At 44.4% G+C, this 60,948-nt stretch overlaps 1 protein-coding gene across 1 annotated transcript; it reads left to right on the top strand.

Annotated features, from left to right (window-relative positions):
- Positions 1-282: 282 nt before the first annotated feature.
- On the top strand, positions 283-47,580 carry SIAH3 (siah E3 ubiquitin protein ligase family member 3; the record flags this gene model as incomplete). Its single annotated transcript, XM_080612778.1, has 2 exons — positions 283-417; positions 46,987-47,580. The coding sequence occupies 2 exons, from the start codon at positions 283-285 to the stop codon at positions 47,578-47,580; spliced, it is 729 nt and encodes a 242-aa protein (XP_080468904.1).
- Positions 47,581-60,948: the final 13,368 nt, after the last annotated feature.

Genomic DNA, 60,948 nt, shown 5'->3' with positions numbered 1-60,948 from the left:
ATCAGGGAGTTTCTGGAGGGGAGGCATTTGTTATTGGCTGTCTCTGGACCTCAAGGATAACATTTCTGTCCTTTCCATTGGCCGCCCTGCCGCTGCAAGCCTCTTCCCGTCTTATTTTGATGATGAATATGAAGGCATGCTAAGCTGTGCCGGAGCATAGCTCACACTGCCTGCACTCCCTCCCGGGGCTCAAGGACTCAGGGGCTCCCTCGCTGCTTCCCCTATCCACCGCCAGCAGCAGCAGCAGCAGCACCAACAGCAGCAGCAACGCCAAAAGTTGTGATGCTTTTCTTCACCCAGTGCTTTGGGGCTGTGTTAGATCTTATTCATCTGCGGTTTCAGCACTACAAGGCAAAGAGGGTTTTCTCAGCTGCCGGGCAACTTGTCTGCGTTGTCAACCCAACGCACAGCCTGAAGGTGAGTTACAAATATTTTTTCTCCTCTGACATTTTCTCGTCTTCCCCCCCCCAACTGCGTTTCTCTGCAGGGAATGAAATGGTGCTCTCGCAGCTAGGGGAGAGTGCCGTTAACACATTGCAGCTCTGGCAGAGGCTGTTTGCTTTGTCTTGCTGCATGATTCCCTTTGGAGTGAAGGAGAAGCAACCCTCAGCTCCAAGTGATCATGGGAAGTCGCTTCTCCCCCTCCCCAAAGTTTCCTCATCCCTTTCACCCGTGTGAAAGGCATGCTGCAAGTGCCCGGAGAAAATGAATGGAAAAGTTAGCTGGATGAATTCACGTTCCTTTTTGGTAGAAGGATGCTAGGGAGTCTTCCAGGCTGACACCCAAGCACAGCAGGATGCTGCCAGGCAGTAGGGAGCAGCGAGAGGGGGGTTGGCAGCAGAGGGGTCTCCGGCTGCTGGTCTTGTTTGCTTTTTTGGAGGAAAAAGGCTGTTCCTGTCTCCTGGAGGGAGTCTGAAGGCGTTCCTGTGGCACTGAAACTGTCCTTAAGCTGTTTGCAAGGTGAATCTATTTTAGGCAGGAGAATACATTTGCCTGAATGCAAAACTATTTATAGTCCCCATAAAACATTTCTCTTACTCGCACAGTTCTGGATTTTCACTGAGAAAGTGGCAACAGCTCTGTCGATACCACAGCCGTGATGTTTGTACATAGAGAAGGAGCAGCAGGGGGAGAAAGCAACTGGGTGGCTTTAATTACTTTATCACAGCAGCGAGTGACCAACTTTAACCGAGTGCCTCCAGTTTTGTGGGAAGTCCTTGAGGACCTGACCTGTGATGCCGCCCTGCTAGCCCAACACAAGCTCAAAAATTAGTTTAATTGAGGACAACTTATCTCTGGATCTGCTGTGGTCCCTGCAAGGAACTTGAAGGTGTTGCTGGGAGCATCTTTCCTGAACTGTGGGTCCCTGGGAGGGCCATTGATGGGTTAAATCCCTCTTCAGAGTATATCCCAGAGTTATATTTTCAGCCTCAGGCTGTGCTCAGGCAGGGAGAGGTTGTTCCTAGCAGGGCACCAGCTCCAAGAGGATTTCACTGCAAGGAAAGGATTTCACTGTAAGCACTGTGCTAAGCCTGACGAGTGCTGCTGATCAGGGCAGGCATTCCCAAGGGACACACTGCTGGGGTGCAGGCTCACCTCTCCCAGCATTGCTCCTCTGCTGACACAAGCTGTTTAAAAACGTGCATCCCTGTCATTATCTGAAAGGATCCGAACAGATAAAAGAAACAACCGCGTTCCTAAGTGCATGGAGAGATTCTGTAAGTGAATGCTTCTGTGCTCGACCCCTTTTATGTGACTGTCTCCTGCTACTTTCATCTATAATTTTAATTAAAAAAAAAAAAAAAAAAAAAAAAGAGCAGAAAAAAGGTTACTGAAGGTCACAAAGCAATTTCAGTGCCTGTGGCACTGTCTGATGAGGTCCCATAAGCACACAGAGGGCTGTCTGCTGACTGCTCCACTGGTATCTAGGGCTAGACCTGAATTTATCAGTTCAGGTCCTCTCAAGCTGCAGATTTGCTATTGTGGGAGCTGCAGCATTTTACCTTTGAGCATATCAGAAAAAGTTGATGCTTCTGCTTGTTAAACACAGAGGGCATTTCAGTTTATTAAAATCCCCCATGACGAAGCTCTTCACTGCTCAGACCCAAAGCCTGGTAGAGACACGAGCAATCTCAGTACTGTCTTGACAGCTCTTGATATTAGGATGCATAACTCTCTTGGAAACAAATGGGAGCCTCTAGGAAAAGGTCCAACATGTCAATGAAGCTCCAATGAGAATTGTCTTGACTTGAGTGGGAATTGCTCCCCTGATAGGATTGCAGTGGGAACCCTGAGGCACATTTTCCCACACAAGTCTGTTGAGACACCAGATAGATGGACAAGCTGACAAGAAACCTCTCCGCTTTGAAAAAGAAAGCCTGACTGTAAAGTGAAATATGCTTGGAAGGTGCTCTGGAGTTACCCAGCTCACATCCAGCTGGGTGAATATGGTAGGCTTTAGCTCTGATCTGCTTTCAAGGTGCTCAGTGTGGTTCCCACCATCTCTGTAAGAAACCCATCAGCACTCAGTGTCAGGGTGGGTCAGATCCCTTTGTGCCTAGCACAGCACTACTGGTGCCCATCCAAGAACACCAGTTACCCCGAGCAAGACACCTCTCCCCACCAGCTCTTGCCTAGTGGTGGAGAGGTGGTCACCTCCAGCTAGCACAGCACCACACCTTGTCCAAAACCTGGTGTCAGAGACAAGCCAGATGAATCTGCTTCTTGGAGTGCCCGTTTCTGCCCCTGGGATGCACAGGGAAGCTGTGGTTGCTCCCTCCAGCAAAATGGAAAGGGACTTCTGAAGCTGGGATAGGGAGTTCCCCCCTCCCCCAAAGCCTGTCCTCTATGCTGAATGACACCTGAGAGACCATTAAAAATGAAAGGGACGAACATATTGCTCTGAGATAGTTTACGTTATTATGACTACTTAGATGCTTCACGGTCTGCTATTTCTAGCTGGGTCATTTCAACTGTAACATTTTGTTGACAGCCCCCAAATCTATCTGAACAATTGACAAATGGAGTGAAAACTGTATTAAGGTATGCGGTCGATGAATACATGCCTGCTAGGAAACAAGAACTAGGAGCAATGTCATTTCTCTCCCTTCCCTTCAAAGTTTAAATGTTTGTGCTTACTCCAGAATTATAAGCTCTTTGCAAAGGGATTATTTTATCCTGTATCTCCACAGAATCCGGGTGAGGGGGCTCCTGGTTCTCTGGTGCAAATGATAAATGACAGGCATCGTATTCTGATGTGATTATGCACACTGACATCCCTCACATAGGCCAGATCCTCAATCAGTGCCAACACACATAACTCCATTAGAGTCAAATTGCAGCAGGACCTCTGTTCTCACTCCTTCCATCCAGGGGAGTGCTCGGGGATGGTGGTAGGATCCAGCCTACCTGGAGGACCCATGGCTGGTGATCATATTCGTGTGTCAGAGATTTGACATCATGTAAAGCACTCAGTGAGCAGCAGAGGGCAGGGGAGCCCTGGTACCCTCCAGGGAAAACTTACACCAGCTTGTGCTGCCACAGACCCATAGCTAGACCAAGGAGGGCTGCGGTAAAATTATGTCAGCACGCTGTCACCGCAGTCACAGCCCAGACCTCTGACTGTGACCAGAGCCCATCACTTCTTCCTTTAGGAGAGGTCCAGAGGTTAGCAGAGAAGCACACACTTAGAATGAAACCTGTGCCTTTCTTCCCTCTGAAAGGCTCATTAACTGAGAGGGCTGATGAGTGCTTCAGTGTATCTTACAGGACAAGATGGCAAGAGTGTCAGTACAGACACCTCTATTGATCTGCTGCTATTTTCCCTGTGCACGACAGGCTGACACAGGCTGCTTTAAACAAGGAAAGACAGCTTTGCAACCGTCCCCCTCTGTTTCGCCTGTTTGGCAGGGGTATTAATGGAGTGGGAGGGTTGCTTCAGAGCCGCCTTGTCCTTCTGTCTGCTTTCTGCTCTTTGTCCAACAACAATATTCCCCAGGCAGGCACAGCAACAGCACCTTAGGAAGCACTGCTATGCTGGGATCAAAATTCACTTGCCAAGTAGAGAAAACCTTGTATTTACTGCACTTCTACAAGTCACTTTCTTTCTCAGTTATATTACACGCATTACCTTGTAACCTGCCTGCCTTCAAGCATATGGTCACCATGACATCTCCCCTTGGAGATGCAACAGAGCTCCCCAGCCAAGTGGCTGCTCCTTCCCAAGGCCATGTTAATTAGAGAAGCACTTCTGCTGCTGGCTGCAGGGCCCAGTGTGCAGAGAAAGTTTAAAGATGCTCCGTGCACATTGAAGAAATGAGTGTTTGCTTGTCCTGTGGAGATGAGGCTCAGTGAGTTCCTTTGCATTTTCACCCTGTTAATAGCAATTGTCCCCAGCACTGCTAATTGCAACCTAGGGAGAAGCAAAGGTGGGTGGTGTGTCCTTGCTCCTTAGCTGGCATACGTCCCTGTCCCAAAAACCAGCCGTAGCACCGGGCAGAGGACTGCTGTGCAGTAACAGCCCAGCTGGTACTGATGCCTTGCGGGGTGCTGTGTACAGCTGGGTAAAAGAGATTTTCCCCATTCAAGGAGTTGCCAGCTTTTTACATGAAACTTTAACTCTTTGGAGAGTGTGAAAAATGTTCTTGTAAAGAGTAAAAAACTGTGGTTAAGTTGTGCTTGTAAAACCCACCCATCTCTGTCTCTGTAGGACTTCAATGAACTCACTGAATTACAAAAAGATGCATATTTAAAAGAGGGCATAAGGAGTACAATCTTACATTCAAAAAGGGTCATAACATGGTTTATGGGGCCAAGCTGTCTTCTATCTATTTTTTAAAGCAACAAGCAAATTTGCCCTGAGTTAGGGAAGGGATTTGAATCCTGTTATAACAGTTTGGCTCTGCACACATGGCCAGCCAAATAGCATTGTAATCCACTTTATCTCCAACAGGATTAAAGTGCTACAGTGCATTGTAACCCCATGAGCTTTATTTATTTATGTGGTGGAAAGGAGGAGAGGGACTCTGAAACCTGCTGCTAACAATCCGCAGGCATCCTCTGACACCATCTCATCCTGGACATGATCTCATGACCATCTCAACCCTAATCTCATGTCTCCCACACAGGGCTGTGATTTGGGGAACCCAAGTGTTGTTTGGCCCCAGTGTCCAGCAGGATTGTGACAGCCACGATGAGAGAGGCTGCAAAATCCCCTGCTGCCTGCAAACGCAGGCTCCTGGCAAGGCTCTGGGTCCCATCCCAGCTGTGGGCTAGGGCTGTGTGGGCACTTGGCACCTCAGATATACAAACCCTTGTGTAAGGATGTGGACAGCAGCAACCAGCGCTGCTTCGCCACCCCTCCCTCAGCCTTGCCTCTGTTTGAAGGGGTATCAGTGGGCAAACCTGGAAACCAAGATGATCATGACTACCCTGGGAGCCTCTGTGCATGTGTTCACAGCCACCTGCAGAGCTGCATGCTCCAGCAGCTCTCCCTGAAGGCTCTCCATCCACCAATGCCACTGCTTGGTCACAGGAGCTCCCCTCTCCTGTAACCCATTAACCCTGAGCCCACTGACCCAGTACCTGTGCAACCCACAGTGCAGGGTGGCACGGACTTTACTCCAAGCATGCTGCAAAGCAGAGCAACTTCGAGCTCCAGCATGGTCTCCCAGAGTAACAGTTATGGTGTCTTTTTGGTGGAGGGAGAGGGAGGAAAAAGCTGCCATGTCAGAATATTCTGTATTCATATGCTCCAGTTTCCTTCTCCCCACCTCCTTCCCTAATTAATTACTGCTGTTAACTGACCCTGCCAGTCATGCTACAGCTCTGGATATGGGACAGAGTGGGTAAGCATTGAGTCTTTTCCTCCTCATGCTTGATTTTGGGGTGAATTTCAATAACAAACCTGACCTAGTTGCAGGATGTTTCAAGTCAGAGGCTATCAATGGAAGATAGTGCTCTTATTTTAGTATTAGAGAAATACCTTTCCCCTCAACAGGGTTTGGCAGCAGGGTAAGGAGTATCCATCAGACACCACCACATATTGCTTTGTAATCCACCCACTCTGCTACAACTCAGCTCATTAACAATTTCTCAGTGCAACCCTTTGAGTTAGACGTAACAGCCCAGATATATCCCTCAAGAGAAACACTGTCCCAAAGAAATTGTGGTGGCTAACACAGGGGCTGCAGAGGAAAGAGAGATGTTTTGATATAAGCCTTGATTACATGAAAAGAGTGGAGAGGTGTCAGTCTGCTTCCCAGCAGATGTAAGTCATCCGAGGACATTCCCACTACTGGCATTAATCAACACACATTGTTGGTTGCCTCAGTAGAATATGAATATGGTCCTGCAAGCTGCAGATGTTAAAAAGTCCCAGGCCCCATTCCCAAGCATCATGAATTTTGCATCAAAATCCCAATTGACAGAGTATAGATTTTTGTTTAACCATCAAGAGTCTCTCCTGGTATCAAAGACCTCCCAGCACACTTAGCTGGGGGGCACGCAGAAACTTCCACTTTTTTCTCAGAGACCATCTGAGGTTCTTAATTAATCCTAAAAATCAAGTTTCAAGCACAGTGGATCCCAAGAGCTCCTGTAAAGCAAGGGAAGGGAGCTGATGTGGCTGTGCCCTGTCTCTCCTGGGCTTTGGCGCTTCCTACACCATAGAAAGCCCATGATCTTTGTCCTGCCTTGCTCAGAGTTGGAACTTTATGTCCCTCCTGGCACCCCCAAAGCCTTTCCACCACAACGGGCAACAAGTGTCCGTTCAGCCAGCTGCAAAAGTGGGAAAAAGTGTGAATCCTGCAGAAGTTTCACAGAGTGGCAGGGGGGAGGACAGTCTTTACCCAGCTTTCCTAGGGGCTGAGTGACCATGGGAGCAATGACTGTGATGGACTGCTTTCAACACCTCTCAGTAGCATTGCCACAAGCACACACGGCTGAGCAGGGCACAGCATGGTGCAGTGGCATGGTCCTCCTTGGAGCTGCTGGATGTGAGTGCCAGGAGGCACCGGAGGCATCAGAAAGGAGAGAATTCCTCTGGAGAGCAGAACAAAATTCAGGTGACATGCTAGGCCTGGTTTTGGTGTGATTTTTACAACAGAGCTGAGCCACCATCAAGTTCAGCTGATCTGGGTCCAGCTTCTGAAGGAGCTGGAGGCAGCTGGAGAATTCTCTGCTTAGGTTTGGCTGAGCATGGAGGCAACTTACCAGCCCACTTCTGTATGCACATGCTATATTTGGAAATGAAAAGCATGGATGCTGAGACATTAAACACCTTATCAGATTGTGTTATTTTTCTTTCTTTCTTTCTTTCTTTCCATAGCTTGCCTCTTTATTAAGTACTTTTCTTTCTGTGCTATTGTCCTCATCCTGCCCATTCTCTGCTATATCAAAGTCTTAAAGCAAAAGGTTGTCTTCATCTATTGCTCAAAAACCTAATTTTGGGCTTTTTTTACTCCTGCTGAAAGCAAAGCATCACTAACTTCACTGCAACTTTGGATCTCTCATTTTCCTTTAAGCTCTTTCAGAAGAAATCACAATCATTCAATCCTCAGCTTGTCTGGTGCTACCAATTTCCCAGTGACAGATTAAGTCCTCCTTTAAAATGATTGCCAGCAAGATGAGGGGAGCTACAAAACCCAGCTAAATGTTGCTGTGGATGCAGCTGGCAAGGAAGCAAAGTGCCTCACATTCCTGCAAAAGCTAATTTTCATTGTGCTCTGGATGGGGCTCAGGCAGGCAGATCCAGGGGGAGGTGCCACGACTGCCCGTTGTCCACCCAGCACAGTAAGCCACGATCATGATCCCTTCACCAGTGCTGGCAAAAGACAATATCTTCCTTCTGCTTTGACGTGGTGAAGCAAGTCCACTTTCAGCAGGGATTTAAGCTGGTACTCTGGTGTGTGCGCTGCCGAAGTAGGCACATATCCGAAGTAGGCACACATCCCTTCTTCTTCCATGTCATAGGAACAAGCAGCTAGACAGAGCAGTGGCCTCAGCTAATTCTCACAACCTCCCACAAAGCTCTTACCCCTAAGGATTACTGAGGGCTGTGCTGAATGGCAAAATTCCAGTTGTGCATGGAGGTGTCCTGAAAATTGCTCTGGGTGACCTGCTGCTAATAGCTACCTGCAATACTCCCACTTGGCTCTCCTGCAGTGCTCTCCTTTGAAGAGAGAAGAGTGTCCTGGCACTGCTGGCACTGGGTAAACTGCCTGGCACATACACAGTGTACAATTTGAACCACTTTTATTTAATTAGAGGCATTTCTGAGCATCTTACATAACATTAATGGGTTTATCTTTACCTCTCCCCTTCAGTCTAAGCAACATCATGGAAGCGCCACTGAGGGAGAACAGCAGAGACCTCCGAGTAGTTGGCATGCTTTTTCTGGTGTGCTTTTTTTAACAGGTAGAAATGTTTGAAACAACTTTGGGAAAGGATTAACCAGTTATTTCCAGATCAGATGCAGTGCTTTCAGACCTAGTCTTTTCTTCCAGAGCAATTCTGTTCTGAGCTGATCCAAATTGAAACCCCCATGCATGGATAGGGACATCTCATATTAGACCGTGTCACCCAAGACTCCAAGACTCCGTCCAACCTGGCCTTGAACACCGTCAGGGATGGAGCATTCACAACGTCCTCAGGCAACCCATTCCAGTGCCTCACCACCCTCACAGTAAAGAATTTCTTCCTTACATCTAACCTGAACTTCCCTCCAGGTTGTCCTCCTCAGTAAAAAATAGATCATTTGCACAGCTTTAGTGATGTTACTGGTATTTTAAACATGCAAATATTAAGCTCCTGATTGGCTGGCAAATTGTCCATCAACCCTGAGGAAATGTGTGGCAGAAGAGAGACATGGGTGAATATCGTAAACAAAAGATAGCACACTATTTCACATCAAGTGCCAGCTGAAATAGAAAGAGAAACAGAGAAATGGAACATAAACGAAACAGCAAAAGATGAAATCAGTAACATCCCCTTGTGCAGAAAGCAAACACTATAGATGAGCAAGGAGGCGGATGCTGCGGAGCAGAAAACCACATCAGCAGAGGATGAAAGTGTTCGCCCACTCTTTGGAACTGACATGTGGAAAATAAGCAAAGTAATAAGTGTGAAAATGGAGTAAATAATCACCACACAAGGATTACATAGAGCAGCTGGGGATGGTTATGGTCACCTTCAGGCTTTGTGGAAATGAGAGGCTGAAATGGAAATAGTAGGATGGTGGCAAGTGGGCTGATCATGGTAGTGACCTGAACTCAGCATAACCACTCTGGGCTCAGTGTCAAGCATGTGCACAGATTCAAAAATATGTATGTTTTGCAGAATCAGACCCTTATTCAGACATACTTATTCCAAAAAACTTGATCCAGCAAAAGACCATATGAAAAACCTGTTGGAGTACAGCAAACTTGTCCATCTCTTCTGAAGAGCACAGGGTGGATTGAAGACATCTTTCTCTTCAGCAGGGAAGTGATCCTAGATGTCTCACTGCTGCATTGTCATCTGTCCACACGAGGATACTTGTTTGCAAATGGGGATGTGTTATCTCTACTGATTGGATCCCCATTGCGTGAAAAGGCATGCTACAAACCAGTGGGGCCACTCCTTTGCTTATGGGGCAGTACTGTGAGTTCACTTCTTGTACTAATTGAGAGCTGAGGACATCTCCGTGTGCAACATCTTTTGGAGTCTATCATCAATGAGATGAATTATCGTCAAAGGAAGGCTGTCTTGCTTGCCACTGACAATCCAGGAAGCCAGAAGACTAGCTTGGAATGGATAGGTCATTTTTGTCTAGCTGAAGTTAGATGAAATGCACCCCACTGATACCCAACAGCTCCTTACGCAAAAGAAAACCCAATCAGGATAATTGTCTCCTTAAGATAAATACAGAAGTTTGGGCACAGTAACACCAAGCATTATATTCACTACTATTTTACACAGGTTCAGGTAAGGAAATCTGACAACCTTCTTTCCACTTCCCAAAAGCAAGCTTTGAGGGAGATTTCAGATGTAGCATAAAAAGGTTTGGCAACATGACTGCAGGGTGAGAGCTTTCAGTTATTTCTATTAGAAGACACCTCTCATAAGAAAAAAAAAAAAAAAAAAAGAGCATACCTTTTTGGACTGACAACACAGAATTTCATGCAAAGCATGCAAATAAACCATTGATGATGTCACCAAGGAGAACAAGGACCAGACGTAAGCCGAAACAAGGGATATTTTGACTACATATGAGGCACTAGCACAGGCTGCCCAGAGAGGTTCTGCCATCTGCATCCTTGGAGATTTTAAAAACCCTGAGCAACCTGACCTATCTTTGCAGCTGACTGTCCTTGAAGCAGGGGTTGGTGATGTCCAGAGGTTTTTTCCCACCTGAAATGTTCTGACTCTGCAGTCCTGTATAAAAACAGATCTTGGTGTGCAGGGAGGAGTGCAGCAGTATTAGGGTTTCAAGACTAATCATCAAATGGTTGCATTAGCAACCAAGCCAAAGTCATATAGAATCACAGAATGGTTTGGGTTTGAAGGGACCTTGAAGATCATCTAGTTCCAACCCCTCTGCCATGCTCAGGAACAAATATTTGAAAGATATATCTGAAAAGAATGAGGAAGGCAAACAGATGGACATGTGTGACACACTCAGAAATCCAAGGATCAATATGCGACACCAACATCAGTGAAAAATCATGGAGCTATATCAGCTACAGAAGTAGCTAGTAATTTAAACTCATCAGAAATACAAATCCTGGTGGTAGTCCCAAGCCCAGGGATATTACCAGCTAATGAAATCAGTCTGGATTGGAAAAGGGGCCACTGTGTTAGATGAGGGATGGCAAAGAGAGTAAGACATATTTCAAAATATGCTTTGGAATAAGCTTCCATATTGGTAATTACAATCAATACAAAATAGACTCTGAAGGGGAGAGGACAGATTGCTCAACATCTCTCAGAAAACACTGCACTGTGGCACAAGAGTAAACGTGTTCCCAAAGAGCATTGAGTGAAGCAAATAACATGAAGCAGGTCACATGGAGCAAATAATCCACTCGGAAAAATGTGCCTTTCATTCCCCTTATAGGATGGCTGCCAGGAGAAAAAACTTTCCCTGGGCTTATTCAATTAACTGCTCCATGATTACTTTCCCCCTACAGCAGGATCCCTAATGCTTCAGACCCACTTTTTGACATGCAAGCTGTGTTACTTAGCTATGCAGAGAGGTAAAAAGCAGAGATTCTACTTCAGTAGCATTGTTCCCTACCTGGATTCTGGTTCTGCTCCCAGGCTCGACGGAGTCTGTTTCTGTTTATCTTTGATCAGTGAAATCCAGAGGTTTCAGACTTTGGTGGCTTAGGATGAGATAGCATCACTAAAGGTAAGGAAATGCTGTTTTGTCCAGCCTTTTTAGGCAGGGTCATGGTTGGCAGTATGAAAGTCTGTAGGTGACCTGTATTTTGTTGGGGCAGCTTAAAATATTGCCATCCCACATGACTTTGTTAGTCTCTTAAAATCTGTCATTGCCTTGGTCCAGGGCTAGCAAAGGGAGAGATAAAGGTTGGTCCTCATGCCGCTCCTAACCCATTTAATAGGCCTTTGTGGGTTTATTAAAAGAGTTTGCATTAGTATGTCAGACTGAGGAGGCAGCTGAAATGCAGGCAGTCTTTGCTGCAGCTGTAGGTACATGAGTCCTGGCAGCGGCCATGCAGGCACTGAGATCGGCAATGTCCTAGGCCACCGTAGCAAGCTTCAGTAGAGGATATCTGACAGGAGCCTGAGGCATCAGTCCTTGAAAAATGTTTTGCTGGTGATTAAGGTTTGTTGACTGGGAGAGATGGTTGTGTTTCTTTTTCTCTCCTCTCATTCCTACAAAGTAGTTGTGATGCAGTCAGGGGCTTGTGTGGCTTGTTTAGTTTTCTCTTTGACATCGTTGTGACAAATGTTTTTAGGGAACATCTTTATCCCTGTTGTCTAAAGCACTATCCTATATAAATACTTACTTCAAGGCATGTACCCAAGTTTAGACCTCTCATTATCTGTGCTTTTGGAAATGGCTAAAAAGACATGTTTTCCACAGCCACAAGCCAACCTGGGCAGAATGCAAACTTAAGGCAGCAGCAATGCAGCAAAAGCACATTCCTTACAAACAGGGGTGTGTTTACTTGCAGACAAAGTGTGGCAAGAAAACAAGACACAAATGCTGGCAGTTATTCAGTGCAATTTCATCTTGTTTCCCCCTTATATTCAAACTGGAATATTTCTTGCAATTATAATTCCAGCTCTGGAATCTCCAGGGTCTAAATCAAAATAAAACAAAACTTTCACTGAGTTTCTTCTGCCATAGAAAATATTTAAAAAAAGAGACTCAAAAACATTAAGGTCAAGCAATGTTGCACAAACATAACCACTGGTTTGCAAATAACTGATTATAAAGACTGAATTTTCTTTCAGGCTATTGGCAAAAGACAAAGACACTATCAGAAAACAGATCTGAAGCCAGCTTAATCTCCAGGAGCTTCACAAGGCAACACATAATTTAGTGCTGCAGCTAAACACAAGCTCACTGGTGAGGTATCTCTAAATAATTCAGTTCATAATAAGCTAGTGATTAGAAAACCACATCCCAGTTCACAGATAAATCCAGGCTGCATCTGAGTGTTTTGCCTATTTGCTGCTTTAACTAAAGCAGCTTTAATTTGCCAGAGGCCAATCAAGAGCGCATAGCATGAGAACTCAGTCTGGTGAAGGAGATGTTGGGGAAGGGAAGACCTTTTCTTTACTCACTCATAAGGAAAATCTATTGATGCCAAAAGCAGACTTTTGGTGGTTTTTTGTAATAATAACTTTTGCTTCTTGACTTCTGCAACATAGAAGAAACTTTCAGATCAAGTAGCTTTTGAGTTGTTTTTCATGAAAAAGGACCTTGATGCTCTCTACAGGCAAATCACGCAGTGGGCTGCAACCAGCTCCAGTCCTGGCTGACCCATAATTACAGCTCAGACACTCCAGTAAGACCTGTGCCACTTGGTGTTTCCAAATAGTTGAGGGTTGAAAGATGAGCAAGAACATAGTCCTGCCTCTGCAGTCAAGAAGTCCTACAGACTAAGACCAGCTTTGAGTATAATTTGTTTCCCTGGTGGTGAACAAGCCTACCTCTTGCTGGGTATCACTAGACTTACCCAAGAGCCATCTAGTAAGCATCTATTCCTAAGTTGGGCAAAATCAGGCCGAGCTGCCTGAGAGCACTCATCAATGGCTAACTCAATGCTCTGAGCCCAGCTACAGCTAACACTGACAGTTTGCTGTGCTTGCCTGTGTACCCAAAACTGCTTTTACGAACAGAGCCTCTGAGATCACCAACAGAATCCATAAAGCTGCCCATCTCCTGCCCCTCTTGCTCCAGGAACTGAGGTGTGAGAAAGGATAGAGCAGAGATGCAGCAGAGGCTGGATACAAGCCAGACTGAGCCTAGCAGACAAATAGCTGCATTAGGTGGGTGCTGTGCCTGAACTAATAAGCCCTGCAGGAGACAGGATCTGTTCACTGCAGCACCCTGCCAAGACACTGTGGTTTATCTGTCTCCAAACCTGACGGGCACATCCACATGCTGCAATGGTCCATTGTGCAGCCAGAGCTGCAGGGTGGATCACCTAGCTGGAATGCTCTGCAGGCATCTACACCTTTAGCTTCTCCCTCTGTAAATGAGGTGAGGGACAACGTTCTTTGACATCAGCCAGGTGATTTGGAATGGAGGCCAAAATAGTCAAATCTCCTGTAGTAGGTTAAGATGCTGTATGTGTGTGAGGGACCCATCCACAAAACCGGTCCTGTTGCCATAAATACTGCGAATCTGATATCCTTTTGGTGTTGATAAGGCTGGTGGGATATGTTCTTCCAACCTCACAGTCAGGCTGTAAATATGTAAGGCTGAAAATGAGGATGCTGAAGCTTAATTGTAGCCACCTAAGTTTATAATATTTTTACCTTAATCCCTTAATGATGATTATACTTGTGAGTAGAAAATATAAAGCATTTTAGCAGCACTAAGTAATACTTAGAAGGCTCATTAATCCACAGTTAATATGCAGCCACTACTGAGAGGGAATGAAGCAATCATGCCGCCTCAGCACTATGCAGCATGCCATCCCCACTTGCCTTTAGGAGGGAAGTGGAGGATGTCTGCTCTACCTGGGACTGCTGTAGGAGGTGGACCATGAGGCATGTGCAGCCTCCTAACCTCCCTTGTCACTGGGCACTGGGGTTTGGGACAGATCTGTGCCAACACCTTGACTTTTCCCCTAACAAAGACAACAAAGTTGGCACCGTTTACTTTCCAACCAGAGTGAAATTCAGCCACCTAGGTCAAAGGTGGTGCTTTGGAAAAGTGGGTGTCAGTGCAGCAGCCTATGTGCTTTTCCCTCGCAAAGTCAAAACCCTTGGGAGGTCAATCATAAGTCATCTAGGCTTCACCACATATAAATGTGTAGGAGTATTCATCAGCCTTATCTTCACCGATAAACAAAAATGCTTCTCATCACTCTGGGTTTTCTTGGTTTCCCTGCATGCAACAGCTATTAGTCTCATCCAGTCCATGATGAGTTCCCAGTGGTGAAGCAGAGGCAGAAATCACAGTGTCTGCAGTACAGCCATACAGTCTCTGGGCTTTAATTCCAAGGGAGCATAAAGGCTCATAGAAAATGTCCTAATGGCACATGGCAAATAGAAAAACCTTGTAATCTCAGTGATCTTCAGGAGGTTCTTAACTGGCAGAAAATTCAAGGAGGTACAGTGCACTGCTAGGACAGGGTAAAATGAGAATGGTGTGTCAGGCACTCATAAATGTACATGTACTATGTGGTCAAAGACAAGATCTTCCTTTATCCTGCCAGGGAACTTAATATTCCAGGTGCCTGCCACCACAGGAAATGCATGATGGTGATTCCAAATGATTCCTCTGTGTGTGTACTACCTTCACTTCCAATGTGTGAGGTAAGGCTAAGGCCATCCATGCTCACTAGTCTTTGAGACCTGCTCAACTGCATCTGGATGCAATACAGTGTCATGGCCAAATGTCCAAAAAGGCGCAAATCCCATCAGGCTGGGGTAGCTGCTCTTAGCTGCAAAGAGAGCAGCAAGAGCAGGAAGTATGCCTTTCTGGTGGGCTTGCTTCTAAAACCGAGTCCCAAAGCTGAAGAAAGAAAGAAATGTGTGTGCTCAAAGGAGTAAATCCTTCTTTGGATTAGAGTGGCAGGGGTGCAGGGCCCAAGCCTGCAGCTGTGCTCTGTGGCTTATGCATGGGTGCTATCCCAGTAGGAAGCTTTAGTGTATGCTCAGCACAGGCAGCCACCCTAAAATTCATGGCCAGGAAACAAGGAGTGTGAACAGGTCATCCTCAAAACGTAACAGCTTGCTGCAAATCAACCCCCTCCTACATGCTCTGTGCTGCCCTCTTTGCTAATGTGGGTATACCCGCTGCACTCCCTCTAATCCAGAAGTTATAAATGCCATACCATGATGTGATGCTCCCGATTATTCAGAATTTTTATCTAAGCATAATCCATTGATGTCATTTCATTACCATAAAGCAGCTGCCTTATAGCATCCAAAATACATCTATTTGCCTTAATTTTACAGTATGGTAATTAACTACCAACGACTTATTTTAAACATATTTACAGAGGGAAATGTCAGAGATGCATCACTTTTTCATGCCCAGTAAATGCACCCGCAATAACCAATTTTGTATTTAATTAGCTTGCCTATGAGCTCACCTCTGAGAAAAATTATTCCAGAGGACGTGCTAGCAACGATGCTTGAGCAGATTCTCAGACAGAGAATGCACCAGCTGCAGGTCAGTAACAATTTTTTGCTTTGTTATGTCGGTGTGTTATAGTATTCATACAGGCTTAATGAAGTTATGGCCTTCACATAATTTTTAAGTTAAACTATAAACCACACAGAAAATCGATATGCAATAAAACAACGTTCATTAAGCAAACCATAAATCAACCCTTCTGTAGACACACAGCAGGTACCAAAGATTTTAATAAAACTCCAGGCATGTCATGACCAAAGGAAAGGAGACTGTTACCATGAACAACACATTTCTGTGCATCAGATCTGTGTTGAGATATATGCACACTAAGAAATATTAATTGGGAAGGGAATTTGTGTCTCTCAGGGCCTAGTAACAGTGTGGTACTTCAATGTGTAGCTCTCTGGACAAGATGTGCACTCACAGCATGTTCATCCATCACTGAGGACAAGCATCTGGAGGGAGCGTGCAAAGTTGGTGGCAGGGGCAGGCAAAAAAAGGAATCCCATTTTGAAACCTCCCTGACATAACACAGGGTGGAGACTCGTGGGGGTACAGTGACATTTTCTTGCCTCCTAGACATAAATTCACATCATTTAAAGCTAGAAGAGGCTCTTACGGTAATCTAACTAGGCCAGCTGCAAAAGATCCTTTCTCAGGAGCTTAAAGCCCTAACTTCAGCTCCCTGATGTCTTTTAGAAAGACCTCTACTTTGGACACAATGACTTTAATTGACTAAGATCACATGTCCATGGGCAAAATATGATCTTCTCAGAAATGCTACTGTCAGCTGGAAAAAAAGGCTACATCTGATTACCTTGGAAAGCTTAAGGGAAGCTGGGAAGACATTGTTCAGTGTTCTCTTTTTCCTGAATGTTAATAGCAGCAACTTGAGGTAGCACACAAAAGCCTGGAAATTAAGGATCCCCTCCCTCCTGCTTGGGAGAACTTTGATATCCCCATGGAAACACTGCATCTGTTGTAAAAAAACACAGTAATATTGAGGGGGTTTAGAGAGGAGACAATGAAATAACCCCAGAAAAATCAACTACAGCTGGTTGACAACAGAGGTTTGTATTGATTTGGTGAGATTCCCCCTCCTCGGGATAGCTTTGCAATAGCCTTTCGTTCCCTAGGTACTCACCTGTTCCCTCCAAGGTGTCTTTTCCCTGCGCTCCTCTCTCTACCAGCTTTCACAGGTGCAGTTGCAGCTTATCTCAGCTGCTGGATCAGCAATTTTTGTCCTCTGAGGCTTTGTGAAAGTCACCCCAGCTTGCAAACCCTCTGACTGTTGCTTCAGCACTCTGTAAAAGCCAACCATGTCTGTACACACCACTTACCCCCACAGAGTCCAGGCTCTCCCCAGTGCTTTCCCACAGTAGCTGCAGCTTCCTCCCCCGGTTCCATTTTCCCAAATTGCCTCTTTACTTTTCTCCCAGTCACATCCTGACCCATCCAGCTGGTTTCTCAATCCAGGGGCAGGTAGAGAGCACCTTCCTTGCTCCTGTGGGCTCCTGAAGAAGCCCTGCTCATCCCATATCAGGGAGATCAGCCATCGGGTTTCTGCTCCCCCAGCCTGCGGGGTACCAGCCTGGCAGTGTTACAGTGCCTTAATGCCTCACTTCTGTTCTAGCTAAATATCGAAACTCCTGTTTCAGGGGACTGGATTTTCTTGTACTTTTCCTGCAGGAGAGAGTCCATGGCTCATTGGTCTGGAGATTATCATGCTTGCCTTTGGCAAATAGCCAGGCTTCCATAAAATGCTCCTCAAGTGGAAACTTCTTGTCCACTTATAAATACTGTCACTTACGTTTTAGAGCTGGAAAAATCAAGGCCTTTCTGAGATTAAAGCTAGATCTATGACACAAAAAGGAGAAAGCTTCGGTCTCCTCTCTTTTCATGAAGAAAGTGTTCTCAGCAATTCTGCAGAACAGAGATGAAACCTCTTCTGAAGTCAGGGAAAGTCTCAGGGGCTCAGCACTTACAGGGGCACACCTTTGCATCAGCAGAAAGAAGGGGCTTTTTTTGAAGTTGATCAAAATGGATTTGATTTTGAAGTTACAGAAATTATGCTGGTTTTGGAGATAATCAGTCCAGGCACCTTCTACATACAACAAACAGAAATAATGTGCCAAAACAGAGAAAAGTGACTGTGAGCTGATAGCAGGTACAGTCCAGAAAAGGTGACCGCTGAAGGACAGACACTAATCTCTATCTCACCTCAAAACACATAAACCAGGACCTGTGTGAGGACATTTCACCTCCTGACTGTTCTTTCAGCCCCAACAGTCTAGATAGTAAATTAAGAAACTTACTTTCAAACCTGTCCTACATTGTCTTAAGATTACATTAAACTTGTTATCCAAATCATAAGAAAAATGAAGACTTTGTTGAGTCTCCAGGGGCAAAAGTAATAATTTCATGCAAGATGGCTTTTGTTTGTCCCTGAGGTCAGTGCCTGCACTGCCCATAGAGTGCTGCCTTCCAGCTATGCCTCCGCTAGTAACAGTCATGGAGCAGAGACCTACAGCAAATGTCTTGTGATGATTAAGAGAAATAGGAAGTTTAGATTGATTTAAATCCATGGTAGGATGCACTTAGGACTAAACTGAAGCTAAGTTTCATGTCCGTGTTTCACAACAGGGAGTGCATGATGCTCTTTTCTTTGAGATTTTATCCATCTTTGAGCCAGAACTGGAGAATGGAGAGCAGAAATGGGAGATGGTTTCAGTGCTAAAAAGGGGGACTGGGTTTTGGTACCTTCCCTTTGGATGTGTTTGGTCGTGTCCCCGTGGGGCAGGTGACAACCCAGGGGTGCATGATGGCACTCTGATGGGCAGCAGCTCTGAAACTCAGCCTGGCTTTTGGCTATTCTGCAAACCAAGCTCCGTGGAGAGCAATGGGGTAATTGTCCTGCAAGTGCTCAAATCTGCATTTTTCTGATCACTCGAATTCACTGCAAAACTGATGATAGTGCAGGACTTGTACTTTTCTACTGTCTTTTGCTTCCCTTTAATATAGCCAAGTGGTCTGCTATTAGCAGACATGCATTAAACTTCTTGGCACAGCATGTTCAGCACTGAAAGCGGGAAATGATTATTTTGGGGCCACTGCTAAGGAAACCTGTTGAAGTGTCTCAGGGCAGAGTGAAAATCTAGTACTTGGAGATTAATTATTTGGAATTTAATGAGGCCAAAAGCCAGGTAGCAATTAAATGTCTGGAGATGGAGAGGGTAGTTTCATAACAGACTTCAGTGGTGAGACTGGCTTAAGAAGTTTTTGCTCTCTCGTCTCAGTCTGTTATCAAATTACCATTTCGGGGGTTATTCTGTGAACCTGATAGCTGAAGTGGTCTGCATTTCAGACTGTTTCGGGGGATTATATTTGAGCTGTGACATTTCAAAATCAGGCTCAAGTTTCTGCCAGATTGGAGCAACAAAGAAGATGTATGTGTGTGCACGCATACACATGTGCATTTAGACAGATCAGCATAAATGCATTGAGGAAATTATGTTTGCATAGAGAAAGTACAGTATCAAAGTCCAAGATTGGCAGGTTATGTCTATGCTGTTAAATTAAAGAGCAACGGGAAACAGCCTCTTGCCTAAAGCTAAATGTCAATGATTTCTTCAGCTGGTTAGAGTTAGCTTTCACTGTAACAATTTCAACTTGAAGAGATGTAGCTGGAGTGGTGCACACAGGGCCAGGGAGTGAGCTGATAATTTGGGTATGTGGATCATCAAGACTACGGTGTTTGGGCTTACTACTTGATCTTCTTTTGCTGGACATAGCCATATATCCCTTTTCACTAAATAATATCCAGCTGCAGATACTGGCTTTGAGGTTTAAAAATCCAAAAGCCAGTATCTGTCTGATGTAATTAAATTCAGAATATTTTTGTTCAAATTTTGCTTTCTTAATTTTGTTTATATTATGTAAATATATGAATAAAAGAAAGGTTTTTTTCATAGCAAATTATACTTTGAATAAGTCAACAGGAAACCATACTTTTTCCTGATTTATGTAAACAAGTTATTGTCCCCTGTACTTGGCACTAGCGAGGCCTCGAATCCTGTGTTCAGTTCTGGGTCCCTCACTACAAGAAAGACATTGAGATGTGGAGCAGCTCCAGAGAAGGACAAAGAAGTTGGTGAAGGGTCTGGAGCAGAAGTGTGCTGAGGAATGGCTGAGGGACCTGGGTGTGCTTGGTCTGGAGAAGAGAAGGCTCAGGGGGGAGCTTACTGCTCTCTACAACTGCCTGAAAGGAGCTTGTGGTGAGGTGAGGGTCAGTCTCTTCTCCCAGCAAGTGGTAGGAAGAGAAGAAATGGCCTGAAGTTGTGCTAGGGGAGGTTTAGATTGGATATTAGGAAAAAAATTTTCACCAAAAGGGCTGTCAAGCATTGGAACAGACTGCCCAGGGAAGTGGTCGAGTCACCATCCCTGAAGGTATTTAAAAGAAGTGTAGATGTGCTTAGGGACATAGTTTAGTGGTGGACTTGGCAGTCCTGGGGTAACAGTTGGATTCGATGATCTTAAATGGTCTTTTCCAACCTAAATGATTCTACGATTCTAAGAAATATGTGAAGAGTTCCTATTTAGTGGTTGTAAGAAAAGCATGTTTCATGGTAAAACTCCTGACCACTGTATCACCTGGCATATAGGTGTTGACTTTGCATCAGTCCTATCCCATATTTCATCCAGTCCAGCTTTTCTGCAGAGTTCATGTTTCTCTCTGAGTACATTAACCATATCATTTCAGTTCTCGCTGCCATAGCAAGGAGATCAGATACGCTCCCTGGTTTCTCCATACAGTATTCAACTCTGGTTATATAAAATATTACAATAAATTATTAAATCAAACAGGATGCAGACAACAGGATCAAAACACTATGGCGTGACATGTGCAATATGAAATTATAAGCACTACCTGGCTAGGTATATGTACATATATTAGTTTGCATATGGGACCTCGGAAAACATTTGGGGAACTGGAGATTTTTTTAAAATCAAGAATCAGGATATAACCACTCTGGGCTTGAGCAGAGCCCTTTTTACCTCTTACAAAAAGCCTGATGGTTTTCTGACAGTCACAGACCAGCTCTCTATCACATATTTTGTTTTTAAAACTTTAATGAGATCAGCCATAGCTCAGCTTTCCTTAACTCTCTGCAGGCTTGTACCGATGCAGATGTTCATTTAGAAGAGATAATGGTTTAAAAGCTCTAATTTTGTTACCCTCTCTGCCATCTAAGCTGATCCTAATGTGATTAGGAAAGTCCTTTCTTACTTAGGCAGGGTCAATTTGTCTCAGTGGAGGTACAGAAAGGAGACACTGAGGGTGCCAGTGCTGGCTTCATGCTCAGAAATGTTAACATGGTGGCTTGGAGACTTGTTAATTCAGTGTCCTTCATCACATAAAAAGGCAAGGGAGAGTGACCCACTTTAGTCATTCCTTCTTTGTTTGCATTTATCTGGAAGCAATGAGCTGACATATTTCCACAAGTGCTGATGATCTTAAGGTCCTGTCCAACCCTAACTGTTATAGGATGCTATGATTCTGTAAGCACGCTTTATACAAAAAGAGGCTGCCAAATCTTGTCTCTGTGGTTGCACCAGATCAAGCTGCGTTCCTCACATCTGATTTATCACATAACTTCATCTCAGTGAAGTGGAGGACCACAAGAAACCCAGTGCACCACGAGGCAGCAAGTTTTAGGCTGGAGGTAGTGTTGTGTTTTAACCCCAGCTGACAACTAAGCACCACACAACCACTCACTCACTCATCTCCAGTGGGATGGGGAGAGAATCGGAAAAGTGAGAAAACTCATGGGCTGAGATAAAAGCAGTTTAACAGGTAAAGCAAAAGCCACACAAAAGCAAAGCAAACCAAGGAATTAATTCACCACTTCCCATGGTCAGGCAGGTGTTCAGCCATCCCCAGAAAAGCAGGTCTCCATTGCACGTAAGAGTTACTTGGGAAGGAAAACACCATCACTCCAAATGTCCCCACTTCTTTCTTCTTCCCCCAGCTTTACATGCTGAGCATGACACCATATGGTGTGGAACACCCCTTTGGTCACTTCCAGCTGTCCCAGCTGTGTCCTCTCCCAATGGCTTGTGTACCCCCAGTCTACTCACTAGTGCGGTGGTGTGAGGAGCAGAAAGGGCCTTGGCTCTGTGTAAGTGCTGCTCAGCAATAACAAAAATATCCCTTAATTATCAACACTGTTTTCAACACAAATCCAAAACACAGCCTCACACCAACTACTGTGAAGAAAATTAACACTACAGCAGCCAAAACCAGCACAAGTGGGCTGTGGAGTCGTGCCTATTTCGGAGCTATGTGCCACTAGATTAGGGCAGGAGCAGCAGGGAAGGAAAGGCAGAGCTGCAGGATGAAGCCCACCAGATGAGAGGCACATCATACAAATGATGCTAAATGTGCCTGTGGTTAGGCAGAATATTGTGTTACCTTATTCCTACTCTGCCCCTGCTTTCACCATCACACCTGAAACATGAGCAGGCTGCCACAGCACAAGTCCATCTGTACGGGCTGAAGACCATACGTCCAGTCTTCACTACCAGCTCAGCCCATTTTCTTGGGGGACACCTCTGACAGAGCTAACAGGCCACTCCTGGCCTCATGCTGACATGCTTCTCTGACCTCTCATTTCTTATGCACTGATTTTCTGGTCATCCTGATGGAAATCACAAAATTACCCTGGCAATTCCAGCTGCTGGTGCTTCACACTGCTTGCTGTCCATGCAGTTCCTCCACTGCAGGCAGCTGGTGTCTTTTCTTATAGGTGTTTTCAGTGCAGGTCTGGGGGCTGTCATTTGGGCTGTTTGTGCTCCCTGCATTTTCTCTGTGTTATGGTGGTGAATACCATAGACCAGCTCATTTGTTGTTCGTCCCTTCTACCTTATCACAGCATTGTACTACAAAGTCTTTCCCCACTACTGGATTAAGCTCAGAGATGGCTCAGCACTCTGGGTTATCTTTTCCATAAATGGCACAAACATAAGTTTATCTCCAAATGTGTCATTCTCAGTATTTCAGAATTCTTCACTTCCCTCATTCTCAGTCTTAGCTTTGTGTGCCAAACTGCTCCTTTGTGAAGTGTGGGTATCCCTGCAGCTGGCATTGTTCAAACAGGATTTTCAGGATTACAATAGTAATACTGCTAAGACTTTATACAAAGTGAGAAGTTTTTGTTTTCTTCCATGTCTGATGCAAACAGATGTTATAAACTTCTAGTAAAATGTCTACTTCTAGGCTGTGGCTTCTTGAGTGTTCTAGGGCACCGGAGCCCTGGACATGCTGTTCCCATTTCCTTCATGTTTTAGCAATGCTGCCAGGACACTCAGAGTTTGGTTTATTTCATGCAAATGTCAATTTTCCGGTTTCCTTTCCTTCTGATCTTCACTAATTTTTCTTGCCTATTTGCTCTTTGTGGTGGTGAACAACCCTGCTCAAACACCCACCACCCACTCACTCATTCCCCACCAGCAGAATGGGGGGAAGAACTGGAGAAACAATAGTGAGAAAAACTCAGGAGTCAAGATAAAGACAGTTTAATAAGTGAAGGAAACAGAGAAAACAAAGAACAAGTGATCAAATGCAGTCAGTTGCCACCTTCCACCAGCAGAGCAGTGTCCAGATGGTCTCCAAGCAAGGACTACTTTGGAAAGACAACCTCTTGAATTTATTGCTGAGGATGTTATGGAATATAACTTTGATCAGCTGGGGTCATCTGTCCTGCTGTGTCTGCTCCAAACTTCTCACCCAGTCCCAGTTAACTTGCTGGGCGGCAGAGTGTGAAACAGAGTCCTCAATGCTGTACAAACACTTCCTAGCAATAGCTAAAATATTTGTGTGGTATCAGCACTGTTCTGGTCACAGATCAGTGAAGCATCCTATTGGCTGCTGTGAAGAAAGTTAACTCCATCCCAGCCAGACCTAGTGCTTCTTTCTTCGATTTCACTCCACATGCTCAGTGACTCCTCCCTTCTTGCACACTGCTCTTCTCTGGTGCCAAATATAAAAGATACCCGACCAAATGGAAGGTCCCATTTTACTCAGTGGAGGGAAATAGGCATGCTTAGAGTAGATGCAAAAGCAGATCAGGAGATGAGCCCAGATGACTATGCTATTTACCTTGACTGTTAGGAGAGCCTATACTGACTAGATCATATGCAGATGCCTGTAAACCTGTGATGTTAGGTAAGATGAGTCGCACTTTGAGTTGTTCTTGAAACCTTTCAGTGATCTCAAAACTTTGAAACACAGAGCATAAAACTGTAACCATATTTCTCTTTTTGGGATCCTAGATACTCTAGCCCAGCAGACTGTCACCTTCCACTACCTAAATGGTCCACATCTTGTTCTGTGATTCTTACTAAAATCTGAATATTTGACCTTAAAAAGAGTCAGCACTGTGACGTACTACATACATCACTTTCCACTGGTGTACAACTGGAAATACAACTCTGGCTGCATTTTTTACTCCTATGCCTTTGTGGTGAACATCAACACCAACAACTCACAATGGAAGTGTTTCATTTTCATTAGCTGGAGGCATGGTGAAGATTCAAGGGAGAACAAGAACAAAGAAGATGGATTTTCTTCAGTTGGTCTTGCTGGCTTTCTATGCTGGAGAGAGGAAACTGTAACCTTCGTTTTCTAGGTCACTTTGTTCAGGCACCTTTTGCTACGCACAAAGAGATTCTGTAAGCAAAGTGTACACAACTTCAAAGTGCAAAACAGTTGTTTATTAGTTGACACAGACAAGAGATAGCTGGATTTAACGTGCTACCAGGCTAAGCATTAGTATGTTTGGTGTCCCCAGTAAGAAACCTGAAGAATCCTTGCTGGCCAAGCAGTCAGCCAGCAGGTAAGAAAGGGTTGGCATTTGTGACAGGTCCTCAGTGTTGCTGAGTCTCCAGTTTCCAACTCTCTGTTTCCATCCTAGGGTTTTATATCTTCCCATGCTGGCATTTTTCATCTTGAATCCTTTAGCTGTTCCCTCCTACCTCTGTTTGCCTTTTCACCTTTCCCATCTCATAAGTCTACAGACTTTCTCACAGGTTTGAGACTAGGCCATGTTGCTAGGTTGAAGCAGAGCCAGACACTGGATTCCTGGATCACAGAGAGATATATCTCTAGGAAGAAAGAAGGTTGCAAGTGTGTCAGGACATGAGTGATTTATGGAAGCACAGATAGTGATTTTTTTGCTGGGCACTCAGAACAGCAGTGCTGATGAGGATATGCATATGTCCTGGGTTCAGCAGTAGCAGTTATTTTTCTCCTTCTTCATAGCTGGTGCAGTGCTATGTTTTTGACTTTAGCCTGAGAACAACACCGATAACACTGATGTTTTTAGTTGTTGCTAAGTTGCAAGTAGCTCTTTAGTCCCATCAAGGAATTTCAGCCACATGCTCTGCCAGTGAAGAGGGGCATGGGGAGCAGGGAAGAAGCAGAGACAGGACACCTGACCTATGGTAGCCAAAGAGATGTTCCATACCACAGCACGTCATGCCCAATATAAACTGGGGGCAGTTACCTGAAAGGCCCAGATTGCTGCTCATGTCAGGCTGGGTATCAGTGCAGGTGGTGAGCAATTGTATTGTGTTTTTTTCTTTTCACCTTTAAGTTTTATATTCTCTCTCCTTATTATTCCCCTTATCATTATTATTATTGGTGGCAGCAGTAGTGCTTTGTGTTATACCTTAGTTACTGGACTGTTCTTATCTCAACCTGTGGGAGTTATATTCTTTTGATTCTCCTCCCCATCCCTTCAGGAGTGGGGGTAAGAAAGGGAGGAAGTGAATGACTGGCTGTGTGGTTCTGAGTTACCAGTTGGGCTTAAGTCTCGACAGTGTATTATGACTGATAGGTCTTGGCACGCCACCAGTATTGTGTGCCTACATCTAGGGAACCCCATGCAAGCCTTACAGACTGAATCCCTAATCTTGCTGAGCTCAGTTTAATTTTTCCTGTCCTCTTCTGCAGCCACAGCCACTACCAGGCTCAGGTCCCATTGGCAGAGTAGAGCCCTCCACTACCTGGACCCTCCTTTTGAATTCATTTTCCCAATATCTTCATTCAAAGTGTCCCCTTTTTCTCAGCCAGCAGTATGAGACCCACTTAGTGTAAGCTTGAGCATGACGCCACAGAGCAGAGTAACACTTCTGTAGTAATAGACTGAGATACCCAAGGATTTCAGTGGTCCCCAAGTGTATAGAGATTCAGAGCAGCCCTGTGGAGAAGGACTTGGGGGTCTTGGTCGATGAGAAACTTAACATGAGCCGGCTTCAGTGTGCACTCACAGCCCAGAAAGCCAACCATATCCTGGGCTGCATCAAAAGGAGCATGAGTGGAACATCTCCCTTATGAGGAGAGGCGGAGGGAGCTGGGTCTCTTTAGCTTGGAGAAGAGGAGACTGAGGGGTGACCTCATCAATGTTTACAAATATGTAAAGGGTGAGTGTCAGGATGATGGAGCTAGGTTTTTCTCAGTGATGTCCAGTGACAGGACAAGGGGTAATGAGTGTAAACTGGAGCATAAGAGGTTCCATGTGAACATCAGGAAAAACTTCTTTACTGTGAGAGTGACAGAGCACTGGAACAGGTTGCCCAGGGGGGTTGTGGAGTCTCCTACGTTGGAGATATTCAAGGCCCGGCTGGACAAGTTCCTGTGTGATGTACTCTAAGTTACCCTGCTCTTGCAGGGGGGTTGGACTAGATGATCTTTTGAGGTCCCTTCCAACCCTTGGGATTCTGTGATTCTGTGAGAGTGACCAGCAGGTCAAAGGAGGTGATCCTGCCCCTCTACTCTGCTCTCGTGAGACCTCACTTGCAGTATTGTTGCAGTTCTGGTGTCCTCAACATAAAAAGGACATGGAACTGTTGGAACAAGTCCAGAGGAGGGCCACGAGGATGATCAGGGGGCTGGAGCACCTCCCGTATGAAGACAGGCTGAGAAAGTTGGGGCTGTTCAGCCTGGAGAAGAGAAGGCTGCGTGGAGACCTCATAGCAGCCTTCCAGTATCTGAAGGGTGCCTACAAGGATGCTGGGGAGGGACTCTTCATCAGGGACTGTAGTGACAGGACAAGGGGTAACGGGTTCAAACTTAAACAGGGGAAGTTTAGATTGGATATAAGGAAGAAATTCTTTACTGAGAGGGTGGTGAGGCACTGGAATGGGTTGCCCAAGGAAGTTGTGAATGCTCCATCCTTGGCAGTGTTCAAGGCCAGGTTGTACAGAGCCTTGGGTGACATGGTTTAGTGTGAGGTGTCTCTGCCCATGGCAGGTGAGTTGGAACTAGATGATCTTAAGGTCCTTTCCAACCCTAACTATTCTATGATTCTATGATTCTATATAAGGGATGGAAAAGTTTCCACGATGGATGATGCCTTAGCCAGTGTAGGGGCAAACTGTGATATTTCCTTTACCTGTCCAACATGACCTGTTGGGGACTCAGAGCAAGATCCAGCTCCTAAAATACAGTTAGATGCTATTTCTTCTCTAACTCCCTTTAGCTACTGTCTCCTGTAAAACACAATACATTGAAACTAGGACTGGATCCTAAATTTATCCTGCCTCAGGTCAGGATGCAAACTGTGAAAGCCTCTGCTGTCCCTGTGTCTCCCTGCTCCCAACAGTGCAGCTCCATAGCAGAGGTGCAGTGGAGCTGTGCTGGTTTTGTCCAGCCAAGATTTGGGTTTATCTTGGTTCACCCTTGCTGTAGTCCTTTTCAAGGTACTTGTTATGCTCAGTGCTGGAGAAATATCAACAGCAGAAATAAAGAGGGTGGCACAACAGCAAAGCAGCCAAGTGAGAAATCCACCACCCCAGCGCAAATGAGGCTCGTTCTGGCCACTCAGCATCTGCTCTTCTCCCTGGAGCCACAGCTCCTATAAAAGCAATGTCTACGAAATCTTGAGGTGGCTCCACTGAAACACGATGTCACCTGCACACCTCAGAGCATATTCAACTGAATGCAACCCTTCTCCAGGTGGCTTTAGTTGTGCTGATGGGATTTGGATACATAATGAGAAGCCAAAGATACCCTTGCTCCAGAGTGCCAGTACCAGGAAACAAATGACATAAAATGAAAGTAATGCACTCCTGTGCCCGTACACCACACTTAAAATTAATTCCCTGTAACTGAAACGGATTGTTCACATTAATCTCACCCTGCTTTTAAGCTAGGACATAACCTCAGCTTAATTGATATTTGTGCTTGAAGACAAAAAAATCAATTTGGCACCTCTAAAGAGCCTTTAGGATTTTCACAGAGAAAGACTTTCTGTGGTAAACAAGCTTGTCTTTTTATAGACTCAGGTCTGTGAATATGATATGCCTTTGATAGTTACACACATGGACTTGGAAATAAATACACCTTGTGGATGCATCCTTACCTTGGTCTCCTCGGTCAAATGCCCAGGCACTTGAAAACTTGCACAGATAGCTCCCATTCTTACCTTTGCTGTCTCACTACTCCAGAGTAAGGTGCCTGTTTATAGTTATTTATCAGTGTGTACATGATCAAGTCCTGTGGAGACATCTGAAATGTGGGTATGTCACTTCCATTCCTGTTTTATTGCTCTTTAGCCACTGTTCACTCAGTAATAACCTCAGATTCAGATGAACGTGCACAAATTAGGTGGGAATTTACCATCAAACCTGCAGTGTGGGCTATTCAGCATAAAAAATAATAAAGAAAGCTCAGCCCTGTTTCTGAGTGATCAGACTTGGGATGGGGTTAGCCACATACCCTCACAAGCACACCCTCCCTTAAAGCTCTGAACCAAGAAGGTAGGAGAGCAAAGAGTCTGTGCTAGATTTTGAAATGAGCTTGTACAGCAGGTTCACTGCACTCTTATCATGCCTTGTAACACACAGTGATGGCCTACAATTTATGTGCTAAGTATTTCTAATGTAGCGAACACATTGGTTTCAAGGGCAGATTGCAAAGAGATGTGACTCTTCAAATGACAGGGAAGGCAAAGCCTGAATGCCCTGTTCTAACCATAGAAGAGCTGCAGTATGGCTAAGGAGTTGAAATCAGTCCAAAAAGGCTGCTGACACAATGTGCACTTGAAGGAAGAGATGTTTTTTACACAGTGTTTTATGAAAACGAACACGTACCTGACATGTAACTACATCTTGACTTAAGATGCCAAAAGAAAAAGCCTTCTACAGGAAAGTGCTTATTATTTTCCCTTCCAAATGACCAAGTGCATAGGAAAGGTGCCCAAAGATGTCCCTGAAGGCTGACAGTCTCTGTGCAACAATTAACCTTCAAGAGCCTGGGAAGGAGCATGGGAACTCCCCTGATGTGAATTTCTGACTCTTGCCTGCACAAGCTGAGCCAGCCCTGGGTGTGGGAAATTTGGGTACAGCTGTATCCACCAAGCCACAGCAGGACAAGGACACGGCACCAACTTGCAATCATCCCTGCTGTGTGATGGCCAGCACTCTTCCTGGATTTGTCCCATGCCAGCAAGCACTCTTCTTGATGGGCTCAGAGACCAGGGCTGTTCCCACCAGGCAAGTTGAACTACATGGACAAAGATGTGTCAATAGCCCTCAGGACCTTGGAATGGCTCCCAGCCTATTTTATTAATCTGTATAAAGGAAGTCCAGGCTGGTAAATCAGAAATAAGGTCTGAATTTGAGGTGCGGTCCTTGACCACCTGCACTACTTCTTCCTTGGCACAGCTTCAGACTATCCTGTCTCTCCTCAATGAAAACGTGTCTGTAAGCCGGGTTGTGTCACCTGGGCTTGGGAGCAAAGATCTGTCCGTAGACCTACTTTATTTGGCAGTTTAAGCCTTGCACATAAACCTGTATTATTGTCCTTTAAAGGCTGCAAGTCATGATGAAAACAGGGATGCTTGCTTTGTCACATGGAGTCTTTCACACGAGGGACAAGCTGGTATACAGGATATCAGCTGAGTTTGTCAGCTAGATGGTCAGTGTTAAAGCACATTTCACATGGCAAAAAGAGGGTATAGAGGTACTCCAGCTGGCTAGCTGAGATCCTGGAGGCAGCCCAAGTTTAGAGTGGGGTGTTGACAGCCCCATCTCATGGCTCAATTAGGGCAGAGTTCAGGAATGAGCAGAGATGTTATTAGGAGAGCCTAAAGTCATAAAAGAACTACTCTGAAGGATGTGAAGACAAAAATGGAACCATGTTTGAGGCAACATGGGGACAAGCCAGTGCAGGGCCAGGCAGATGAGACAGAATCAAAGGACTTGAAGATGACCAGGAAGCCCAGGAGCAAAGGCAGGAGCATGGTGGGATTAGTCTCACCTGAGTGTAGGAGCTGAAAACCAAAAGTCTGCATCTGAGCTCAGCTTAGTTGCCCTCAACTTCCCTTACAGGCAGTGGTGCACATTACAAGTGATGCCAGAATCAGGACAATGCCAGACAGAACTGGGAAGAGAATTCAACCATAACTCTACCGCTTTACAGCTTCAGATGTTTTAAGTTAATCCTGATGTTATTCCATACACAGACTTTCTTAATTTTTCAGCCTGCATTCCTTTAACTGCAGTCAGCTGTGTAAGGCCAGTGGCAAGGAACTCCACCAAAAGGACATTTGCAAGTCAGATTAGGCTGATACTGCTGCCACTGATGCTCGTTTTCACATTTGCCTGGTAAGAAAGAGTTACAGCTTACCTTGTACCATATCTTTGTGAAACCTTTTTTTTACCTCAGTTTCTCATCCTGAAATATTCACGTTCCTCTCATCTTCTGCCACTGTCACCTTGATGCCCATCACTTGGAAGTGTGATAGTGTCTCCCCTTTCCTGTTTTCTCACTGTCCCGTCTACTTCACTGGCCAAATTGCACGGCTTAAAAAATTGCAGCCAGCTATCTTTGTCACCAGGGCTTGGCACCTTTGCAAGTATGAAAGGAAATAAAATACTGAGCAATTAGAAGTGAAAATGAAACATGGAGCAGTATGGCAGATCACCACAATGCTGAGGTTCTTGAATCACAAGGGATATTTTTTCCTTGAACCATTCTCATTTCACATCATCAATGTAATTACTCTGTAACCGAGGGCAGCACCAGGACAGCAGCTATTTAACACAACACTGAGTCTTCTCCATAACCTATTAATTTGAATGATCTCCAGCCAGTTTAAGTCACAGCTGATTCAGATCCTGTACATCTCTGCTGCTGCTGGTTGCCATTCTGATAAACAGCAACAGGGTGAAAGAAAGAAATCAGTGTAGGCCTGCTCCTCCATTTACTTAATGTATCCTCAGTAGCATTGCCCTGTAATATGTATGTTACCAATCAATACTTGATATAATTTTAGCAAATGGTGCTGGAGCAAGCCCAAAAGCTAAAGCAGATCTTTGTGTAAAACAGGCAGCAGGAATAAACAAAGAGAAAGCTCATGCGGGAAGCAAAATGGATATGTGACTTGCAGGTCCAACTTGCAATGACCTCACTACCTCAGGGCCACCAGAAAGACAAAGTATCTGTGGGAAAAGAGCATTTGTGATGCATGAGCAGGGACTGCAGTGATAGAAAGGGAGTGGCAGGTTTCCCACTGTAACTGCATCAGCACTTTCTGTGGAAACAGATTTTCCACTGCCTGCCCTGAAGTTAGCTGCTCTCATCAGCATTGACAAGATCCCAAGCAGGGATGAGGTTAACGATCTGTATCCTAAGATGAGGAGCACTGGGTCTGCTCCGGTTTGCAGTGGTGGAAGAGATGTGTCCATACAGCCCTGTTCTGTGCTGGAGTGCACTGGCCTAAGTGGCTATGGATGGAGGAAAGCAGTGAAGATATTAAGACTTTCATTGATCATTTAACTTCTGGGCTGTGGTCTAAATCTGTAGCAGGTCTTGACATATCACTTCACAAGACAACCTTGCAGATCCTCTTGTTTGTGCTCCCCTGAGCCCATGAAAACAGGGCAGTCAGCTCTGCTGTAGAAGAGTTATAGGTCTGATTTCCTTCCATACTAAGCTGGAATCCCAGTGTAGAGAGGAAAGATATAACCCAGCTCCACAAAGTAAGGATAGGATACTGCTCTGAGTACTTTGTCTGTGGATGAATTAAATATATCTCTATGAACTAAGGACAATAGGAAGATTTTCCATCCTATGTTAGATCAGAAAGAGGAGCAGCTAGTCAACTAATGACTGGCTAGTAGCTGATTAAGTGGCAGTTGATTCTTACATTTTTCTTTCCTTGAATACATGAATGCACAAAATGATGTGAGGGCACTGTGCCACACACTGGGAAAAGGCTGGTGAGTCAGGGTGAGTTGCAGGGAGGAGCAGTGCTACTGGATCACATTCAAGGATCCAGAGTGCAGACAGAGCACAGGCTCAGACCAGGACAGGCATTACCATGTGCATGATATACAGCCCCCACAGTCTAGGGGCAGGAGAGTCTGAGCAGAAGCCAAATATGTGTACCTTGAGCTTGGGACTCTGCAGGACAGCTAATTTTGCCTTCGCACAGCTCAGAGTCAAGTTATCTATGATATTCTTCAGTATTTCTCATAAAACTTTGAAAGCTATTTGTTTTCCAGCACTGAGGATGTTTTTCAAGCAGACCAGCTTTGATACCTGGCAGCAGGGACCGATATGCAATCAGCATCAGGCTAAGTGAACAGAGGCCTGCCACAGCAGCTGCTGTTGAGAGGGAACTGTCCTATTCACTCAATCCCTTTTGATTCAAAACCTCTTTGGTGGGCAATTTAGCTGTGGGCAATGATAGAGGGAAAAGGGCCATACAAATACACAGCTAACTGCTACTTTGTCTGTATGAAGTCCAACATGCAGCAGTTAGATAGCACTTCCAGGTAGCAATGGGAGGAATTCAGTGGAAGCAGAAAGTTCTGTTGGGCCCTGTGATTCAGGCTCACGGCTTCAGATCCTGTTATCACGAGTTTACCATATGTAAATCTAGAAAGAGCCTCTGGTAAAGGCAGTTTTCATCTCCTTATCAATTCAATTTCTGTGATAACCCTGCTAGGGTTCTTAATTTCTTGTGTTAAAACAACGAATGAGATGACCCATCTGCAATCTCTAATAAGTATCCTGGGTCAGCGATCATTCATTTGTTACAGTGCTCCTCACCCAAAGGACAGAGATGAAAATTTGTGCTCCTAATGACAAGAGCTGTAAATTAGTTTTATTTCACTGCTAAATCTAGAGGCCTGAAAATTAGGATAACCAGCTCTTGGCTGGGAAGAGAATGTGTCAGCTCAAAGGATTTTCTGCATTAGGCAAATAAGCAGCTCATAATTACCCATTAAGTAGTCACAGTGGCTGTCTCCTGACACCTTTTGCTACTCCAAGTTGCACCTTTCCTGCTGCACTGAACGTGGTGAAACTTTTCAAGTCTGATGTCTATTTCTGTGCCAGCAACCCCAGTTCCACTTCTAGTCAAACAAGAGAAATGAACATCTCCTGCAGGTGCAGCACAGCAATTTCATCTTTTCCTGAAGGTTGATGTGTTCAAAAGAGGGATAATCATAGAATCATAGAATCATAGAATGGTTAGGGTTGGAAAGGACCTTGAGATCATCTAGTTCCAACCCCAATAGTGAATTGCTATGTGGAGCTACGTCTTACTTCCATTAGTAAGAGAGCTTTATATGCATAGCTCAGATTTGAACATGTCTATCTTTTAGACATACACATTTAGATGAGACAAATCCCACCCAAAAATTACCTGATTGTTTGTCACAGTTGTTTCTTCTGCTAAGTAATCCTGTCACAGAATCACAGAATGGTTGGGGCTGGAAAGCACCTCTGGAAACCATCTAGTCCAACTCCTTGCTGAAGCAGGTTCACTTAGAGCAGGTTGCAATGATAGTGTCCAGGCAGGTTTTGAATGTCACCCTCAGATGAAAGTCCTTCCTCATACATCAGATGGAAATTCCTGAGTTTCAGTTTGTGCCCATTGCCCCTAATCGTATTGCTGGGCACCAATGAAAAGAGCCTGGCCCCATCCTCTTGACACCCAACCCTTAAGATACTTGAATACACTGGTAAGATCCCTCTCAGACTTCTCTCAACTAAACAGGCCCAGCTCTCTCAGTCTTTACTCTGAAGAGAGATGCTCCAGTCCCCTAACCATTTTTCGAGCCCTCTGCTGGACCCTGTCCAGTGATTCCTTGTCTTTCTTGAACTAGATAGCAAAGAACTGGACACGGTACTCCAGATGTGGCCTCACCAGGGCTGCGTAGAGGAAGAGGATCACCTCCCTCAGCCTGGTAGCCACACTCGTCCTAATGCACCCCAGGATACTATTGGCCTCCTTGGCCACAAGAGCACATTGCCAGCTCGTGGTTAGCTTACTGTCCCCAAGACTCCCTTGTCCTTCTGCACAGAACTGCTTTCCAACAGGTCAGTTCCCAACCTGACTGGTAGATGGGGTTACTCCTGCCTAGCTGCAGGACCCTACACTTGCCTTTGTTGAAATTCATTAGGCTTCTCTCTACCCAATTCTCCAGACTACCAAGGTCCCACTGAATGACAGCACAGCATCCAGATGCATCAGCCACTCCTCCCAGTTTCATATTGTCAGTGAACCTGCTGAAGGTACACTCTGTCTCTTCACCCAGATGAAGAAGTTGAGTAAGACTAGACTCAGTACTGACCCATGGGGAACACCATTAGCTACATGCCTCCAACTAGACACTGCACCGCTGAGCACAACCAGTTATGCTCTGCCATTCAGCCAGTTCTCAATCCACCTCACTGTCCACTCATCTAAACTGCAATTCCTGAGCTTACCTACAAGAGTATTATAGGAGACAGTGTCAAAAACTTTGCTGAAATCAAGGTAGACAACATCCACTGCTTTCCCCTCATCTACTCTTATCGTTGAAGTCCTTGCAATCCTATGGGTCTAAAAGATGCTATTCTGAGATAGCATGGACTTGCTGACACTTTGGAAATTGAGGGTAAGCCATCACTGCATGTTCATAGTGTGGAAAGAAAGGAAATGAAGGATTTTAAAGGCAGATGGAAGCTATGTTGACAGGGTCAAACAGCCTTTACTGAGCAAGCAGCTGCTGAAGTCACAGAAACACTTGAGTGCCTCCTCCCGGGAGTGTGATGTGTCTCTTGCAGTAATTACACATGACTCTTCACCCCGGGGTCACATCCCCACAGGGAGCAGGGACTGCAGCTGGGAGCTCAGTGGCCTGAGCCCTGGGTGGCGGAGCTGTGCCCTCTCTTGCACATGTGCACCCTGGCCTAGGGAACCGGTAGGCAGCACTGCAGCATGAGAGACAAAGAGCAGGTCTTCCCTTGGTATCCCATCCCTGAGCTACCACCCCTCCCTTCTTCAGCCCTGGCAGCCCTTTGGGGAGAAGGAGAGAGGTTTGTCCTGTGAAAGAATGGTGAAACGCCTCTAATGGGATTAAATGAATGATCTCTCATCTTGCTCAATAACAAGTCGCACAGAAAGTTCTACAGAAAGCTGAAAACACAGAAAACCGCAATCCACCCCACTTTCAATCCTCAAAACCTGTAAGTGTATCAGAATTGTACAATTATTTACTTTCATGATGTTCACAGTATGGAGTATTGTACAGCAGGCAAAGCACTGCAGACTCAGAGGCTGTCAGTACAGTACCTTTCCATAAGCATGGATGTCAACTTAGAAAGTTGTTGTGTTTTTTTCTTCAACAAAACCTTTCAAAGTTTCACTCTATTAATAGAGACGGAACATTGTCTTCTCTCGCTAAGCTGAGCCTCCCTTTCTGTTCTTTCTTTCTACCTGCATCCTCCACATGTGAAGAAAACTTTGAGAAGAACTATTCTTTGAGAATTTGAGGGGGAGGAAGAAGGAACAGGCTATGATTTGCACAAAATTAGAAGCATTTGTGACACAAGCCAAATGTTCCCACTAAAATGTCCCTTTCCTTAGTGCAAAGAATATATCAATGAAGCATCAGCATCCATACACAAACTAAGAACATTTCCCCAGACTTGCAGTTTGGTTTTCATGCCCTCAGCTAATGGCTTGCATTGGTTTTCTGGATTGCTTTGAATTTTTTCTCATTTCTCAAGACTGACTGCACAAACTGAGGACATACTTTCAGCTGACAGTGGAATAAGGATGAATTTTGGGTTGTCTTGTAATAGGGAGACAGTTGTCATCCAGTGCCATACTCACTGTGTAGATACCCAGAGCAAGACCAAGCTGAAAGCCCAGGGCTAGGTCGTTAGTGGAGAAAGGGCAGGGATGTGTCAGGGAAGGGAGAGTTAAGCTGAGCCCAGCACAATCTATTTTCCCTTCTCTTCCTAACGCTCCTGAAATCTCAGCATGACCTCCACCACACCAGGCCATTGTGGGTGTGTTTGGAGGTGCCCATTGCTCACCGGTATCAGTGATGCCTCAGCAGGAGGGAGGCAGGCATGATTTTAAGCCACTCTTGCAGCTCATAGAATCACCATAACCACAGAATCACAGAAGTTCCAACACAAAGGTTGGAAGGGACCTTAAAGATCATCCAGTTCCAACCCCTTGCCATGGGCAGGGATACCTTCCACTTGACCAGGTTGCTCAAAGCCCCTTCCAGCCTAGCCTTGAACACTGCCACGAACACAGCTCTCAGGAGAAGGTCTTAACCAAAAATGAGGAGTGTCTTTGAGCTCATACATTACTCAGTGACTGCTACAGAGATAGTGTAGAGACAGGGAGCCAGTGTCAGCAGCATTGCATGCCCTGTGCTTCCCCCCTGCTCCACCTGCCTGTTCCCAGTCCCAGGTTTGAACTAAGCTGACATAGGCTTAATTGCACATTACCCTGTGACAGTTGCAAACCCTTGGCCAGGAGGTGTATGTGGATGGGAGACACTGGTCACACCAAGAGAGGTCACAGGCTTGCTCAGCAACCACCACCTTATCCTTTCTCTCTTTCCAATGGACCAGTAATGTTTGTGCTGTCCTTTGGCACTCCCAGGGTGCATTTCTGAAAGAGCAGTTAGTGGATTTAAATGTCATATAATTGTGATAGCTGGAGGTTGCCTGATGGAAAGGAAGCATTTTGATTGTCTCAGGGTGGATTTGGTCTAATTATCTCAGATGACACCAGCAAATCAGTTTCTCTTGGAGACATGCTGTTACTGTAGTAACTTGTAAATGAATATTGGATGATGAGTTATTAGAGGCAGCCTGAACTGGTAAGTTTATGAGCACAGTGGGCAATCATTTCTTCTTTTTTTTTTTATAATTCTTTTCCGTATTAATTTCCTTTTTGGTATGAATGTAAAACACAAATCAGTGGGTCAGATATAGGGCTCTTGTGAACTTTGCCTCCCCTATCAGACAGAGCAGATGCAGCTTGGAACTACTTTATCACTTGGTTTTTAATTAAAGCTTATAATGGTTTTGCACTTTATCCAAAATACAAAGTGGATAAAGGATGCAGTGAATCTTCAGATAATGCTACATTTTGTATTATCTCTTTTTACATATGCAGGCCATTCACTACATCACCCAGCTCCACAACCAGCATTGCTCATGAGCGATCTGGTGATAAACAGTGGTTACACCCTGCTCTTCTGAAGCAAAAGCTGATAGCGTGTGACTTAGCTTCCAATACTTGCCTTGTGTGGCCGAAGGGGATGACATTCAGAGGCATCACCCTTGCTTAGAACAAGGTATAAAATCTTCTTCTAGTCCAAAGAGAAGAGAGTAAATGACTACACGCCCCAGTGCATCAGCAGTTGCAGTGCAACATCAGATAATTTGCACTACGGTCTGTTGTCCCTGTATTGTGCCTAGTCCTAAAGTGCAGCAAAGAGAATTCAAGTTGCAAATCAGGTTCCAGGGGCACATCCCACCTTTCATCCCTCTAGCCCTTCTGTGGGGCTGGGCAGTCTGCCAGGAGGAGGCTTGGGCTCTCCCAGAACTGAACCAGAGATGTCAGACTCTCCTCCGTTGTCCACCAACACTGTACCCTCTGTTTTTATAGAAGGCCACCAAATTCGTGGGGCACAATTTTCCCTCAGTGAAACCATGTCAGCTCTCACCAATGACCTCCTTATTTTCCGTGTGCCTGAGCATGGTTTCCAGGAGGATCTGCTCCATAATCTTGCCAGGCACCAAGGTGACACAGACTGGTCTCTCCAGGTCTTCCTTTTTCTCCTTTTTAAACATGAGGGTTATGTTTCTCCCTTTTCAGTCAGTGGGAGCTTCACTGGACTGCAATGACTTCTCAAATATGATGGATAGTGGCTTAGCAACTTCATCTGCCAGTTACCTCAGGACCCACAAACACACTTCATCAGGTCCCATGGACTTGTGCATCTTCAGGTTCCTTAGAGGATCAAAAACCTGATCTTCTAAAGCAGGTGCTTCTTCATTCTTCCAGTCCCTGCCTTTGCTTTCTGCAACTTGTGTGGTGTGGCTGGAGCACTCACCGGTGAAGACTGAGGCAAAAAAGTCATTGAGTACCTTAGTCTTCTCCATATCCTGGGTAACCAGATCTCCCATTTCCTTATGGAAAAGGCCAATATTTTCCTTAGTCTTCCTTTTATCACTGACATACCTACAGAAGCTTTTCTTGTTGCCCTTGATGTCCCTGGCTAGATTTAATTCTATCAGGACTTTAGCTTTCCTAACCTGATCCATAGCTGTTTGGATATTCGTACTTGGTTAAGTCCTTGGAGCAGGCACAAGGCAATTACCACAGACTTGCCAACCTGCCAGATCTCCACAGGTCCAGATGTTTCCATATCATCCATTTCATCTCTATGCTTTTCATTTGTTTTGGTTAGCAAATAACTGTGCCAGATGCCCCACGGGAATTGCCCATGTGCGTGATTTTGTTTGTGTCTACTCCAAGTATTTTTTTTCCTCAAAGAAAGAAAAGAAAGTGATCTCAGGTAAGATCCAGCAAACACAGCAGCTAGACCAGGATTTGTCTGGGTTTCCATGACCCATCTGCAGCTTTGGCTGAGGGTCAGCGAGGTGGTGCATCTCCCTTCAGCCTTAGGCACTGGAGGTTTCAGCGTCCTCTCACCTGGGCTGGGAATGGTCCATCAAACTTGTATTTAAAGCAGGAATGCTGAAGAGCATGACCTGCCAGTGTCTACACCTGGGTCCCTCTCAGAAAGTACTTTTGAGACTGAAACACTTTAGTATAGATCCTGTTTATATTTCATTATAATTACATAGTTTTCAATATATTGAAGAACATCAAGTTTCTTGATTTTTTTTTTTTTTTGCTTGCACTTCAAGGCTGAATGACAGTTTATGTTGATTTTTGAAAAGCAAGAGTTTTTAATTTGGGAATAATGTCTTTCCACCTGGGAATGGTGGAACATTAATGGTGGAACTTAAAATGCTGCAACATTCTTGCTACATCTACCACAAAAAATTTATTTTTCTTCCAAAATATTCCTAAAAATATATGGCCTCATCTAAAATTTAGGGTTTTCTGACAGAGAGAAGTGTGGACGTGTACTAAAGCAGCATTTTCTCTGCATACTCCAAGGTGTGTAATTAGCATGAGGACAACCATTAGCACATCCCATGCACTGTATAACCAAGTCACGCCTGATTATGTTGCAAAGTGAGATGAGCAAAATGAGCTTGAAGTTGTCCTCTCTCTGCTATTTGATAGAAGGGAAAATAAATGCTACCACTGCCAAAGCTGCAACTAATATTCAGTGCTTAAGAAATTCAGCTGATGCATCCATAATGAACAGGATTTTGTGTAATTAAAATTTTAAATAAATCCCCAACATGAGCCCTGGCTTGGACTTCTTAATTTCAGATGTGGAAGTACAGTTTTTGACAAAATACTCTGAGGGTTTGGGGTTTTTTTCCTTCTCTTTTCTTTCATCTGAGAGATTTACAAAATCTCATTAGCATACTAAAAAATAGCAGGAGAGAAATTAAATGAAGACTGGGATTAAAAGACTCACTACTTTCTTCATGTCACCTTTATAGTTCTTTTGAGCATCTGTCCCCGTGGTGGGTGTAAGTAGTGTGGAGGTGGATGTTAGTGGGTGGCAAAGCTTTTATGAGGCAGAAAGAAGCTGAGAATTAGAAAATTATTGGAGGCAGTTTCCATACAGATGAGGAGAAGTAATCAGACACTAAGAAACCAAGGAAGAGAGGAAGACAGTAAGAAAACTGAATAAATGGCACATTTCACTGGCAAAGAAAATGCCAATTTATTTCAACAGAAACTGTGAAAGTTGCCATGGAGCTCTCACTCAAAGCATCCCACAGCTGCGGGCCTGGTCCCTCCTTGCCTGTGGAAATCTTTCTGTCAAAGCCAAAAATCCACCAAGTTCTCATGGCACATTTCCAGGCTGCTCACCTACCTACAGGGTGAGCGCATCCCTCTCTGTCCCTTGTCATACGTAGAGTGGTGGAGATGAGATGAGTGATGGCACGTTTGCAAGGAGGTCCTATAGCTGGGAGGAAGACCATGCTCCCCTGGAGTGCTGGACTTCATTCATGCCTCTGCCTGGAAAGCCCTGTATGGCACTGGAGAGTCACTTATAGCAAGCTGTTCATGGATGGCTTCAGTCAATCTCTGCTCCTGAGTTACTCAATCTGAAGACTTAGACCTGATTTGTGGATAGTTTAATCACTTGTAGCTGCAACTGAGGTTAATAGAGGTTGGAGTTTGAAAATATCAAGTGCTTCAGGAGGCAATTCTACTATGAAAAAACAGGAACTGTGTGATATAAGCTGGACAATAAAATATGGCCAATACACTTAGATCTTTAATCTCTTTGTGCCTAGATTCCTTGACCCTAAATGGAGAAATAATATTGCCATTGTACTTTAGCTCAACATCATACGTATCAGCTGACAGATGCCAGTAATGCACAGAGAGCCACAGCAATGAGGATCATAGAAGAAAAAATACCTAAATCAACTCAGAGGCAGTTTGGAAAAAAAAACACAGTCTCAAATTTGGGACTGTTTTCCCAAGGACAACAAAAATAATCTCATCATCAAAATACATGGGCCTCCCTTCCTCAAGGTCCCACTATTTTTTAAATACAAAAGGTGCCAGAATTATTTAATCTGGAAAAAACAGTGAGTTTCCCATCTTCATTATTCTCAGAAACATTTGGAGCAGACCTGTTACTGGTCTATACATAAACACATGTATGTGTGTTTACATAGGTGTATGTATAGTTTAATATGTATTTTAAAGTCAGGTGTTACCACAAACAACATAAGCCTTACAAAGTTGTACACGATAGGAAACTGGATCTCAGAGTGGGGTCAGCTGTAGCAGGAGTTAGCACAGGGCAATGTGGTGGGTTGGTAACAGGAGCGATGAGCACAGCCCTTTTCAACCCCTGGCTCCCACCAAAGGTCATAGCTGCCGTGAACATAAACGGCTCCAACCAACTCTCCTGTAATCCAGCCAAGAACACTGTGGCTGAGGATAAGAGGTTGAATCCACAGAGGGAGAAGATACGGGTTCCCTTTCCAGAGGAGGATAAAGTTGCAGTGTCTCATGGTGTGCTAAAGCTGGACCTGGGTGGAGGGGGAGCACTGTCTGCTGGTTTGGGTTGGCTGGCATGCCCGATGGCTTTTTCACCTTTGCTATTTTTTGCGTGACCCTGCTCCAGAAGCCCCACCACAGAATCATAAAATGGTTAGGATTAGACAGGACCTTAAGATCACCCAGTTCCACCCCCCCCCACCATGGGCAGAGGCACCTTCCACTAGACCGGGTTGCTCAAAGCCCCGTCAAGCCTGGCCTTGGCCTTCAGACTACACTATTGACTTCCCCAAGCAAATAGCCTAGCCCATGGGTGAATTAATGAGTGTTTGCAAAGTTGTGTGTAATGACTGGATAAAATGCAATTGCATAGGTGTGAAGTGTCTGGAAAAGGGTTATTATTCCCAGCACCTGCTTTGCTGTCAGAAACCCTCATTGACTGGGCAGTGAACCAGCCCTTGTTCTCACTCCTTGGGATGCTCTTGGAATGCACTGGCACCATTCACAAGCATGTAATATCTGATTTTTTACACATTATGTGTGTTACTGTAAGTAAAAGTATGAATGAGGCATCCAGACTCCCAGTATAACACTGGGAAACACTGGAAAGTGCAGGAAGGTGACATTTAACCTTCATTCTGAAGACCTGCACAGCATTTATTCTTCCACAATGCAACAGTGCTATTCTCCCTCCTTTTAGTCTGGGTCATCAGGGTCAAGGTCCTCTCCCCCGGGGTGGGAGAACTGGATTCAACCCTCCCTCACCCTGAGGGGTTTGCAGTGAGCAAATTCCCCCTTTGCAGCAAGCAAATTCCTGACTTGCAAATGGGGAATGCAAGCCAATGAAAGGCATTTGGCTGCTCAGTCAGCAGCCCACTTTGCTCTCCCATTTGAAGCTGCACTAATGTGCAGTGGAGAAGCAGGGCTAGAGGGATCACAGTGTAGCAGATGCCCAAACCCTACAGGGCTGGGGGCTCAGCTAGCAGAGGTGCACTGCGGGTTGCTGCCTCTGTTCCCACTATTTTTACCATAGTTGATCTAAAGTGTTTGCTAGTTAAGATACAAAAGTATGAGCAACAATTCCAAATTCCTCTCTCCTGGCTGGGTGCCTGGAGCTTTGCAGCTGCAGGATATGCTTGTGTCTTCTATACCTCTTGGTGATCTTTGAGCTCTCTACTTCTTGGATCTACACTTTGACCTTCCCGTGGGTTTTTTATGAACTTACTGTGACTGGAGGTGTAATAGTGATACGGAGCCCCATGTGAACACGCATCCATTTCTCTCTCCATGGACTGTGTTGTGTCCAGTACAGCAGAAGAAGCGCATAGTTATGTAACAGTTTCCTGACCAAAATCGGGGTGCGCCCTTCTACTCCTTGTCTAGAAACCAGTAAAACCTCTGTGGGTCTGCCCCAAGCATGGGTTTCGTCCTGGCTGCATGTAGAGAACAGTGTCCACGGGAAGATTCCTTCGGCATCTCTTGGGCACTGTGGTGCCCTGCATGGGCTGTAAAAAGAGCTGAGGTGCTTCAGAGTTAGCTACCTACTCCTCCGATATCACCTTAGAACAGACGAGGCACACCTAGAGCATTTTGATGCATGTTTAGCAGAAAGTCTGTAGAAAGGCTGGAGCAGGACCCAGAAGCTGTGTGTCTCAGTCCAAACATAACCTTTGTTTTTAATAAGAAAAGCACCGTGTGTTTATAAATTGCTCTTTGACAAATGACTTGTTCTTAAAGAGAATTACACTGTAATAAGCTGCATCATTAAAAGGACATTTTTTCTGTGAGTGGCAGAGCCTGGTTTCCTGTGGTTTGGAATCTTGTGGTGGGATTATCTTGTGTCTAATGAGGACCACTATGGCTGAAGCCTTTTCTCCTGTTCATAAAGACGCTGTCTCACGTGGGTTCTCTGGTGTCTATAATACGTTTGGGATGAAATTGCTGTTGTTTAGGTTCTCTCCTGTCTGGCAATGCAATATTGCTCATGTGGCAAGCTGTTCCCTCCTAGAGACACAAAGGGGTCATATTTCTCTACCCTGCTGCCCCTTCTCACAGAACCGGTTAAAAATTAAAGCCTTTGAGACTTCTATCACACAATTAAGTTTGACTGAAATTGGCTAAAAGATAATTGAGAATAATACTGGACTGACACAATACAATAAACCTAATTTTATTAGGTATTTGGGCAATAAATGATAGAAAGTAAATACTGGAGCAGATTAAACATGGAAAAAATGTTCATAAATATTTATTCAAGCTTTTAAATGCACTCAAGGTGACCATTTTATGCCCCTTTTGCATTTAAATTTTAGAGGTTCAATTCACAACCATATGAAACAGCAACAAGGGCACAAGAACCTCAGCAGTTACACTCATACCTTAAAAGTAAAATAATAGGGGGGTTTTGAGACTTTTTTCACATGTATCAGGATTTTGTAAACTTTCTTTCAGAATATTACAAAATCTAGAATTTAGAAATAGGACTGTTGAATAATTCAGAAAACAGATTTTGAAGATGATTCTTACCAAGTCAGAGAATAAAAAGGGATCATGTGGTTTCTGCTGGATTTCCACAATTTTCGATAAACCTGAACTGAACAAAGTCAGACCAAAAATCCTTTGCTGAAGTGATTCATGGAAATTTTTCAAAAAAGTGAGATGTGAAAGGGAATTCTCAATTATTTGCATACACACATACAAAAAAATAATCAAAAATTAAGGAAAGAAGAAAAATACATTGAATAAATTGCTCATTGTAATATATTTTCCAAGTTCGTAAGCCACAAAAAAGTGCTTGTTATAAAGTGACTTTTGAAGATAGTTGCATTTTCTTACTTTACCCACCTTACCATGTTTAGATGGATGAGCTCCCATTGCTCTCCATGCTTATCAAATTAGGAGAATGCATTTTTAAATTCAATTGCATCCTCAGTGGAAACATTTTCTCTGACTCTGGTAATCTTTGGAGAAGAATTACACAGAGTCTATAAAGCTCCACATTTCAAAAACCTAATTTTGAATGTTATTCAAGAGGTTAATTTAAGATTCATCTTCCTAAAGAGGAGTTAAATAAAACTGATAGAAGCCTGGAACTTGTTGAGTGGTTGAGAGGTTTATCAGCATGTGAGTATGAGTTCATTAGTTTTAATTAGTATAATCACTAATGTTGCATTAACAGTTGGGTGAGAGAAAGTAATTGCTCACACCCACTGTATTAGATTGGGAGATAAGAATTCATTTTATGAGGCAATTAGCATTTCAGGGATTTTTTTTAAAAAGCTTTTACCATCAGCTATTGCAATCACCTTCTTCACCAAAGAGTTTAAATTAGCCATAACTTTCATCCTAATGAGATGCAAAAATTAATGTAGAATTAAGCGTGAACCAGCAATCCCACCACGATAAACGGGCAGCGAAAGCCACAAACCTCGATTAGTTTATAATGACCTGTTTTATTTCCCAGACAATGATAGTAATTTATCTATCCTCCATTCATTATCTTCTTGGAAAGTTTATATTTCTGAATTTTATAGAGCAAAACAAAAAAAAAATATGAGGAAGGGAAAAGTAGAACAGTATTACTGAATAATTCTCTAAAGAAAAAGCTGCAAGGTTCAATAACAGATCTTAAATAGCCTATTATTCTTTATATCAAATGTCAGAGGAAAAAGAAACAGCTCCCTTTGACACCGAGTGCCTTAGGAAGAACTAACAATTTCACAGCAGCAGCAATCACAACCCTGCTCTGCCCATTACATTCCTTGGCAGATGACAAAATGAAAATGAAGATCCAGGACTTTGCCATCCTGGTTGGCAAGGAAGCCCTAGTCATCTGAGAATTAGGACAGTTGACCCAAGAGACTGCCTTCCAAAACATCCTGGAAGGCCAAAGTGCAAGTTCTGGTGGGAAAAACTGCTTATAGTAAGAGCGTTTACTCTCATGTCAAGGCTTAATGAAGGACATCATGGTATCCATAGACAGATAAGACAACACAACATTTGCAGCATATCTGGCACCTATTATATGTGATTATGCTTGCTTCTGGTTAAAATAAATCTCTACTCAAGAAGAATCATAGAATCATAGAATAGTTAGGGTTGGAAAGGACCTTAAGATCATCTAGTTCCAACCCCCCTGCCATGGGCAGGGACACCCCACACTAAACCATGCCACCCAAGGCCTCATCCAACCTGGCCTTGAACACCGCCAAGGATGGAGCATTCACAACCTCCCTGGGCAACCCATTCCAGTGCCTCACCACCCTCTCAGTAAAGAATTTCTTCCTTAGATCCAAACTAAACTTCCTCTGTAAAAAGCCCAAATCTGCTATGACATGGATGTGGCGTGGTGGAGAACAACTGATAGATGTTAGAACCATAATATTGTTCCTGTAATTTTGGGTATATGTATTAAAATGAGCAGATGTGGGGCAACATTCAGGGAATTACATGAATATTCCTAAAACATATGCTAAAAAAAAAGTACTTAACATATGTATGTACTCTTAAGGCTTATACCCTTAATAAACATCTCCAAAGGAGTTCAGGAAGAGATAATGTCCTCCTACATTTAATCATCTAAAATTTAGGTACAAACTGACAGATTGGATCTCAGCCATGCTGGCGGCAGCCAGTGCTACCTTTAGGAGGTGGATTATTCCAGTTAAGGTCTGAATTCACACCTAGGAAGGTCTGCCTACCTCTACTGACAGCAGAGGCAGTCCACGGTAAGCACGTTTCTGTCTCTCGTGACTGAAGTAAATGCTTAAAATTGGGTAGGATGAATCATGACTGGCATGCCTGTGCCTTAGGGTTTGTCTATGCACTGGGTTATTGTGGAGAGCCATTTCTCTTCCTGAATAGCATTACATGAGGATACACTTTTGGTGGAATGAGACTGACTCATTTCTCTTCTATAGTATCTGCTTGACAGGGGCAGACCAGTTTGCTTCCTGGTTCTTGTGTAGAATCCTTCTGCAAGAACTGCTGCTTTCTTAGCTAGATGCCCTATCTTAATCCAAATTTCCTTCAGTATAAAAATGCCCTAAATTTGCCATCCCTACACCTTTGAGAGCCATTTAGGATTAATGGAGGTAAGTGCATCAATTAAGCCCAAATATATTGACCAAAAAAAAAAAAAATAAAATAAAATAAATGAAAGCATCTTATACAATAAAACCTTACTTTTATTTCTGAAATTATGGGTGTTATAAAGCATATTGTTTTAGTAGAAATGCCTGTATTTGCCAGTGTGTTTCATTAAAGAATAATAAAGCCGTACATATTTCATTTCCTTGTTCTGAGCTGCAAGAGCTGTAACTATATAAAATGCCCCATGCTGCCCTTGCTTTGTTGGGCTTTTTTTCCTTTTAATCAGATTTCCCCCAAACTAATGAAATTGCTCTTTAAGCACATACATCACTTTCATGTGAAGTGACTTATCATGGCTGAAACGGTTTCTCTCTTCTCCTGGAGAACAAGGCAACTGCCAACACATTTGCTGTGCAGCTCCAGATCTGGATTGCCCCAGTCTCCAGAGAACTGAGTTCCTGGCGTTCCCATCAGGGCTGTTTTCTGAGGGGTATGAGGTGACAGATGTCTGCAGGGTCTTCCCCTTGCATATCTGCACTGATTCCCAGTCACCTGCTATCACATGTAATTTCTCTTTTCTTGCAGTATGCACCGACTCGCTGTGCAGCTGCACAGACATCTATGCAGCAAGGCATCCTTACTCCCTGCCATCACCACGAAGCAGTGCATGACCCCCAGCTGGTTCCCTGCACTTGCCCACTCTTCTCCTGCCCATGGGAAGGGCACCTGGAAGTGGTGGTGTCCCACCTGAGGCAGACCCACCATATCAACATCCTTCAGGGGGCAGAGATTGTCTTCCTGGCCACGGACATGCACCTGCCTGCACCCACAGACTGGATCATCATGCACTCTTGCCTTGGCCACCAGTTTTTGCTGGTTCTCAGGAAGCAGGAGAAGTATGAAGGCCACCCCCAGTTCTTTGCCACGATGATGCTGATTGGCACGCCAACCCAAGCCAACAACTTCACCTACCGGCTTGAGCTCAACAGGAACCAGAGGCGCCTCAAGTGGGAGGCGACCCCCAGGTCGGTACTGGAGTGTGTTGACTCTGTCATTTCAGATGGGGATTGTCTTGTGCTAAACACTTCCCTGGCTCAACTTTTTTCCGACAATGGAAGCCTAGCGATAGGAATTGCAATAACCACCAGCAAAGTTCACAATGCTGAAGCTGAAATGTGAGAGGGAAGAGGAAGAGGAGGAGAAGTAATAACAATGGTGCTCTAGCTGCCTTGGAAGAGCCAGAACTTGCGGACTTTTGGGGGGGTCTCAGGTCTTTTATGATATTTAGTACTTGTCCACAGTGGGCATTATGTAAACATCCTGTGGTTACGGTCTCTGTGTCATGTATTTACTGTTTTGTTAATACAATTTTATGAGAAATTTTAAAGAGGCTAATTAATTTATTGTCACCCTCCAACAACACTGGAAACAACTCTTTCTCCTGGAAAGGGCATCCAGGGTGACTCATAGACAACTTTGGTCTGAGCATTCTATGCAAATGTGTTTCCTTCATTGTCTGCCTAATTGCCTGGTATTAAAAAGACCTTGTGCTTGGTAAAAGGTAAAGCATTTTACTAAGTGACAAGAGGACTCAGGTTTCCATACTAGCAGTAATGATTAAAGTCTTCCACTGTGGCCACAACCAAGTCCCAGGGAGCTTGCAGTTGCAGAGCTCCCTTCAGCATCTGAGAAAACAACCTTCACCACAAAAACAATGAAAGTTTCAGAAGAAAAAGTCACCACCTCCTCTGAGCTGGGACCTGGGAAGCCTCACCCTGCATAAAATAAGGGATGACAGCTAGTCTGTGGTCACTGTGAGCATGGTTAAATCTCACTTTTGTGTTATAATGGGCAGTGAGAGGCTTGCTAGATGATCTGGCTCCAGGATGGATATAGCCATAGCCAACCATTAGAGCATTCACTTTTTTAGCTGCTATTTCCTTAGCATTCAAAAGAGATTTTCAAAAAATAAAATATCAGAACAGTCTTAAGTTGTGTACTGATCATGCTATTGAATGCTGTGCCCCTTAGACCCACAGTGTGTGCTGCTAAATACTGTCTTAAACTAATGCAGCTGGAATATTTGTTAGCAAATTGTCTATGAAATTTGAAATGCTCTGCTTTTTTAAAAAAAAACCACACCACACCACTAACTCTCCTCCCCCCCCTTACATTTGGACCCTTTTCTTCTACTAAGGATGTTTCACACATGGTGATGGTCACAGGAAGACATTGCTTTCTCTAAGAGCTTCTTCCTTGGCTTGCTCCTTGGGGAGAGTCTGAGGCAGGTTTTGACCATCTCCTGACACTCGGTTCCATCTGCAGTCAGTCATGTTTCCTCCATAGCCAACAACAGCAGTGAAATCCCACCACGGTGATGTGTTGAAAGGCAGGGCTCTACAGGGATTGTGACACAAGAAGCATGGGAAATTGTCTTTTCCTGTTTTCCCGTCTGGCTGCTCTTGAAAGCTTTTTCAATAAACAGCTGGTGGGTTGGGTCAGTTAGTAGCTAGAGAGATTGAGGTTTATCACTTAAGTCCCTTGACGAATCGAGGAAGTCGGGGGAAGTCAGCTAAGAACAGTCTCTGTGTTTCAAAAGGCATCTTGCTGTACCTAGCTTTGGGTGGGCAAAGCCACTGATACTAATCTCTCCTACCTGCTGCTCTCCTGGGAATTATGATAGATGATGAGTGAAGTAAAACCAATTGCAATTTTCCTGAGATGAATGCTATGCAGGTAATGCCTTCCGAGTTGCAGATGCACCTCTCCTCCTTACCTGGGCTTTCATACTCATAGAGGATCTATAGTCTCTTGCTGATCATGACCACACAAGCTGAGGTCTGAAGCAGAAGTCTCAGTCCCTGTGGGAGTGTGCTGAGGCATATCTTTACAGCTCTCGCAGCTCTCCATTTAGGAGGCCAGGAGGACATGGTGGTTTGCAGTGCTTTACCGGAACGTGCAGGCTTCAGAGTGGCTTGTCTTTTCCCTGCAATGTTAAATATTCAGAACCAGCAATTGCTGCCCTTTCCCTAAATGATGGCCATAAATAAATCTTTGGCACTTTTGTGGACTGAAACTGGATTCTCCAGCTCCTCCGGCAAATATTCTGCTGCTGAATTAAAAAGAAGCAAAAGTAATAAAACCCCAATAAAAACAGTTCCTCTAGCTTAAACTTCCTGAGCTCTTTCTTTGAACACTGTGGTAGAGGCCTAATGTAATGCTGCTTTTGTTTCCTGATCACAACCAGTTCTAGGGGGAAGAATACTCCTTGGGTATTCACTTGTTCCAGAATATTTACTTCTTACTAGGTGGCACCTTTTGTTCTTGAAATATCTACAGGAATGAAGAATGCATTGATTGGTATTTTGGAGCATGTTCCTTGCCAAACGACCAGTTTATTTCTGGCAGAATGAGTGTGACAGCAACTTTCTCGGATCCCAGTTTTCTGGGATGGGCATCTCCATCTCTTACTAGCATCCTGGTTTTCTGGTTCTGATGGGGCAGGAAGCACAGTAGAAACGTGACCTCCTCAACATGGACTTCCTCACATTCTCCGTGTCCTCCTCCCAGAGCTTTCTCATGACCATACCAATTGTTAAACCTTTCTATTTCCTACTCAGTCCTCCCCCTCATATGATGGCCACTCTTCTCAGCCTATTCTCAAGTTCTCAGACTGGGTTTCCCCTTTGACTTGCATAGCCCATGGCACTTCTTGACTCCTGCTTTTGCCTCTTGGGTGCCGGTGTTTATATTGTTCTTGCTGCTCTTTGCAGCCAACTACTTGCTTTTCTACAAGTAGCCTACTTGCTTGGCTTTCTACACAGCTGCAAAGCCCCAGCTCTGGCAGGGATGTCAGAAATCCAGGTATATTGTAGTACTGATGAGAATCTGTCCAGTAAGACTCTCAGTACAGAAAAGAAGGACACATTTTGGGGAGAAAGGAGATACGGAAATCCAGCCTTCATAAGCATCCCAGTATAAAACTCAAACGCTTAAGGGTATATTTAAGGACTTAATACCATGGAAGACATTTTAATTCTGTTATAATTTAAAGCCTATGAGCAACTCTTCACTGCCATAAAGCAAAGGTGAAGCAAATATTCTGCATGGTGGGACATAAATTCTAAAATGCTGGCAGATAGGAGCAACAGTGAAATTCAGTTTATGTGCAGTCTTTCAGTGTCCATAATATAACACTTTTTACAGCTCTGTACTCGTGGTTGAAAGCAGTTGTAGCTTGGCTTCCAAAATTTGGGCAGAAATTGGGGCTTCTAGAAATTATTTTGTATTCTAATATTTTGCATCTTTAGAATGTATTATACCCAGTCACTCCAAATTCCTTCCTTTCTGTGAACACAGCCTTACATCTCTTTGAAATAAGCAAGTACCCTTCATTTGGTGCAAGAGAAAATGTCTTGCAAAATTGCTATGCAGCTGTTGTAGAATTCTGTTTTCCTGCCTTCCTGAGAGCAGTGTTCCCTCTTTGGTTTTTGTTTATTTATATATTTTACATAGACAAAATTGTAGGGGGCTTTTTGTTGTGGGGTGGTTTTGGCTTTGGGGTTGTTTTTTTTAAGTTTTCACATATCCGTGTTCATGGATGGATTTTCTTGTGCCAAGATTAGCAGAGTGCAACACTATTTTCATCAAGCTGAGCCAGATGGATTGTTACCAGACCCACTAGAAAACCTACTTTGGTTCTTCTGCACTATTCATCAGACACAGTGTGAATGTTAATGTCAAATCTGCAGTAAAACAGCATTAGTGCTTTCAGCTCAATCCCATTATGAATTAAGCTCACATCATATATCCATGACTCACTATAAATCAGCTGAAGCACCCTGAGTCTCATCTTGAAGATGACAAAGGATCTTGCTGTGGCAGTGCCAGTTGAAGGGCTTGCTGAGAAGTAGGGCAGTAGTCCTCTTCCCACTGGACTCTGATATCACATCCTTTTCATACCATCCTTTGTGAATACAGCCTAGTAAGTTGCTTAAGAAAGCAGGGATGGTAAATTCTGGACAATGAAATCGTTATAACAAAAACGAATGTTTACAATAAATTGCTAGATACTACTGCATGGCTTTCTCTTTTGGGCATCAGAGGAATGAAACCCAATTGACAGTACTGTAGTATAAGTGATTTATCTTGCTTTTCTAGCTCATAAACACCTGAAAAACACTTCAATCAGAGAAGAGTCTGAGTCTGTCAGAACAGACTCAGAGATGCAATTCTACAGAAAAAATGTTTTCACATGGGGGAGCTACAGCTTCTGAACTCTTCAGACACAAGCATAGTTTTCAATCCTTTTTTTCTAAAAAATCCAATTAACTCTGCATGCCTACACCATCTGAGTGAAGGGTGGAAAACAAAGATTGCCACATCATCAGCAGAACCATTCACATGAAAAGATGATTCATCTTCTGCAGACATGACCCAGCAGAAAACAAGGACAGCAGGGTAGCACAGGACAGTGCCCGCAGGCTCTGCTGAGGGCAGAGCAAAACCTCCAGAGAGAAACATTACTCAACAGAAAACAGATAGAGTGAGGTCACAGCAGGGGTTGTCGGGAAAATGACTGGGACATCCTGAGACCACCAAACCAGTGGGGAGCTGAGGGTCCATGCAGGGATGTGTTTCTTCATATCAGCATCTTCCACCCGGCAAAAGGGTCTCTGGCCTGCTGGTACCCTTGTCATTAGAGCAGTACAGATGAGAGGATCAGCTTTTGGCACTGTGGGTCTGCATGCTGATGGCCCTGATGCTGCGTAGTTAGTGCTGCCACCCAGCCCCAGTCCTATCCCACAGCTCCTCTGGTTTTTGCGGGTACCCAGCTACCTGCAGCTGCTAGCTCAGGCACCTAACAGTTTTGGTGTCATTCACCTGCATAACTCCCACCAAAGTAGGAAAGAACTTGCTGAAAACCTCCAAAAAAATCTTTGGCAGAACATCACATTAAACCTATACCTTACGCTTGGTTAGGACTATGGTCATTCTTTCTTTCTCTTTCCACAAAGGCAATATACTAACACATAGCTTTGCTATCCCACTTTGGGCTCTGCCCCTCCAGAAGATGCATGTGAAGGATTAGCAGGCAGTCATCATCTTCAAGAGAAGGATGAGGACTAACGTTCATTGCAAAGATGGCTATTCTTGCAGTACTTTCACAAAGGGACCCCAGGCTCAAAAAACCCCAGCCTAACAAACCTTAGTGGGAGGCAAATGGGAAAGACCAATTACAAAGCCTGCTGCCCTTCAACTAAAATGAGCTTTCTATCTTCCAGGTACTGAAAATTCTCCTGAGACATTGCCTATATGAATACATCACTTAATCTTGTAAAAAGCCCCAAGACTGAGGGGTTCTTGCTGCTAGAAATTGCATCAAGTAACCTTATTGAAGATAAATGGCTTTGAACTTTCATGACAACAGTGATGAACTGCTTCAACATCCATGCCATGCAGGATGAAAAATCAGAGCTTTTAGACAAAGACTTCACTTATTCAAATGCAAATATGAGATTTGGGGCAGAGGTTTCAGGTGATCTTAAATGCACCTTCCTTATAGCTGCAGACTGGATGTCTGCATAGCAAGAGTCATTTCACTGTCAGTCAGGCACTATTGGCTTGAGTTCAAGAGAAACTTCCTTTCTGTACTAAGGAAGACCACTTTAAAAAGAAAAGCAAACACTGTCATGTATGAAACAAGTCTGGAATGGATCTTTCTTTTCAGACTGGACTGTCTGGCCAGCAGACTATGTGGAGAGTGCTACATCTCCTACCTATTCAGAGTGAAACCAGTCACAAAACACAATGCATGTAGACACTTCCTTCATGTTATAGTCCCTGCTTCAGCTATTGAAGGCAACAGCTACTAGACAGCTGGCTAGAAGACTGTGATGTCTTTAAGACTGTTCTCTAAAAATCTACTAATATTAACTTTTAGGCCAAAATGGTTTTAGGGCACAAGACAATAATGCTGCAGTGAGGCTCTGGGAGGCTTATCAGTGTGGGTGCATAGGAGGGATGCAGGCAAACCTGACATCTTTGCCTCTGCCTTTCACAGCAGGAGCACTAGATACACCTGCAAGGATCAGTCTGGGTCTCTCCTAATAAACTCTGGCAAATGGCTGGACCATGGAACTGGATGCCATCAGTTCTGGAGATGTTCAGCCCAACAGCAGCCAAAACCAATGTGAGTCCCTCCCTTAGCTTTGAGAAGTAGAACAGGATCTTGCACAGAAAGATTAGATCTATTCATATCTGCATCAGACAGCTCCTGTTTGAGGATACAGTTCCTCTCTGGTTTCTGACAGTGACTGTAGGCTATAAAACATGGCTAGGTGCTACTGCACCTTCTGCAGTAGGGTCCTGATCCACAGAACGGCCTCTGGAAACTACAGTAATATAAACGAACAATTGTATAATATGCTAACATAAAATAATAATGCAATGAGGCCTTTTAGGACTGATAACGTCTTTAAAAGTAGCAGCTGATACTGAAAGGGATCATTACTCAAAATGAGCTTCATGTGCTATTAGTGCTACTCCCTAATTGAGGTGTGGAAGAAGATATCCAGGAGCGATGGTTTCAGGGCTACCCTGATTACACGAAGAAATGCTGAACTAAAAAAAATAGCTAGAAGAGTCCTGAGTGAAGCAGGAATGTATTGCTGTTGCCTCTGGGCAGCAGCTTCTTGTGGCATGTGTCCTTGGAAAAGGATTTCCAGCAGGCAGAAAGGGTTGAACTTTGGCATGTCACAGCCCCTGCACTGCCGCTTCCAGAGTTAAGAAGAAATACTTAAACAGGACTACAAAAAAAGAGTATAAATATCCACTGAACAGGGTGACCAGTGTGAGAGCTGCCAAGGGGATCTGCCAGCCTCCTCTGAGTAAGCCTCCATGCCACTTCTCTGCTGGATTGGCAGAAGACAGGGACAGCCCCAGGTCTGAAGAGGACTGGCTGCATTCCTGACAGCCTGTGATTCTTGTTGCTATTGTACAGCGACTGTGTGTGATAACTGCTGTGTTGAAAACTGGCAGAGATTAAACCTGGGCCCTCCAGCAGTGTACATCTGTATCAGCTAATGCTGACATCCAGGCTGTGGGCTATGGAAAACTCCCTGGCTCCATTGCCTGTTGTGCAGGACGAACATATGTCAACTGGTGGTTATGTATACACTGAGAAGTCATGTTGAAAAAACTTTTCTACATGTCCTTAGTGTATTGAGAGCAAGCACTTAATCATACTATCTGTGCTGGATTGCATCTCACCTATGCCTCCTGATTGCTCGTCCTCTCTCAGCTGGAAACCTGGAGGAACCAGAGCTGAGTCACTGACCATGCAGGTATCCAGGCCACTGAGGCTAGCACAGAAGCACCATGGGGGTGTCCATTCTGGAGGGTCCATCACCATGCATAGAAACTCCAAAGAGCGCAAACCCAAATACACAGAAGTCTTTGAATCATAAAACCATAGAATGATTTGGGTTGGAAGGGGCCTTATAGATCATCTAGTTTCAAGCCCCCCTGCCTGGGAAGGGACACCTTCCACTAGAACAGGTTGCTCAAAGCCCCGTCCAACCTGGCCTTCAACACTGCCAGGGATGGGGCAGCCACAACTTCTCTCGATAACCTGTTTAGTGCCTCATCACCCTCACAAGGATGAATTTCTTCCTAGTATCAGATTTACCCTCTAAGTAGTATAAGCCTTAACTTCAGAGATCCTCCTATCTGGAGGGAAACAGGTTATTTTTCTGAACAAAATGCACCCATCTTCACTCAAATTGCAACCTAATTAAAGCCCTACCATGACTCATGAGGTTTCCCTTATAGTGATGGTTGCACTTCCTATTGAGACTCAAAGGCTATCAGGTCAAACAGACCACACTTTGGGCTCTCAGTTCTTCAGTGGCTGACATGACTGCTTCTCTGTGTAGACATAGCGTAGCTCTTCTCCAGAGTTTACGATAGTCCCTAGGTTCAGGATTGCTGCAGAAACCCCATCTGCACCCGTCAGCCTCAAGATCAGAATGATCCTTTCCAGCCCTAGATTTGGAAAGCAGTTATGTTCACATTGCTTGCTGTGAGGTCCATGATCCAACTACAGGTGAGCCAGCATAAGCACAGAAGCCATTCTGCCATAAAAGTCCTGCCTCTTTACCAGGTTACATCACTTGCTGAGCCCATGGGGAATCCATTGCCCATCCTGAAGCTAAATTAACCCTACAGATTGCAGCCATGTACAAAGCTGATACACTGTCTAACATGACAAAACCCATTTTCATTTCCTGATTGCCTTGAGCAGACACCACAGTTGTAGAGACAGGTCTGAACCATCACAGCTAAGTTAGGAGCTATGCCGCAGGTGAAAATTGATACTGGGACAAAATGGCATTAAAATATAACTTGGACACAAAGAATGGTGGAGTTCATTTGCAGCGAAGTGCCCAAATGCAAGTATGTCAGGAAAAAAACATTCCTAGTCTACAAGTCATGAGGTTTTTCTGGGGCAACCTTTAGTTTTGGTGATAATGCCCTGGCAGAAAGCTGACACAGCTTGGCTTTCAGATCCATTGGGCTGGGCAGCAGCCAAGAAGAACATTTATTCATTACATGTAAACTGAGCAAATTGCCCAGGGAATGGAGTCAATAAACATGGAGCCTCATAGCACCATTTTCACAGAGTGACCTTTCAAAGTATAATTGCATGTTAAAAGACTCGATGGCAGTCATCTCTGATCAGAGAAGCACTAACTGACTTGGCTTGGGGACTAATTTGCTGTCAAGCAGGAGTGTGCTGGAAAGAGTCTATGTAGTTAGAGGCTGCTTTTGGCTAGCTTCCACATGAGGCTGTGATCAGGAGAGGTCCTTCTGACTCCACAGCTACACAAACATTTGGTCTCAGGTCCTCTAGGAAAAGGAAGAAATAACAACAGTGATGCTGGGAAGCATTTTCATTGTCACTAAAATGCTTAGGGCTTACTGCTCTCTTCTCATCCAGTGGTGATGACTACATTCAAATCACTTCATCTGGGGGACAATTTGATTGTGGTCATGGTGAAGCGTAATCCTGAGAATGGTCCTCAGTCCCTCGGACCAGAGCCTTGAGGCTGCAGCTCCAGCTCAAGCACCCTCATGGGGTGTGGGGTCATCACTGCCAAGGCAGAAGTGCTTGCTGTCCCCTCATCATCCTACCCCAGTCACCTTCCCTAGCAATCAGGCTTGCCTCCAGCCCAAACACCACACAAAGCCATCTCTATTCCTCCACAGGTGGTAATCCCATCACCCTGCTGTGTTTGAAAGCCTTCCCTTTAATTCTTCTAAAAAGAAAACTTCCCAGCTGAAAAAGTGAACCCAAACCACCTCTATGTTATGTCAACATAATTGCACAAGACTTCATATTCCCAAAGGGTTATGGGATCCTGGCTATCTCTTCAACCTTGTGTTAGATGCCATATGTCATAACACACTGTCATTTCACAGGATAGACACATTTAACCCTAAGGCAAACTAGCGCAAGACGTTGCAAAGAGCACAGCAGGCAGAAAATCGGCAAGAGACTGTGAGATAGCATTCAGTTTCAGTTAGTGAGAAAGAAGCATCAAGGAGTTCAAGAAAGAGTTCTTGCAGCTGGGCTGCAAGGCGAGCATCTCTGAAGCTCAGCAGAGGAGTATGGAGAAGAGGCATTTCTGGAACATGACTATTCCATGATTTAATTACAATTCAGGTCACTTAATCCAAACACTTAGCTTAAGCTCTGAGGCATCCAAGCCTTGAGCAGCCATGAATGCTGCAGAATGCTATGGGAAGCAGTGTCAAAGGCTTTACTAAAGTCTAGGCAGATGACATCCACAGCCTTTCCCTCATTTACTAAGTGGGTCATCTTGTCACGGAAAGAGATCGGGTTAGTTAAGCAGGACCTGCCTCTCATAAACCCATGCTGACTGGACCTGATCACCTGACTGTCCTCTACGTGCTGTGTGATATCGTTCAAGATGATCTGCTCCATCCCCTTCCCCAGCAAAAAGGTCAGGCTGACAGGCCTGTAGTTCACTGGATGCCCCTTCCACCACTTCTTGTAGATGGGTGTCACATTTCCTAACTTCCAGTCAACAGGGACCTCCCCTGTTAGCCAGGACTGCTGATATATTATGGAAAGTAGCTCAGTGAGCACTTCCAGTAGCTCTTTAAGTACCTTCGGGTGGATCCCATCTGGCCCCATAGACCTGTATGTATCTAAGAGGTGTAGCAGATCTCTGACCATTTTGCCTTGGATTATGGAGGATTCAGTCTCCTCCCTGTCCTTGTCTTCCAGCTCCAGGGGATGGGTACCCTGAGAACAACTGGTCTTATTAGTAAAAACTGAGCCAAAGAAGACATTAGGTACCTCAGCCTTTTCTTCATCCTTTGTCACTAGGCTTCCCCCCACATCCAATAAAGGATGGAGATTCTCCTTAGCCCTCCTTTTGTTGCTAATGTATTTATAACAACTTTTTAAATTGTCTGTTATGGTAGTAGCCAGATTAAGTTCTAGTTGGGCTTAGACCCCTCTGATTGTCTCCCTGCATTACCTCACGACACCCTTGTAGTCCTCCTGAGTTGCTTTCCTTCCAACAGTTATAAAATCTCTTTTTTCCTGAGTTCCAGTCAAAGCTCTCTGTACAGCTAGGACAGTCTTGTTCCCAATGGGCACATCTTTCAGCATGTGGGCACAACCTGCTCTTGTGACTTTAAGATTAACTTCTTGAAGAATGTCCAGCTTTCCTGGACTCCTTTGCCCCTCAGGACTTCCCCCAAAGGTCCTATGTCAACCAGTCTCCTACACAGGACAAAGTCTGCCTTCCAGAAGTCAAGGTAGCAGTTCTGCTGATCCCTCTCCTTATTTCTCAGAGAATCAAAACCCCTGTCATTTGTGACAACTATGCCCAAGACAACCTGCAGCCACTACATCACCCACAAGTCTTTCTCTGTTCACAAACACAGGTCCAGCAGGACACCTTCCCTAGCTGCCTCACTCACCAGCTCTGTCAGGAAATTATTTTCCACACACACCAGGAGCTTCCTAGACTGTTGCTCCTCTTCTGTGCTGTATTTGCAGCAGATATCTGGTAAGTTGAAGTCCCTCACAAGAACAAGGGCTAGCAATTGTGAGACTTCTCCCAGCTGCCTATAGAACATTTTGTCTACCTCTTCACCTGGTTGGGTGGTCTATAACAGAATCCCACCATGGTACCTGCCTTCTTGGCCTTCCCCTTGATTCAAACACATAAAACCTCAAACTTACTGTCGCCATCAAGCTCTAGACAATCAAAACACTTCCTTGCATACAGAGCAACCCCCCCACTTCTCCTTCCTTGCCTATCTCTTCTGAAGAGTTTATAGCCGTTCATTGCAGCTCTCCAGATACGATGTCAAAGCTCCTGAAGTAGATGCTTCATTTAAGGGCCATTGCATAGCATTTTTCCCTAGGACCTCAGTCAGGAAATCTTCACATATATGCTTAAGCATTTCAATGGACAAGGAAGGACTAAGCATGGATAACCTACCTGAACCCAGGTGAGGTATACCAGATTGGAATTTACATAGAGAAAGTAGCATAGGAATAGGTAAGAAATTTACTATACAAATATGAAGCAGTGTTTTCTTTCATGTGTTTTTTTGACATATACTTGTGTTTGTTAATGTTTGTATTCCACTGTCACCCCCAAATATTTGTATCAACTTAATGTATTACATTGTATGAAGTGCTCTACTTTAACACGCAGTGTTAAATTAAATTAGTTAAATTAAATAAGTTAAATTCTCAGAGAGAATTTCTTAATCTGAACCAATGTGTATCATTTTCTTGAAATTCTTATGATGATTTATTACATGAAAGAATAGCAATAAACCTTTCCACTGGTATCTGTAAAACTTTTCACAATGTCGGCCATGAAAAATGCCATTAAATCCTGTTTGGCATTCTGAGCTTGTATCACCTGCTTGCATTGGAGGGCTACTTTTATGAAGACAGTAGTGCATCATAAGAGGGTAGAAATGAAATATTAAGAAGAAAAGAAAAATTGCCAAAGTGCACTGCCTGCTAAAGCTTGCCTTACAATTTGTTATTGCCTACCTGTCATCTTCTACAGTTACAACCAATTTGAAAAGAAAAGTGTCACCATCACCAAAGGCAAAACACAGGTCCCAGTACTCCCACTTTGGGCTGTTCTCGGTTGCCCTTGTGAGCTGGATTCAGCACTGCCTGCATTTGTGGTGGGAGCTTGGAAACCCACATGGGAATCAGAGCTTTGGTCCTGCATCTAGCCCAAAGCTGGTCATGTGGGGAAACAAAGAAAGGGGTTCTTGGTGCTTTCTAATCTTTCCGTCATTTCACTAAATGGAAACAACAAGAGGCTGCTCTTCATTTTTTGCAGTCTTTGGGAGCTGATTTTTGTTTGTTTGATTTTTCTTCTAGCCAATTAACAGGGAATATACTTTAGCACTACCTCATACATTGTCAAGGACTAATTCTTTAATTTCAGGTTGGTTATCTGCAAGATCAGAATTGTGCAGGATCTCTAACCCTATTGCCTGTCAATTCCTTTTAACATCAATCTTTTTTTTTTTTGCTTCCTAATTGCCAAAACCTGTTTTAGGCACTCATGAAGCTTGATAGAAATTGCCTTGAAAAGAGCTGAGTGATCAAAACTGACCAGATGTGCAAGATGAATATTCATGGTTTATCAGAGCAACCTCCAGAGTCTTCTCTGAGTGGGGTACCTTCAGCTGACCTGTTGTCTCTCATACAAATTACTGCCCCATTACCATTCATTCCTCTGGAAAATAGCTGCAACGGAGAGAGAGCTCATGTTAAATAATTCAGCAAAACAGTGAAAGAAAACAGTATCTGATCCAAAGTAGAAGCATCAGAAATTTTCTGCCATATGCAAATGAAAGTGGACTTGAGGGGACTAAAAGAACCAACTTCTCCCATTTGACATGAAGCAAGGATGTCATCCCCGATGATTTTAATGATCCTGAATATAAGCGTCTATTTTTCCCTTGTAGTGGGTAGAGGCAGGGAACTTTGAGGAAGTGACCCATTTCAGCTATAAAATCATCGAATAGTTAGGATTGGAAAGGACCTTAAGATCACCTAGTTCCAACCCCTCTGCCATGCGCAGGGACACCTCACACTAAACCATGCCACCCAAGGCTCTGTCCACCCTGTCCTTGAACACCGTCAGGGATGGAGCATTCACAACCTCCCTGGGCAACCCATTCCAGTGCCTCACCACCCTTAGAGTAAAGAACTTCCTCCTTATATCCAATCTAAACTTCCCCTGTGTAAGTTTTAACTCATTACCCCTTGTCCTGTCACTACAGTCCCTGATGAAGAGTCCCTCCCCAGCATCCTTGTAGGCACCCTTCAGATACTGGAAGGCTGCTATGAGGTCTCCACGCAGCCTTCTCTTCTCCAGGCTGAACAGCCCCAACTTTCTCAGCCTGTCTTCATACGGGAGGTGCTCCAGTCCCCTGATCATCCTCGTGGCCCTCCTCTGGACT

Source organism: Psittacula echo, assembly GCF_963264785.1.
Source record: "Psittacula echo genome assembly, chromosome: 3".
NCBI lineage: Eukaryota > Metazoa > Chordata > Aves > Psittaciformes > Psittacidae > Psittacula > Psittacula echo.
The sequence above is the reverse complement of the archived record's forward strand: the minus strand, read 5'-3'. Positions and strand labels throughout refer to the sequence as shown.